This window comes from Diabrotica undecimpunctata, chromosome 2 (genome assembly GCF_040954645.1).
Source record: "Diabrotica undecimpunctata isolate CICGRU chromosome 2, icDiaUnde3, whole genome shotgun sequence".
NCBI classification, from domain to species: domain Eukaryota; kingdom Metazoa; phylum Arthropoda; class Insecta; order Coleoptera; family Chrysomelidae; genus Diabrotica; species Diabrotica undecimpunctata.
In genome coordinates, this window is record NC_092804.1 from 8,582,624 (window position 1) to 8,641,902 (window position 59,279).

The 59,279-nt window shown below is 33.3% G+C and overlaps 2 protein-coding genes across 3 annotated transcripts; both read left to right on the top strand.

Moving 5' to 3' along the window:
* The first annotated feature begins 18,934 nt into the window (after positions 1 to 18,934).
* Mi-2 (chromodomain-helicase-DNA-binding protein Mi-2 homolog) lies at positions 18,935 to 47,167 on the top strand. 2 transcript variants are annotated; one of them, XM_072522192.1, is made up of 24 exons: positions 18,935 to 19,118; positions 19,578 to 19,657; positions 23,029 to 23,154; positions 23,452 to 23,593; positions 24,872 to 25,017; positions 25,077 to 25,256; positions 27,720 to 27,875; positions 27,975 to 28,161; positions 28,234 to 28,443; positions 28,508 to 28,806; positions 30,494 to 30,642; positions 31,294 to 31,979; positions 32,065 to 32,651; positions 34,350 to 34,603; positions 35,364 to 35,559; positions 35,773 to 36,001; positions 36,339 to 36,637; positions 37,714 to 38,201; positions 38,260 to 38,578; positions 38,633 to 38,965; positions 41,525 to 41,836; positions 41,933 to 42,127; positions 42,188 to 42,353; positions 46,532 to 47,167. In XM_072522192.1, the coding sequence occupies exons 1-24, from the start codon at positions 19,082 to 19,084 to the stop codon at positions 46,666 to 46,668; spliced, it is 5,913 nt and encodes a 1,970-aa protein (XP_072378293.1). In that variant the 5' UTR covers positions 18,935 to 19,081; the 3' UTR covers positions 46,669 to 47,167. The 2 variants fall into 2 exon arrangements, with proteins under 2 accessions (XP_072378293.1, XP_072378294.1); XM_072522193.1 differs by having other exon boundaries at positions 41,528 to 41,836.
* A 4,252-nt stretch (positions 47,168 to 51,419) lies between these two features.
* Positions 51,420 to 55,721, top strand: LOC140434142 (nardilysin-like). The gene has a single exon (XM_072522194.1). The coding sequence runs from the start codon at positions 51,718 to 51,720 to the stop codon at positions 54,733 to 54,735; it is 3,018 nt and encodes a 1,005-aa protein (XP_072378295.1). The 5' UTR covers positions 51,420 to 51,717; the 3' UTR covers positions 54,736 to 55,721.
* The last annotated feature ends 3,558 nt before the right edge of the window (positions 55,722 to 59,279 follow it).

A 59,279-nucleotide genomic window follows, 5' to 3' on the forward strand; every position in this document is an offset into this window, starting at 1 on the left:
TGGATGAACTAATGCAGAGCGCAGATATTGTTAGATTTGTAAAGTCGCAAAGACTAAACTGGGTTGGAGAAAGAATGTCAGATAATCGAGCTGTAAAAGTAGTCCAGAGATGGAAGCCCCAAGGAAACAGAACAAGAGGAAGGCCCCGTAAAAGATGGATAGACGACATAGAGAAGGATCTTAAAACCATGAACATCGGGCAGTGGCGAAGGAAAGTATCCGACAGAGCAGAATGGAAGAACATTGTTAAGCAGGCCAAGACTCACAAAGAGTTGTAACGCCATTAGAAGAAGAAGAAGACTATATCATTGCGTTTGTATATTTTGATATATATTTTGATTGGCAAATAGATCGGTGCAGTCACCTAAATTTGCTTAACTGTTTACACCTGTTTATCCGGTAGCTATGAATGTAAACACGTAGGCAATAGCATATAGATCTATTTATATGTTTTAAACTTTTATCTTCAATAAAATTGGTAAACGTCTATGTATGAAATTTGATAAAAAAAAAATTTCATTCGGTAAACAGATGGGTAAAGGTCGATCTAAATTACGATCCCGTACTATAACTTTTAATATTTGACCTAGAAACTTTTTGAACTATATTTGACCTTTGATCTTTATCTTTGGATTTTGAAATTTAAACTTTGTTCCTTGACCTTTAACGATTAAACTTTGATTTTTGACATTTAACATACATCCTTTGTCCTTTACTATTTACAATTTGGCGTTGTATTTTTATTATTTATCAATTCTTCCTTCTCCTTTCTGCTTTGTACTTTATACCTTGTACTTTTGTTAATTTTCCTTTATCCTTGGTCCTTTGACTATTGACTTTTGACATTTACTGTTTGACCTTTGACTTTACGTCTTTGACCTTTACATTTGGGCTTTGATCTTTGGTATTTGACCCTTTAACTTTAATATTTGACCTTTTACCTTTGACCTTTGATATTTGATATTAAATGTTGGCCTTTGACCTAATAATTATAGAACTCTGTAGAAAAGCTATTTGGCTTTGACCTTGAAAGTAAGTTTTGTAGATTTTATGCAGTTTTTAAACATTATTGTTATTTGACTGAAATTTAAAAATCTCCGATATATTTCATCTAAGATCTTAGATTTGCTACATATTTAATATTTTATTATTCATAGATGAACGAAATTTTATTATATCATACTCTGGGTGAAAATTTTGTATTTGTAATAACAGACATGTCGAAACATCTTTATCAAATCATTGAGCTTACAAGTATTTTAAAAATTGCCATAAAATAGTCAATTATGTATCATAAAAATGTCTAGTGTCATAGATACGTCAAGTAACTAGAAGTGAAATTGTTAAAAGAGATTTCAGTATTATTGATATAGTTTGGTATGAATCATGAAGCAAGAGCAAATCAATTATAAAAAAATTACAAAGTACGTAAGAATATTATCAGATCATTAATTGTAAATTTCTTGTTCAGCATATATAAGCAACTATTTTTTATTCTAATCTCCAATACTATGTTTATAGGCCAGGGAAATAAGCAAAAAAAAGTACCTTGTTTGTGAGACTAAACCGGCCAAGCAAAAGACAGTTGTTTTGAATAGTATGGACCTCTGTAACAAGAATCTACCCTTTATGTTTCCTGCAGTCGATTTTTTGGACTTAATTATTAACAAATTAAGGTCAAAAAAGGCAAATTTTCACTTTTTTCATCTATCAGCAAAAATTGAAGCATTTGAAACAAATTTGAGAATAAGAAACTTATGTCATTTAAAAACCTTCAAAATGACGTTTTTAAATGTTTTTATCCTTATTTATTGCTTAGAAATTTCGGTTTTTTTTAATGTTTATAACTTTTTTAAAAATAAACTTACAATTGTCATATTGTAATAGATATTGATGTCATATTGTAAACAAATGTTGGCTCTTGTAGTGTTTAAATTATAACCACAAGTTGTCTTGAGCAACCTCCATCCAATTCTCCACGCCCGTAGTGCTTAGGTCTCCTGCTATATTATCTCGCCACCGGAGACGAGGGCGTCCGCGTGGTCTCCTTCCAGTTGGGACTTCCTCCCACACCAGTCTTACTGTTCGTTCGTCAGAATGTCGTCTGAGGTGAATCTCTTATGATGTTGGCGTCTGGGTAAAGTTCTTGGAGCTCTTTGTTCGTTCTTATCCTATATTGTCCTGATGCTTCATCCATCACAGGGCCAAAGATCTTCCTTAGGATTTTTCTTTCCCAAACACATAGTTTCTCTTCTTTTGCCTTTGTTATCGTCCACGTTTCGCTTCCATACATCACAACGGGTCGTATGATTGTTTTATTATAAGTCGGCAAAGTTTTTTTTCTCAGATTTTGTCTCCTCAGATAATCGTCTAATAAAAAGGCTTTAATCGTCATAGATTTTTTGTTTTTTGTTTTTTTTTTCTATAAATTTAGAACCTAAACATGTTTATAAATTAACTCTAGTTTCCGTTGTTTGGAAGTAGCAAATTGGGTTATAACGTCATCGTAAAATTTATTAGAGTTTTGGAGAGATTTTAAAATTTTTTTTTCTATTGACATTTGAGACAAGCTTGACATTCTCTCTTGTTTCATGGTGTTTTGACAATACGTTTTGATTATTTTGAGACAAGAGAAATCTCGTTCATTTGAGGGATAAGTTGGTGGTAATGAAAGAATTAATGACAATAATTTATTAATTTCAAGAACGGTTTGTTGTAATGAATTGGAGTATATAAAATTGGCGTAACTTTTAAATTTTGAATCGACAAAGAGGTCAAAAATTTGCAAATCTTCAAAATTCGAAAGAAGGGTATCTATTTGCATAATAATATTATTCAAACTTCCAAAATATACTCGTTTTTTGAAGATCTGTGTCTGTGTCAAGCCTTCAGCTGGATTTTCACAGATCCGATATCCGATGACACGAAATACGAAATTTTTTGTACGAAAATATTCGATTGTCGTATCCGAAATTTTTTGACATAATATATGTCATATATATGTATGATGTGTCAGATTATTGGATGGATTAATACATAGATAAATAAAATATAATTTCAATTAACTGTCAATAAATGTTAGCTGTTTTGTTTGATATAATATATATTTATATTATATTGAGCTACGTTCTCGTCGTTTTTGCCTCACATAGTGTAGAAGACCCAAGAGCAACACTTTATTTCATTGCATTTATATAATGATTAGGTCATTGTTCCATTTTAAATATATTTCAAATAGTAAACATAAACACTCCACAAAAATAAGATTAAGGGTTAAGGTTCAAGTTAGAATGTCAACAATGTCAAAATTCATCCGATTTTCGTGCAAAAGTTAAAATATTTTTAACTTCTTCCGATGACTTTTAATTTCGTACGAAAATCCCACCTGTCATTTTTCAACCAATGAAATTCGCTGAAATTTATATCGTATCATCGTACCGTCGGATATCGGACCTGTGAAAATCCACCTTAAGTCTTTTTTTGGGGGTTCGGAAATACCAAGCGAGTCCAAAACGTCACTGCGTATGTACTGGAAATTACGAAAATCTCTGAGATTTTGCACCAGTTTTGTTATTCTATTTTTGAAATAAATAATGTCAGTCGACTGATTTTGAACAACATTAAATATCAAATCGGTTTCGGTAAACACTTTCTTAAAAATATTTAAAAGTATGTTAAAAGAGTAATCATTTAATAAAGTTTTCAAACGGATTGCTTCACGGATCGAGATATCATCACTTTCAAAATTATCGCATTCAATAATAAAATCAAAAACTTTAAAAATATGCTACAGTTCACTGTACAATATGCTGTTCACGAAAATATACTACAGTGAAAACTAACCGAGATTTAAAATTTTCGCGTCTGACAAACTCTCGGCATTTTTTTTTTTTTTTTTTTTGAAACAAACTGTTTTAAAACATTAGTCCGTTTAGGCAAGCTTGAGAAAAATGAAGTAAATTTGCTTAAACTGGGAAAAAAAGACAACATTCTTTAATTTTTTTACACATATCCGTATGCCGTACCAATTTATTTTTGATATCAAAAAATTTTAATGTGTCTTTTAAAACACCAAAAATGTATTCTGCTTTTTGGCTTTTACTCACCTACGTCTGTAAAACCTAAAAACCTCTCATAAATATTACCACGTAACGCGTATCGAACAACAATTGATAATAATTGTGAATGACATGATATATTATATCGCTAGTTTCATCCACTTTTAGCGAAAAACAAATGGTTTCCTCAATCTTAGATTTAATAACGTTACTCAAAATGTAACTAATTAATTCTATTAATTCATTCTGGATTGTTTTAGATACGCCGCTAAATGTCTTCGAATCAGAAAGTGAATTAGAAAATTCCAAATCGTATTTTTTAAACATTTTTATTAGTTCTATATAATTACCTTGATTTAACGAATGCTCCGATTCATCGTGTCCCCTAAATGATAATTCCTGACAACTTAAAAAAATTACTATATCAATTAAAAGACGCAAAACTGCGTGATTATTTTTTACAATTTCGTTATGTTTAATATCATTTTCACGTTGAGCGTTATCTAAAGAAACATAGATATTTTGTTTTCCAAATAAATCTAATTTAATCTGGCATGTTTCTGTGAAGAACTAAATATTTGTCGAAAATAAAATGCAAGGCCAACAGAAAAGTTTGTTTTTTATTTCACTTTACCAATTATCCGAAAATGATCTATTACCTCACTTATCCCCCATACTAATATTTATAAGCCGGGACACATTAGGCAAAGGACGCCCCTTATTTTTAATAACAATTTGTTCTTCGTATGAATAGATGAAAACTTATTTTGCAAAATATAATTTACAATATCAGATTTATCAATACTTACAGTTTCTCCCATAACCTTTTTTGAGTTAATTTACATGAATTTGTTTACACTTTAATTTACAAAAAACTTCAAATATATCAAAAAAACCCTTTAACTGTTTAAGGCAGTACGGCAGCTGTAACAGTATTACTTTGGAAAATAAAAAGAAATCAATACAAAACTAACCGATCGATATAATCCACCAGAAAAGCAGGTCCGTGCACTCAGTATCACTTCACTCCTTAAGTACCTATCCATCCCGAAATAACATTTCATCCCGCGCTCGCAAGGTACGTGAAAATTAGCGACCAATCCAAATGAAACATCGGTAGATTTAAATTTGCCGTACTTAGAAATGTATGTTTGGTTGCTTATTGATTAATATTTCGTTGATTTTTACGTGTAAATCGTCAAGCTTGGGATCGGCTTGCCGAAACGTGTCTTTATAAGAATTCACACAGTCGGGTGGATGACTCGGATTTCGGATCAATTATTTGAAAATTGTGTTTCACAGGGATCACTTCGCTCAGATTGGTCGAATTCTTTTAAAAACCATGAATAAAATTTCGTCTGTAGGTATTATTTCACAGATATTTTTTTATTTCACAAAACAAATGACATCAACTTACTACTTGCGACAATTAATTATCGAAACACTGTTGTTTAAATTAAATATTAAAAAAAATCTATATCTATAAATGTGTGGGTCGGTACTGTCGACCCTGCCGACCCTGACTGGCCACCACTGTGTATTATGAACGTTAAAGTTTAGATTTTCGTCAAGTATATATGTCCCCAAACGCAACGGTATATAAAATTGTTTATGGATATTTTAAACTGACTGGCTGCAGGAAACATCTAGGTTCTTGTTAAAGAGGTCCATACTACTCAAAACAACTGTCGTTTGCCTGACCGGACGAGTGACACGAAAAAAGCTTATTTCCCTGGGCTATTATACAATACAAATCGGCCGGGTTTATCCACGGTTCGTAGACTTACTACGGTTGCCTCTTCCGACTGGGGTGGGGATGCTTGAGTTACGTCACCAGAGTACACAAGAATACAAAACCCATTTATTCGCGATTGAAACTGAATGTAGATGTAGAGGGCAGGTCGATTGCAGTGTTGAGTTTTCTCTGTCGAACTGGGAGAACGGGCTGGAATAGTGGTAGTATTATATGTCTATGGTTATTTCAGAGACGTATATATTAACATTATAATTATTGTTGTTAATATATACGTCTATGGGTTATTTGCCCTGTGACTTAACCTTGTCGATAATCTTGGCGATTATACACACCCTTTTTCAACTAAATTATTTAATAATCTTTTTTGAGAACAATTTCCGGAGTGAAAGTCCAATCTTTTAGGTAAAATGTAATTATCGTTACAATTAATTGTGGCTAATTCTCATACAAATATAGTATTTAACTTAGGTATGCCACAAGAAAACAATTTTAGAACATTTCTCTATAATTAATCTGTTGTTTAGTAAAAATGATAAATATCTCGTCACAGATTATATGTAAAATAATAGATTTATAGCAAGATAAATCGTAGATACTGATTCATAATAAATAACTACATAATAACGCTGAAATCCGTTTTTACATTTTCATAATCTGAGAGGAGGACTGACTAGAGCACACCATTTTGACGGTTATAAAATATTGTAATAGAATTTCATGTAAATTTAAAAATAAACCGACAAACGAAGCTTTTGGCTTGGTAATAATAAGTAAATTTACCATATATATTTACCAAAAATATTCCAGCTAAAATTGTATATATCCTGTATCTTCCTCTTTAAACACGATTAATCTCTCACGATTGTAGACTTAGATACGCTGCCGTCTGCGTCAGTCCACCTTCAAAAGTAATGTCCCGCGGGACGTTATGAAACTATAGTAGAATATTCTATAAACATGGAACCAAAAAAGCTTTAAAATATATAGAAAATAAACTATAGATTTTCCTAATGTGTAAAATAAATTCTTGGAAGTAGTGAGTGAATTTATATGTAACTATAAAATGGGTCCAAAATATTTACACTAAGAAAAAATGTTTGTTGCAGGTAGCTGGTATTATAATAAAATGTGATATTTGTATATCTAATTAACATATAATATTTATTTATTATTTTTCTACGAATTTAACATTATTTTAAATATCATTTTATATCATCATTAGTAGATTAGTATAGTGTGTGGATGTAGATCAAATAAGAGTAAGATGGAAAATGTGAAAGAACTGTTATTAGCTCAATAAATGACAGGGAACCCCTGGATATTATTTTTGAACGAGTTTAAGACAACCACTATCTATGACATACAAAAAAAGCTGGAGAATCTACCCAGGTATGTACCAGAATTGTACTTAGGCTAAGGAAGATCTTCTGTTCATGTTTACATACTTTTAGACCAAATTTACAACATAATACTCGAAATCTAAAAGAAAGAAATGACAGAGAAAAAGTGTACTAGAAGTATTGAAAATTTTTGAGGTTAGAAGAAATTCTCCATCACATTATACTGTGGTCTATAGTTAAAGTCGCTCTGACAGTGCAGTACGGTTAAGATAGGAATGCGCTTTTGCCGGATTTCCCAACATATACTTGGCAGTAAAAAGGTCTAAGTCGTGTCACGTACTAAACCGTCTTAAGATCTTTACGGCAGGGCTCTAGTACGAGTAAAACTACCTTTTTTATTTTAATTTATAATGCAAGTTAGACTAAAAGAGAAAGATTAGTACTTTTCAACGAGAAGTACCCAAAAATTCTCCAAAATTGTACTTACCGTACTGCTTTAAAAGCACGCATTGTTTCTAAAAGCTTGGCTCTTCGAAATAAATGTCTCTTTTCACTAGCCATTCCTTGATTACAGCTTTATTTCAGGAATTGTTAGTGAATCTCTCTTTACAGGAATGATACGATGCATTATCCATTGCAATGATATTCCTGCGTTTATTTTTCATAAGAATAACATTGCCCTACCCTAGTCCTACTGCACTCAAAGTGTGAATTTGACTGTAGGTGCATACATCGAAAGAAAGTCTTTGGTGAATACAAGAGTTGTTTTAAACCAGGTATGGTTTACCTCATATCAAGAAACGGATAGAGAGGAAGAACGAGAAGCAACAACGAACACGTAATAAAAACAGGAAAACAGCGGAAGAAGACGGAATATGTGCAGAACTAGTAAAATACGGTGGAGATGCACTATACAAAAAGATTTATGAACTAATACAGAATATATGGAGCAAAGAAATAATGCCCGAATAATGGAAGAAGGGAATTATAATGACAATCCCAAAATAAGGAGACCATAGAATATGCAAAAACTACCGAGCAATTAATTTACTAAATGTAACATTAAAAGTACCTAATCTTCTTCTTCTTCTTCGCGCGACTAGGATTACTCCTGTTTGTCTGCCTCTTATTCTGTTTGAGTCGTTGTTGACTGTACATTATCTTTCCATCTTTTTGGCGGCCTTCCAACTGGTCTTCTGCTATACGGCTTGTTGTTTTAACAGATGTTCGCTAATCTATCTGGTCCCATTCGGTTTACATGTTCGTTCCAGTTTTTTTTTTTCTTGTTTTTATCCACTTGTTAATATTTTGAATTTTGCATTGTTCGCGTATACTTCTGTTGGTTTGTCTGTCTCTTAATGATATGCCCGCTATTGATCTTAATACTTTCATTTCGATATTGTTGATTTGTTGTTTCGTTTTTCTTGTATCGGTCCTTGTCTCCGCTGCATATGTTAGGATTGGTCTTACTGTTGTCTTGTATACTTTCATTTTGCTTTCCGTGGTCACATATTTGTTTCTTCATATGGTTTCTCGGAGGCAACGACTTACTCTTGCCGCTTTTGATGCTTGCCTTGTGGTCTCTGTTCTTATATTACTATCACTTGTGATCTCTACTCCTAGGTAATTGAATTTCATTACTTGTTCTACAATTTGGCCGTCTATTTCTAGTTTGCATCTACGCAGCTCTTTACTGATCACTATACATTTAGTTTTTTCTACTGATATTCTCATATTAAGTTTATTTGCTGTGATATTGAAGGTGTGGAGCTGCCTTTGTAGGTTATCTTCGTTATCAGCAATTAGTACTGCATCATCGGCATAGCATAGTATCGTGATTTTATGCGCTCCCATGTGGTATCCGTGTCGTTTTCTTACTTCGTGAATTATTTGATTCATTACCATATTGAATAACAATGGGCTGAGCGAATCTCCTTGGCGAATTCCTCCTTTTAGTTCTATGCGTTATGTTTCCCCTGTTGGCATTATAACTCTGGTCTTGTTGTTCTTGTTAATTTCATTAATTGTCCTTATTATCTGATGGTCTATTTGTTCAGCTTGTAATAAATTTAAGATGTCATTTCGCTTCACCCTGTCAAAAGCACTTTTTAAATCTACAAAGCACATGAATGCTGGTTTTCCATATTCAATAGACTTCTCTATTATTTGTCTGATAATAAAAATTGCGTCTATTGTGCTGCGGTTCTTCCGGAAGCCTTGTTGTTCATCTGCCATGTTCGCTTTTTCATCGATTTTATCTTTTATGACTGCCGTTAACAATTTTAATGTACATACTATTCATCAGACTAATGCCTCTATAATTTTCAGGATTTCTCGAGTCTCCCTTTTTAAGTATCGGTAGCAGGAGACTTTCCTTCCATTCCGCTGGTACTACTCCGATTTTTATTATATCGACGAATAATTTTAGGAGCCATTTGCGTAGTGTTGTTCCTCCATATTTTAGCAGTTCATTGTTTATCTTAAAGTACCTAATGACTGGTATAATTAGAGACAAACTAACAATATATACAGAACAAAGCACAGGGGATTACACGTACGGTTTTAGAAAAGGAAGATCCACGATAGACGCTATACATACGCTAAAACCAGTGATAGAGATAGAGTAATATACCAAATAAAATTATAGGAATGATAGAAATGACAATGCATGATTCCCAAGCAATAATAGACACCGGAAGAGAAAGAACAGAAGTAATAAAAATAAAAAATGGGGTAAGACAAGGAGATGCGCTCTCAACGGTACTATTTATTCTTTCACTAGACAAGATAATAAAAAAGCTGTCAAACGCAGAAACTATAAACAAGAATGTTTGTGACGATATAACCATAGTAGCAACAGATAAAAGGGCATTAAAGAAAACTATCAAAGAAATAGAAAACGAAACCAAATTGAGAGGACTGGAAATAAATGAAAATTAAACAAAATACAAGTAAAAGAAGACACAAATGACAGAATTGCCAATAGATGCACACAGTTTCACAGTAGAGGAAAGTAGCCTAATTTCGGATAGTGTCTTAATTTCGGATAGCGGTGTATCTAAAAAAGTTTCTTTATTTGCGAACAGAAACCTATACGTATGTCACGCTGAATACCACAGAGAACATTATCTTAAATTGTTTAGGTAGTAGAGCTGCTCCCCGTTAGATGGCAGTGCCGAAACCATCAAACGTTATTGTGCAGTTTTTTTTCGGTCGTATTTCAAAGCCTATTTTTTCGTGTTTTTATTCCTGTTTGAAGTTTGATCTTTTGGTAGGGGTAAGCTAGAAACCTGTTTTATTTGATTTTGCTACTAATTTAAAGCAGATTTTAATCACATATAAATTAGAGAGCCCTAACCTTAAAAATAAAAAATTCCTAATTTCGGATAGTACAAGTCCCATAATTTCGGATATCCGAAATTAGGAACCTTAAATTGATGATCATGTTAGCATAAAAACTTTTGTTTCTTTTCAGAAGAAAATGCCAAAAACAAGTAAAAAACATAAACAATGGGATCCAGACCGAATGATACGTGCTATCCGTGCCGTCAGGGGAAAGGAAATGGGGCATCTTAAAGCCTCGAAGTTATTTGCTGTTCCGAAATCAACTCTGGAAGATTATGTTAAGCAAGAAAATAAAACTCCGGAGCAGTTGGTTGCTGTTAAAATTGGAAGAAGACCAGTACTTTCTGCAGAAATGGAAGCAGATTTAGTCTCGTATTGCCTAGAAATAGACCGGCGATTTTACGGAATTGGGACCGCTGATATCAAGAGACTTGCATATCAAATAGCTTTACGAAATGGTCTTCGTCATCCATTTGCCCATGCCGAATCTGCCGGTAAAAAATGGTTAAGGGGATTTATGAGGCGAAACGCAGTTTTGTCCCTTAGAAAACCACAAGGAATCTCGAAAGCCCGAATTAAGGGATTTACCCCAGAAAATGTCAGCAGATTCTATGATCTTTTAGAAACGTCAATGGAAAAAGTTAACTTTAACCCCGCAAGAGTTTATAACGTTGATGAAAGCGGCATAACAACGGTTCAGTCCAAGAATACTCGTGTTATAACATTAAAAGGAAAAAAACAGGTTGGATCTGTTACCGCGACTGAAAGAGGCGCATTAGTTACTGTTGTATTTTGTATGAATGCTGCTGGTGGGTTTGTCCCTCCATTATTCGTGTTTCCAAGAAAGAACATGAAAGTGGAATTATTAGATGGATCGCCGCCTGGCTCTATTGCAGCTTGCCAGCCATCAGGTTGGATTCAGCAGCACATTTTTTCCCAATGGCTACAGCATTTCGTAGCTCACGTGAAACCATCCCGTGAAGACCCAGTGCTGCTTATTCTTGATGGTCACTACAGCCACACAAGAAATATAGATGTGATAGAAGCAGGACGTGCAAATTTCGTTACAATTTTGTGTATCCTGCCGCACAGTTCACACAAACTACAACCTCTAGATTTGTCTTTTATGTCACCATTTAAAACATATTATTCGCAACAAATTGAGATGTGGTTAAGGCAAAATCCTGGACGCACCATAAACTCGTATCAAATTTGTAAGCTTATGTGCCCGGCATATTTGAAAAGTGCTACTGCAGAAATTTCCGCGGATGGTTTTCGCAAATCTGGAATATATCCTTTTAATAAAAATAACTTTTCTGATCACGATTTTATAATGGAGAGACAAAGAGAAAGAACACCACCACCCATAAATCAAAATCATGGGGAAGTATTACCAACAAGAGGTCAGTCAAGACCAGAACCACAAAGCATTATCGAAAGAACACCTCCAAAACATAACTTAACAAATAAATCATCCAATGGAAATGCAACTGAAACTACGGCAACTATGATAAGAGCTGAGGATATTAGTCCACTGCCTTCTTGCAGTTATACCTCACAAACAAACAAACAAAAAAATCCTCGAAAAGGTTCTAGTTGGATAATAACTAGTACACCTTATAAAGATGAACTTGAACGAAATGTAGCCGAACAAGAAAGAAAAAAGTCTTTGAAAGAAAAGAAACCAAAAATAAGCAACGAATTAAATCAAGTCAACAGAAAAAAAACTCCACGCCAAAAAAAGCAAAAGAAAAAAATTGAATCGAGTAGTAGTGACACTTCACATCCTGGTGATGACCTTATTTTGGATGATGATTCTGATATGGATGTAGACGATGAAGATGGAGACACAGAATGTATGTTTTGTGACAGTTTATATTCCGAAGATACACACGGTGAGAAGTGGATAAGGTGTATAAAGTGCTTCAAGTGGTGTCATGAGATGTGCGCCAATGCTGATAAGAAGAAAACCTATATTTGCGACTTTTGTCAAGATGTGTAACTATTCTTATGATGAACAAAATGGTGTCTTAATTTCGGATAGGGTATCCGAAATTAGGAGCCCTAAAATTTTTGACATACAAAAGCACTAATTTTATTGAACAATATTTTTTGTAAAAAAGATTTTCAATAAATTGTCTATGATAATAAAATTAGTTTCTATATTACTCTGCAAGTACTCTTGAGTAGATAAAAGTTTAAAATGTGTTATTAGGTGAAAAATATGACACTAATTGTAAATGGTATCCGAAATTAGGCTACTTTCCCTTACTAGTCAACACAAAAAGCATCTTCAAGTGAAAACAGCTTCAGCTTCTTCGGGAGGGTATAGCTTGTATATATGGTGTAACCTCATGAATTTTAAACTTAAAAGAGTGTATTACATAGCCATAGAAACTACAATGTAAGATGTGTAATAATCAGAATATCACACACAAAAAATATCATCAACTAAATGTTAATGGTATTTTTGAATAAAAAAAATGACTTAAAAACAACTACTTAAAAAGTGGGAACAGATATGAATCCAAATATGAAAAAATTAACCAAAATTTGTTTGATTTTCAATTCGATTTTCATAAAAATAATCCTTTTAATGATATATAGCAAAGACTTTGAATTTCTAGTTCTATTTAGAATTATGACTTAAAAAAAAGTCATTAAAACAAATCAGTTAAACTGGAACAAACATTTTTAGAGACCAGTAATTAGAGTCCAATTAAAATTATCCAAGGAAAACTCTTGGGCATATATCCTTGTCAATACCTATATAAGATTGCCTTGAAAACTATACATATTATCCTTTAATCTTTTACTAATACCGATTGTAGGACACCAAATATCGAATGGTTATTTCTTTAATCATATGTTGAACTTTACAAGTATTTATTCCACTATATTTTACTTTATTGTATTATAACTTCTTCCTCTAGATAGAATTTTTTTTTCAGTTTCGTTTATTTCCGTGTTTATATAAATCTTCAACTTTTAACTAAACCTCACATAACCTCATTTGGTTTAAGAGTTACTTGATTAACTGGTTTTTTCTGCCTAACGTCACTATAAAGCAGTCATCTAAAAATATACAGAATGGTCTCTCCTGGGCTGTAACAGGGTTAAAGATTCAAAGATGCAATCACACAACCTACTTTCTTTTTTTTTCCCTTATGCAATTGTCTTATTATTACGGTATAAAGAGCAGACAAGAGCCAAGAGCCTAAGTTTAAGCGCAAGCTTAAGTGTATAGAGTATACGTGTTTTTAGTATCTCTGTCACCAATTTCTAAAATTGTTGGTTTAAACATATAAAACATATATGATTAAAGAAGTAACCAATCCTAGACTATTTTTCCTAGTGTATCAGTACATATATACCTAATATATATTGTTTTTAACTGTGATGATAAAGCCTTTCTATTAACCAATTTGTTTTAAAATTAGTTTTTAGAAAAGTATATGTACGTCTATCAAAAATTGTATAATTATGTAGATAATTCTTGAGTTTGTCACTAAAATTTCTTTGTGTAATGCAATAAAATAATCTCCCCTAAACTGTTTTTTACTTCACATTATATTAGTCTATTGATGTATTGAACAATACAATGTTTTTAAAATGTATTTTACTGATACAATCCCCAGTACGTGGCGAAAAAAAGCCAGAGCCCCGGCTTCTGTAGAAGCTCAACCAGGAATTTTATGGTACTGGCGTCGCCTTACTAGAATCACTCAGCAAATCTCAGAGTTGAAAGTGAACACACTGACTATGTGAAAATCATGCGTGGAGTGAGGCAAGGCTGTATTTTGTCTCCTCTAATCTTCAATCTGTACTCTGAAAGAATATTTATTAAAGCTTTGCACGAAAATGAAAAAGGTATTCTACTAAATGGTTACCGGCTAAACAACATCAGATATGCACATGACACTATAGTATTTGCGGACAACTTAGAAGACCTACAAGTTCTTATGAATAAAATCACGTATTACAGTCAACAATATGGACTCAATATAAACGTTAAGAAGACAAAGCCTATGATAATAAGCAAGAAAACGATAACAGAAGTCAACCAATCCCCTGTAGAAAGAATGACGCACTACAACTACCTCGGCACCACAATAAATGAAGAATCGACCAACAACCAGGAGATTAGAGCACGTATCGGAAAAACTAGATCCACCTTCAATCAGATGGGGGCCTTCTTCAAGAGTCACAACCTCTCTCTTGATACAAAAGTAAGAATGCTGCGATGCTACGTCTTCTCTATCCTTTTTTATGGTGTTGAATCGTGGACCTTGAACGAAGATATATGCAGAAAACTGGAAGCATTTGAGATGTGGCTATATTGGAGAATACTTAAGATCCTGTGGACTGACCGAGACACAAATGAGGAGGTCCTCAGAAGAATGAATAAGAACCGAGAGGTACTGACCACCATCAAATCTCGAATGTTACAATTCTTCGGACACGTTATGCGAAATGAATCCAAGCCATTCTGCAAGGAGAAATATTTGGAAAACGAGGTCTAGGAAGAAGAAGATCATCTTGGTTAAAGAACCTCAGAATCTGGTTCAATACAACATCTGTGCAGCTTTTCCGCGCTGCTGCAGATAAGATAAAGATTGCCATGATGATCGCCAGCATTCGTAGCGGATAGGCATATCAAGAAGAAGAAGGCGTCGCCTTAAGTGGCGAAATGCTAGACCCAGCCTCGCCAAACCCCACTGACGTTAATAAAATCCTTAAGGCGGCAATTTAATTTCCATTATCACTTCTCGTTGATTGTTAATGTAAACAAACACTTAAAGTATTTTTCGAGTTTAAAATTCTAAAACTTAATGCTTAAAGCACTAAATAGGGACCTATGAGATATGCAGAGAAACGATTGCCCGAGACAATTTGAGCTGAATAAAATAAACATTTTATTGATGACGTTGTTTTTTTTTGAGTAGCAGTCTTTTGTAAACTGAGGGTGAAGAAAACAGCTGATTTATTGATAATGGTGCTACGTTATACATTATATCACGAACAAGAATGGTTTTTTTTATACATTTCAATACTTTCAAGACTCACACAATGTTACAACAGTAATGTGGTGATATCATAAGAGCAGCAGGAATATGGATAATTTTGGTGCAAATAAAAATCCAAGGGATAAACAACATTTTAACATTAGCAGATGTTTCTCAAACCAAGAAGAACTTGTTTTCTGTTTTGCATGCACAAGATAAGCAGCTTAATAGTAAGTACAGAATACTGCAAGTTCATAGTTGCAGAAAAATAATAGTTACTGAAAGAAATAAGTAGATCTAGAGTTCTTTACACGTTTACAATATAGATAATAAAGCCAAAGGTAAAAGCTTAAATAATTGTTAATTCAAATAGATAAACAAACGGTCAATAATCAAGGAATGGCTATCGAAGACATTTAAGGTAATATAAAAATGCAGTAATGTAGACGAGATATCGACGAGTTATGGAGAAAGCGTAGATAAGAATAAAAAAAAAAGGTAGTTTGAAATAATGGGAAGTGAAAGACCGCCAAAAATTCATCATCCGCTGAATACCTTCAGAGAAAGAGAAAACAGATAAATAAAAGCTGAAATAATACTAATAAAACAGGCTTAAAAGTTATAAAGTGTAAAATAAAGTTAAATAATCTATAATTCGTAAGACGTATTTAATTTAAAATTGTGTAGCTTGTATTATATAATTTAAATCTTTCAACTTTTAATCCATATGCCTCCAAAGTCTGTTGTGGTAAACAAATAATAAAACTATAATCCCTTAAATACCCCGCTAATGGTTTAAGAAAATTCATATAATTATGAGGAATCATAACAATTAAAAAACTGTTGTTGAAAAAATGATTTGTATTTGGTACATGCTGAATAATAACAAACTAGGTATACAGTGACATCTAGTGTCGTAATCCTAATTCTTCTGCGATAGATAGAGTTGTTTAGTGAGTTTTCTACATTGCTCACTTGGTGTTCGAAGTAAAAATATTGTTTTATCCGCCATCTAAGGACGCTAAATCCAGTCTGACCCTCAGGAAAAATTTGATTTAGATTATGAGTAGGTACAAATAATTTTTTGCCAGTAACCATAGATAATACTCCTATTCGTGTTAACCCTCTACCAGGGCAATTTTATTTTCAATAGAAAAATTCACAGTTTGATAGGTTTTGTGGTTTTGACATAAAAGAGCCAATTATGATATTTATTTTGACTGAAAGTTTTTTTTTAGCCATCTGAGGAAAAAAAATATAACCCGAGGTTCTGCACAAAACAATAAATTTGACCGACCGCTACACAATTTCAAAGTCAACTGAAAAATGACAGAAATAAAAACACATCGAGCGGTATTTTCGCTTACCAAATGCGTACAAGTATACTCATTGTATATTAAAAAGTATAATAATAATGTATTGTTATGTGATTTTTTTACTATGTTACTTTCTTTAAAAATATAATTTAAAACATAATTTATGATGTTGGTGCTTCGTGATCCTTCATTATTAAATTCTTTCCACGACTTATTGTAGACAGGCACACAATTTTTGTTCCTGATGGCGTTCATCAACGAGAAAGCAGATTTACAGATATAAGAAGTTAAAAACGGTATTATTGCATTCGTAGCTTTCTTTGTAAAAAATGGATATTCATTGAAGAGGGAAACCAAAATGATGCAACATCTACATTAACTTTGATTTTCCTCAGTTTTGACTGAGCGTTTGCTTTTTCAACTAGTTTACTGTTACTGTGTTACTTAAGTTTAAATCCACGGTCGTTTTTTATATTTATCAGTTCACCCTCTTCATCTGTAGTGAACGAGGCCGTGTCATAAGTCAACTTGATGTTGATGTATGCATTTCGCACTCAGTCCATTGATGACAAATTGAGGGAGGGAAAATACTTTTTGATGTTGTCATTCAGCTTACTAAGACTTTTCAAAAAAAGGTCTGACAGATTTGGTTCTACATTGTAATTGTTTGTTAACTGAAACATGTCCCACGTGGCTTGATTTTCAACTTCCTTTATCCACAGTAAAAGCTTTTGCTGAAAGGAACTGATTTTATCAAGAGAGGTAAGGATTTTTTCTTGATTTCCCTGCATGCCCTTATTTAAAACATACAATTTCCCAAAAATATCTGCCAAAAACGCAAGTTTGGTGCACCAGGTATCATCACTAAGGAAATTGGCAAATTCAGACTGTTCACAAGTAAAAATTACTAACAGCTCCTCTTTAAGTTCATAGAAACTTTGAAGGACACGTCCGCGAGATACCCATTTTACTTCTGTATGCAACAATAGTTGCGTATTCTCAGAATCCATAGCAGAACACAAACTGTTAAATAATCTCGCTTTTAAGGGCCTGCTTTTGATTTAGTTCACCATTTTCACAACAGTTTGCAAAACGTCATTCAGTTCCGGCATCAATGACTTAGCAACAAGTGCTTCTTTGTGTAAAAAACAACGTGTGAAAATAATATCTGGATTTTCCTTTTGGACTAAAGAAACAGCAGACAAGCGCAGAACAGAAGTTTTATATAATGAAAAATTGTCGGTAAAAGTCGGTAATACTAGTAAAAAAGACGGTAAAATTTCGCGGCACGCCTAGAGGGACTTCAGGGCACACCAGTGTGCCGCGGCACTCTGGTTGGGAACCTCTGCTTTAGAGTACAACACACGTTGTTTCATCTGTAATTACGTTGCTCTGAATATAACAGGAAAAACTCAAGTTTTCTATTTATTTGTTAATAATAAGTCTCCCGTTGTATACCGCTGTCGCGGCTTTGGGAGTATAGCAGGGTAGTCTGCTATATCTAGGGCCTACGGTATACAAGGAAGGTAACATGGCCAGTGCTAAGCTTCAACCGCTTATTTATTTGTTACTAATTTAAATTTAAAACAACACTATAGGTACTATAAGATACAAACATTACAATTACAGCTACAGCGGCTTAATAATATTGAAATTTCCGTCCGCAGTTATGAGGATGTCATCTGTGTATCATTGGTCTGTGAAATAGGTGTCTGAGATGGAGAAGATTTCAGATTAGTAATGACAATTATTTATTATTATTATTAATTTTAATGTTTCACCAAATAAATTAGTAAACTTTTTGTAAATGACGCTTATTAAAAATTTAACCCAGTTTATTAAATCGAGACACAGTTTTTCTAGCTATCGCTCTCGAAATATATTTTACGAAAATACCAGTAAAATTACTGTAATTTGTCTAAAAGTAATTAGAGACCATCTTAAAAAAAATTATCGGTTGGATGCGTTGTTCTGTCAGTTCAACTGGTTCCACAGACAAGCCTGTCTGAAAAATATATAAATAGAAAGCGATGTAAAAACGACTGGAAAAAATACCCAAGAGAGACAGATATATTGGCGCATGTCAAACACATTTTACTCTAGTGTTCGTCTAGCCAAATCAAAGAGGGGATAAAAGAGTCTAAGAACACGAACGAGTGTATCGTCGTGTTTCTTTTTCTTTGGTTATTGTGTAAATTTATTATAAACGTGTTAAAATTTACTTAAAGTTAGTGATTTGTGTATTAATAGTTTGTAAGTGATGGCATCAGATGAAGAAGTGGAGGATTCTTTCGCCGGTAAGTTTGTTTTGTATGATATGCATAGGTGCAAACGTAAGCCGACTTTAAACCTTCGTTTATCTTTTAACAAGTCGATTTATCATCAAATTTTAGTATAAACACCTTGGTAAACATAAATATTCAGTAAATACACGACTTGTTCCAAACAGAAAGCTTGAAAAGCATGGGAAAACCTATAATTACTTCCTATAATCAGTAACATTAGTTTAGCGGGGGCAGGGGGAGGTAGATTTTCATTATTTTTGTGACAGCGCGCGGGCATATCCTGACCCTTAACAAAATGGAGGATATCAAACAAAGAGATTGGCAGTTTGCAAATTATATAATTTCGGCAATTATTCATAATATTGGTTTGGGGTTAGAAATTTCATATTTTCCCTCCAAAATATTGTCATTGTATCACTGACCATTGTCCACATGGTTAGCACGCGAGTTTTAAAGGGTTTTATTTTTTAGGGGAGGAAGATGCCCCCGACGATACAGCTGAACAAATAGATAACGAACCTGATTCTGATGATGGTGTTCCTAAAGGAGGGGTAAATATTTTTTAGTTACTATCACAATTAAAACAAATTTTGACATATTGTTTACCTGATTTTTAATTTTATAAAATGTTTCCTATAGTTAAAGTGATAAGCTAAGGAGTCCAAATAAATAGTGTAAAGAGGTAAAACCTAGTGTTTAAAAATGAAAATAACTAACAAAAGGTCCATAACTAGTAGAAAGGTTAATAAAAAAGATGATCTTAAGATGGAAGTAATATAAAATAATGTCTGTAAGCTTCAGAATATGGAAAAATTGAAGCAAAATGTGGCCCAGGATGAATTAGTTCCTGGATAAAAATTCACTTATCCAAGGCACTTTACAGGCATGGATACACATTCATAAGAATATACCTGGAAGATTGTATGGCTGTCATACACTGACAAGTGTTTGATAGTTTATCTGTAATTCTCAATAGACTTTGTGAATTAGATTAGGTATGAATATTTCAGAAAAGTGAATTAGCCATCTGTTCCTAAACGATCTCAGCCGTAGTTACTGGAAGTCAAAAAAAAATGTATTACAAGATTTTACTCTAATCCATAACACACTAGAATTATATTTACTGGTGCATCAAAAGTAGCAAGAAGGTTGTGCTATAATTTATCCACATAATAACCTTAAAAAATTGCTTAAATTAAGTGAAAAAATTACTAGGTATATATACTGCAGAATTAATTGCCATAGTATAAGTTGTCTTATATAAGTAATATCATAGTAAAAATCATATGAACAAGCTGAATTTTGTTGAGAATATTAATTTTGGGACTCCTAAAACTCCCCTGTAGGAGAATAAAAACCCAAAAAAATCTATTTACTAAGAATCTGTAAAAAAATGTTTCAAATAAAAAATGTAGTAGAAGAACCTACCTTAAAACCTATATGATGAAATTTTAGTTTTGAGTTTTGGCAACAAATGTGACACAGTTGAAATATGCTTAAAAAGCGCTGGATTTAAACTTTCACATAACAAACAACCTAAAACGCTCAAAACTTTTTTTTCCAATAAAACTAGTATGTTTTTTAAAAGAACTATAAACTACATCCAAAACCGTCTCCTTGGAGGCATTTCCCATGACGTGAGATCGTTTTAAATGTAAAATATTAAATTCTGTGTTTTTTATTCATATTTCAAATGCCTTATATGCCACAACTAAAAATTGAAATTTCATGTCATAGGTTTTAAAGATTAATCTCTAAAAATCGCGACATGTCTATTTATTTAACACCTTTATAAAAACTGAGTTTATTCCCGGCAAAATGCAAAAAGCAATGCAAGCGGTATAGCAATGCTGCACTGTTTACCTTTAAAATGCATCTTGATTTTTGTCGATAGGACACTTGAATCAAAAGATATCGAATTTTTATGGTCAAGCTGATACAAATTTTATTGGAAATTGATTTCGTGCATGAAACTAAAATTCAAAATCGACGGCCACTTCAAGCGTTGTTTCTGAGAGAATGGTTCGTTCTACACAAAAAATGCCAATAAACCTTTTTGTTTAAAATTATCTCAGCTACATTTTTTTCTTCGATGACAGATTCTTGGTAAATTGATTTGTTTGTAATTTACCCTTCCCCCGTTTAGGTGGAAGCCTGGGGGTAAAAGTGGTACACTTACATCTTTTTTGGGGTCCCAAAATTAATATTCTCTGCAAAATTCAGCTTGTTTGTATGATTTTTAGAGGTCAACTCTCTGACAACTGGACTATTTACCAAGGAGCTCAAAAATAAAGTAGAGTAGGATAGTATGTAAGGTATAAATGCCAACTCAATGAAATTGTGTGAAACATAAAGGCTATAATAGTAACAGAAGGGAAAGAACTATATAGAATAATCAAAAAGGATAATTTTCTTAAAAATAGTTTGATTGGAAAGTTGGAACAGGAAAACCTTGTCAAACTTGGATTTTCTACTTTATTTATGGATTTTCCCCTGCTGATTAAGGTTCAATCGGGGTTGAACTTAGTGTAAATTTAAAAACCATTCTCCAAATTGTATGATGTAGAGAAATAGGTACTACGGAACACATGATATTAGGCTGTTCTAATATCATCATCAGTTGTTGCTACAGCCCTTCGTGAGCACTGGCCAGTATCTGTATCATCTCCACCTTCAGCTCTACTTTCTCCATTAAGTAACGTACTAAAATATTCCTGTCACCTTTTCAGTACTTCCACTTTGTTGTTCAGAATTCCATGATGAACCTAATATGAGTTTTAATATAACTAATGAAGTAAAATTATCAAATGAAGAAATAATCAACATCTCCAAGACCACCAAAGTATCCAATATCTATAAGATAACCAAAATATTTCATTATTAAGTTCGTAAGATTATATCATCTATCAAGTGTTTGTTTAAGATTATAATCTTTGTTTGTTTGTCTATGTTTAAAGTCCTATGTCTATCTGAGTTCCACCTGTCCCATCTAAATGCTCTGAATGGCCCCTGAGGGTCTAACTTATATCTCAGTCTAATATCCAAAATTAACTATTAAACTAATTGTTTATCTTTGTAAAATTAGAACAGCAACCTAGTTAACAAACGAGAAGATGTAAGCACTTCTTTAGAGCTCAAAAAAACACAAAAATAATCACAACAGTAATACAGCAAATTAACATTGACTTCAAACCTCCAAACGCCCACACACATACATACCCAACCATAGAATTAGCTTATTTGCTTTGATTTACTGTTTACAGTAGCAGAACTTACAAAACAGGCACAGAAACATTGTTCAGAGGTTTTGGATCATTTTATAGATAGTGTTTATATAGTGTTTACAAGGAATGAGACAATAATCAGTCAAATAAACTAGAGTGGAAAAAAGTGTATGCAATTGTGTCAAGCAATTAAAACATTGATTCTAGATATCTTTTTTCTATTTATGTCCAAATATTTATCCAAAATAAATACTCTATTTCCTTCTAAATCTCTTCGTCCTGCAGTAGGTGATTTTCCTACCAATTATTAGTATTATTAATTTCAATAGTAATTCTAAGAAGTTTCTAATTATACAGTGGTCAAAATCAGTATTATCTTATATTATCTTATTATCAAATACTGTTATATTAAAAAGGTAAGACAGAAAAATTAATATGTTTTAGGCAGACGATGGTTGAATATCAACAATGCATCTATGTTGTTATATTATCACTTGAAATGAGTATTATTTTTTATAAATAAAGATAAAAGTGATGGTTTTTAATACCTTCTTGACCTCCCTTTATTGAAGCCTCCATCTTTTTATTTATTTATTTTATTACTACTTTAAGTTAAATTTCGTATTGTTTAAAATCATTTTTATCATATTTATACTGTAATATTGAACATTTATTGATTTATTTTGATTCTTCTACAGGAAGAAGATGATGATTATGAACCAGAAGATTCCAGAAAGAAAAAGAAAGGAAAGAAAAGAAAAGCCAGGGGAGAAGAAAAGAAAGGCAAGAAAAAGAAGAAAAAGCGAAAGAATGATAGTGGGGATGTAAGTTATGTTATTATTTTGAATTTTATTTATTAACATACTAGATCTGAAGTTATCATACATACCTAACACTATGTTTTAAAGATTGTTAAATGTTTTAATGTGCAAATCAAGTTTTTCATTTGAAAATGATTTCCAACAAAAAAGATATTTTTTATATTGAGAATATGCTTATAGTATAGACATACGAGTATAATATCTCCATATAAAAACTAATTATAGTTACGCAGTAATAATATTTGGTACATTAAGAGAAGTAAAGGATTTAATTTTTAATAAAATATTTATTTTTTGCAGGAAAGTGACTTTGGTGAAGATGACAATGGTGGTGGGGACTCAGATTATGCAAGCAGTAGTAAAAAAGGAAGGAAAAAGGGTTCTACCAAACACTCTTCTGCATCATCAACACCTACACCAGCTAGTGACTCTGGTGCAGGAGGTAAGGCTTATTCTTGGTTATATAGGCTATAAGGGTTCTTATAATTATGCAATTAAGCGTTTAGAGAGAAATCCGTAAAATGGAAGTTTTGAAAAAAACATTTAAATGAATTATTAACTGTAAAATCCTATGCCTTTTCTATAAATTTCTGTCTAAACTGAAATCACATTTAAAAAATTTTAATAGTTTTATTGTTGGCCACAGATTCAATAGGGCTTTTTGTTGTAGCCAGTTTTAGTACTTTTCCTTGCAGAAAAAGTAAAGACACAATAGGAGAAGAACTTTTGACTACAGTTTCACAAGGGTTCTAAGACCAGAAGCAGCTTATGTAGCGTTTTAATACTCCGGGATTTTTCTTTAAAAGAAAAGGTGTAATAAGATGAAAAGAAGAATAAAACCTGTTGATGTCAAATTCAATAGGGCTCTTTCTTCCAAGACTAGAATTTTTCTTAAAATAATGAATCAAAGAATGTGACAAAAAGAAGGACTATTAACTGAAGTAGAGGAGATATATTTTTTATTTAGTCGATGAAAGTACAAATGTAACTTATATTGTACTAGGACTTCTTCTTAACAAAAAGAAATGGCATAAGAAAAGAAGAAGATCCTAAATTCAATAGGATTCTGCCTTACACCAAGAGAAACATATATTTTTTAGGTTTTAGGACATTTTTTCATAAAAATTAAAGAGCAGTATGATAAAAAGATTTATTCAATAGAGTTCTTCTTTACATTGAGAGGAACAGATGTACCAAATTTCAAGTCTCATGGTTTTAGTAAGAATAAATCTGCAGTTACTAATCTGGATACCTATCAGTCAGATATTATCAGTTACATGGAGAATGGCAAACAAATAGATGCCATATACATAGATTTTTTTGAAGGCATTCCAATATAGTACATCATCAAATACTGCTTAAAAAATAGTGGCATCTGGTTTTCATTTTTAAATGGTTTGTTGGTTTAAAAGTTCTCTTTCTAGTTGCCCTCAAAGAGTTTAAGTTGGCTTTCATTTTTCGGATTCTGTTGTAGTAACATCTGGAGTTCCACAGGGTGCTCATCTCTGATTAAATATATTTAAAGCTGACAACATAACCTGCTTGGGAGCATCAGGTTCTCTGTTATTTTTAACTGTCTTTTGCATAATTTCAAACAGCTTCAGAACCTTCTCATAATCACTACAGTTGGTCCATGTATTTTTAATTTCCATAATTCAATAATTTATTTTGGGATCGTTAGAACTTTAGTTTATTAATAACTTTTTCCTTAAAACTGTAGGTATGCCTACCATCGAACAAGTTTGTTCAACATTTGGTTTAACTGACGTCGAACTCGACTATTCAGATGCTGATATGCAAAACTTGACTACCTATAAGTTATTCCAACAGCACGTTAGACCGCTCCTTGCTAAGGAAAATCCAAAGGTAAGCTTTTAAAAAAAATTTTAGCGACATGTTTTGGACATTTGTAACATTGCTTATAGGTTCCTATGTCAAAGTTGATGATGTTGGTTGCTGCAAAGTGGCGCGAATTTTCTAATTCAAACCCCAATCTACAAAGCGAAAATGAACCGTCTGCTCCAGCTTCAACCACGTCTGAAGAAAGTTATCCAAAAACTAATCGTTCTAGAGCATCCAAGGAAGCAGCCCAAAAGATAGTAGAGGTAAATGGCTGTATTTCTCTTTAACACTAGAAAGTCGGGCTTAGCATACCTACCTAGAAAGCCCGAAGGGATCATTTTGGCCCCAAGTTCCTAAATCAATAAAAACGCAAGTTTAGAATTAACTATTTATTTGGGAATAAACAAAAAATAAAAATAAACAAAAAATAAAAATAAACAGTTTTAAGAAATTATATAAACTCTTGACGATAGAATTTGATTTAATTTTTTAGTTTCATTTTAAACATTTGGAACACCATACAGTTTGCAGTTTTTGGCATTTGCTACACCTTGCCTTGTTACAGCCGTGGCACTCATTGGAAGTATGATTTCCTTTACAAAACATTTTTAACTGACATTTTTTTCTTTTTTGGCTAGTAACAGTGCTGGTGGTTGGTAAATCCGGTGGTGCTGGGTATAGTACCAGATTTCGGGAGGCAAGGTATGGAGCCCGTAATTCTTCACACAGCTGAAGAATAAACTTACGACGACTTCCAGTAACTTCTTTATAAATAATCCATGCATTTATTGCTCCTAAGTCAAGAATGTTATAAAACACGTGCATCGGCCATCGTCTTGAAGCAACTTTTGTAGTATAAAGACGCACCATTTGGTCCACTACATCAACCCCGTATTTTGTTTTATTATAAAAACTTACTGTTTGAGGAAGTTTTTTTCCATCGACAGCAACATCCACTGATTATGTAATGAGCTCAACAAAAGCACATTTTTGTGACTCTTTCCTTGGTATGCAGTAAGTGTTATCTTTTCGTCGCTCTGGAATATATGGGTAACATATAATTCTCCATTTTTACTCTTTACGCTTAGAGGAACTTCCTTTCTGTTGCGATTCAAAGTACCCACAAGACTTGTTGATTTTTTTTGCAATGCCTTGGTCAATTTTAACGATGTAAAGTAGTTATCTGTCGTAACATTTTTGCCCTTTCCCAGTTGATTTTCCATTAACCTCAAAACAACATGTTCACCAACACTTGTATCTTTCTTGCGTAGATGATCAGTGCCAGTATAAGGGTAACCATTTACAATATATTTTGATTCCACGCATGTCAAAAGCCAAAATTTTATGCCAAACTTATCCGGCTTATTTGATATGTACTGTGTGAACGGGCACCTGGCTTTAGAAGGCAGTAGTTGTTCGTCCACAGTAAGGTTTATTCCCGGTTTGTAACATGCACCACTATTTTCTATAAATCCATTCCAAACCGCAGAGGCTAGAGCAAATTTGTCGGTTTTCAATCGTTCAGATCTCGTACCACAAGCTGTTGGTTGGGAAATTTTTGGCACCGTAGACTCCTCTTGCATACAAAATAGCAAGGGCAGCCTCCAGTTCTTCCAAAGTTATAGTCCATGTGTCATTTTTCAAACATCGATGTGCTTCTGCAATAGTGCATTCTTTTATATGCCGTAACATGCTGTCGTTGATTATTAGATGCCAAGCACTTACCACACAATTGTTCCTCACGTTCCTTTTTGCATACGACGTAGGACCTGATTAGATACTAAAAATCATAATCTTACCAGGTACTGATCCAGAATCAATAACTTTCCACGTTGTTTCGTCCTTCGATTGTTCGGTGTCTCCGATTGAAATAGTTTTTCCTTGTTGACCTCTTTTTCTCTTGTGACTTGGCTTAGATGTACTTGGATTCACGATAAAATTAGCTGACTCGTGCTGTTGAGTTGTAGAAGCAGTGTTTACATAAATTGGCGAGTCTTGTACAATAAAACTTTCTAACTGCTCTGAAGCATCAGAGTCACTTGAATCATTATTTTGTGGTGGTACGTATTGTTCATCGTCTGACTCATTATTTTCTGCAAATTCAGATTCACCTCCCGAAACATCTTTTTGTATTTTTCGTATTTCTTCAAGAAGTTCAAGCTCTGATAGTCCACTACGAGACATCTTTACAGTCGTCTTGAATTTTCACAAATGAACGAATGTTTCAATATTTTAGAATCGAGAGTCAGCAGAACCTAATAAACCGCTCAATAAACAAAATACTTTCAAGGAACAAACAGTATGTAACAAAATACCTTCTAGGAATTAACGTACATAAACATAATTTTATCTATCGGACAGAAAGTTAAAAGAAATCGTCAAATTTCCGAGAAAATGATAATTAATACAGGGCCAGTTTGGCCCCTTCAGACTTCTATGGTAGGTTTGTTAGAAAATCCATTTAATAAATTTAGTAAACAATATTTTTTTGCGTTAAATAAGACTTTGTATCAAAATATTAAAAGTCATAAAATATGAAATTATTATTGTGTCAAATAAAAGAACTACAATAACTTCAAATCGCAACAGGGGCCAAATTGGCCCCTCCGACTTTCTAGTGTTAAAAAACAAACTGCTTAGTTTTATGTAAATAGTAAATGAATGCATAAGAAAATATATGTATGTACACAAAATGTACACTCAGTAAAATTAAATGTTATTCCTAGGCCGACTCTGAGCCATATGATGACGAATTTGACGATGAAGACGAGGAGGAAAAAGCAAAGAAAAAACGTAGTTCTAGAGGTAGGCCTAGTAAAAAGAAGGCTACCAAAGTACCAACTTTAAAGATTAAATTAGGAAAAAGGAAGCGAGGAAGTTCGGTAAGTAATTTTCGTATAGTTCTACATAAACAGTTTTCAAAGCTTGTTTGCTTTAAAATAAATTAAATATTATTTTCATATCGCTGTTTCTTTTATTAGGATGAAGAAGGCGATCTTAGTGGAGGTGGTTCTGATCGCGATTCTGACGCAGAGTTTGAGCAGATGCTACAAGAAGCCGAAGAACCAAAATCAAACAAATCTACCACTGGTGAAGAATCAGCACAGCCATCAGAATCACCTGCAGAGGAAAATCCAGCACCAAAACGCAAAGCGAAAACCAAAATTGGTTAGTATCAACAATATTTGACAACACAGTAGCAGTTTTAATGAAATAATATCAATATGATTTATTTCTTAGGTTGCAAAACAAAGAGAAAGAAGAAAACGAAGAGTGGCAAACCTGAAGATGAAAATTATGAACATCAAGATTACTGCGAGGTATGTCAACAAGGTGGAGAAATTATCCTCTGTGATACTTGCCCTAGAGCTTACCATTTGGTTTGCCTCGAACCTGAATTAGAAGAAGCCCCTGAAGGAAAGTGGAGTTGCCCGCATTGTGAGAATGAAGGTAGGTACATTAAAAAGAGTTTTACAGCCATTCTATAAAGTGTAAACCGAATATTTTATCTTAGGTCCCGCTGAACAAGATGATGACGAACATCAAGAGTTCTGCAGAGTTTGTAAAGACGGCGGCGAACTTTTATGTTGCGATTCCTGTACGTCGGCGTACCACACGCACTGTCTTAACCCACCACTTCCCGAGATACCCGACGGCGATTGGAAATGTCCTAGGTGCGGTTGTCCGCCCCTTGTGGGCAAAGCTGCTAAAATTCTTACGTGGAAATGGATCGATGATCCTCCCAAAAAGAAGGAGAATGGCGAAGATGAGCCTCCTACGCGACACAGAGAATTTTTCGTTAAGTGGCATGAGGTAAAGTATTTTACTATGTATATATAGCAGTTGCTAGTTGGTGGAAACATTGTCATAAATATACATAGTACAGGGTTACGCAATTGAACTGTTACCTGTTCAAACGACCATAATTTTTTTGTGTGAAATTATTTTTTATTGATTCAAATGACAAAAATGTGTGAAAATAATCAAAATTTCAGAATCCACGCACTTTGTCTTGAATGCCTTGACTATGGCCTTCAAACAATCAAAAAACGAGTTGTATGCTGCACGAATGTGATCTTCCGGTATTTTGGCCCATTCACATATAATTGCTTTCTTCAGCGCATCCATAATGGCATATTTTTTAGTCCTCATCTTGCTCTCCAAAATGGACCAGATGGAATAGTCCATCGGATTTGCGTCTGGCGAATTCGAAAGCCATTGTGTGGATGAAATGAAGTGTGGAACATGGTTTTTTAACCATTCTTGGTTCACACTAGCTTTATGAGACGGAGTCTTGTTGGAAAGTCCATGGTCTACAACCGAAATGTTTGCGTGCCCACAGCTCTAAAGCAGCTTCTAAAACATTTGCCCGATAATAAGTTGCATTTTAGTTGACAGTTTATGACAGTATATTAAATGAAGAATTTGTCAGAAAACCAGTTAACAGAGACAGTAACAGCAATGGTCACCAAAATAACAAACAAGCTAGTTTCTCCAGCACTTAAAACAATAGAGGAAGGAAGCAGTTGGACCAGATGATAGTCCTGGGGAAGTTTGGACAACTTTAGAGGAGACAGGAACAAATTTGCTGTACTCGATTTGCTAATTTCAGTCCCAACTGTCTAGTAAATTTAGTAATTATTTTTTGCTATATAGGGTAAAATTTTGACTGACAGGCAGTGACTGGAAATTACTATACAACCAAGTATACATGCTCATAGCCAATATTTAAACAAAATACGCTCAGATGCAAAAAAGTTATTGTTATCATTGTTCATTAAAACCAAGATCATGTCGTTGTTTTTAATCATTCAAACCATTCGAAATCAAATCAATCAATCAAAAGTCTCAAACTGAATTATTTCACAGGATGTTTATTACAGGATTTTATATTTACATGCAGTTTATTGACAAAATAAAACTGCATCAATTAAAGCAAAAGTTTATTTTGAAATTTTGTCAAATTTTGTTTTTTAAAGGAGTGATCATAACTGACTGATCATTATGTCAGCCACTGCTGCAACCAGACTGCCTAGTGCCTAAATAACGCACTCAAAAGTAGCCCTTAGTCAAAATTACAATAATTTTGATGCAAATTTATCAGCTCCTATTCGCATTTACCAGATTTAGCTCCGTGTGACAATTTTCTATTCCCAAAAACGCACTCAAAAGTAGCCCTTAGTCAAAATTACAATAATTTTGATGCAAATTTATCAGCTACTATTCGCATTTACCAGATTTAGCTCCGTGTGACAATTTTCTATTCCCAAAAGTGGTTGTTGCACATCTTTTTGCTGCAAGCTATGAGGTACATTGTTATCCGCATTTATAGACATTGAAACATCAAGATTAAAAATCATCTTAAGTATATGAAGTGAAAAGGAAACTATGTTGAAAAGTAAATGAGAAAAATAACAATAGCATGCCTTCTGCTAAATTAATGTCAAAACACAGTAGTTATCACTATCGTATCATTCTAAAAACATTGTTCTGTTTGTAGCTATCATATTGGCATTGTAGCTGGATAACTGAGCTTCAATTAGATGTATATCATCCTCTCATGTTCCGAAGTTATTCAAGAAAGTGGGACATGGAAGAGCCTCCGAAACTTGAAGAACCTATGGATGAAGCTGACAGCAGATGTAGTAGGTAATAAAAATTATATTTAACAATGTTTTTGTATCTTAATATCAACTTTTTGTACTTCACTCTCGATTTTATTTACATATCCTTCATTTTGAATATAAAAATATTTGTAACATCACTATATATTTTTTCCAGTATATTCCATATTGTGAACATTTTTAAATAGATCGACAGTACATTCTTATACTAATCTGAATCGTTTTCTGCTGCAATTTTTGGGACTATCTGTCCCTTTCCAGTTTGAAAGATAGTTTATATAACATCACTTTTGCGCGCCTCATCTTTGTTTTTATGATATAAATTGCGATGGCTTTTGTTTGCTTAAATATAAATTTTGCTGCATTAGTTAATCTTTATTTGTACTTTCTACTCATTTTGAAGATGAAATTAACATATTGTGTCAATTTTCATTTTATTTGTGTGTTTGAGTGTTTACTTACTGTTTTTTTTTTTTGTTTGGGACCAGGAATAATTATCACATCAGTTTTTGTTGGCTGATTGCAGCAGTCCTCTTGCCAGTGTCTTTTATCATCCTTAGGGATTATTTATTTGTCTTATTTTTTATTCAATTAATCAATTTTGGAACTTAAAAAAAGATTTGTCATAGATAACAAACAGCAAAAGTATTTTGTGATTAAAAGTTCGTATTTGTAGGTTCCTAAAAATGGGCGGAAACAACAACGACGATGAACTCGAAGAAAAGTACTACCGGTACGGAATAAAACCGGAATGGCTAATAGTCCATCGTGTCATCAACCACCGCACGATGCGAGACGGAAGAACTTTGTACTTAGTAAAATGGCGAGAGCTAACTTACGATCAAGCTACCTGGGAAGAAGAATCTGACGATATCCCAGCTCTAAAGTCTGCCATCGAATATTACACAGATTTAAGAGCTGCTCATTTATCCGGCGCGGCTGGAAGTAAAATTGGAAAGAAGGGTAAAGGTGGAAGGAAGCCGAAAGCTAAAGAACTTATGGATGACGACGATAGAAACGGTCCTCGCAGATACACTCCACCGCCAGATAAGCCGGTCAGTGATCTGAAGAAAAAACTAGACAAACAACCGTCTTATTTGGACGAGAGTGGATTGCTTCACGAATACCAACTGGAGGGTCTTAACTGGCTTCGTTATTCCTGGGCGAACGGTATCGACACCATCTTAGCCGACGAGATGGGTCTCGGCAAAACCATTCAAACCATCGTCTTCTTGTATTCTCTCTACAAGGAAGGTCACTGCAAAGGTCCGTTCTTAATAAGTGTCCCGCTTTCGACGATCATTAATTGGGAGAGAGAATTCGAAAATTGGGCGCCTGATTTTTATTGTATAACATATGTTGGTAAGTTAATCAATAAATTTGAGATAATTCAATTCTGATAGATGTTTGTTATGGTTTTTGATTCAATGAATTTTGCAATTTTTAGGTGACAAGGACTGCAGAGCTGTAATTCGTGAGAACGAACTCAGTTTCGAAGATGGCGCAGTCAGAGGAAGTCGAGCTTCTAGAATTAGGGCCGGTTCTATCAAGTTTAACGTTTTGTTGACCAGCTACGAATTAATTTCGATCGATTCGGCATGTCTCGGTTCTATCGAATGGGCCGTATTGGTAGTCGATGAAGCTCATAGATTAAAAAGTAATCAGTCAAAATTCTTCAAAATCTTGAACAGCTATAATATAGCTTATAAACTCCTCTTGACCGGAACACCGCTTCAAAACAATCTCGAAGAATTGTTCCATTTGTTGAACTTCCTTAACGGTCAGAAATTCAACGATCTCCAAAATTTCCAAGCCGAATTCGCCGACATTTCGAAAGAAGACCAAGTGAAGAAATTGCACGAGATGTTGGGACCTCATATGCTGCGGCGGCTCAAGGCCGATGTGCTGAAGAGCATGCCTTCGAAATCTGAATTTATTGTCAGAGTAGAATTGTCTCCCATGCAGAAGAAATATTATAAATATATTTTGACGAGGAACTATGAAGCTTTGAATCCTAAAGGAGGTGGACAATCGGTAAGTTATTAACACTCATAAACATTTTATACTTTATACTCCATGAAACAGTACATCATTAACTACTGCTTGTTTTTTATACGATAATAGAGAATATTTATCATAAATCCAAAATACTTTTTTTAATCCAAAATAAAACGAGTTGAACCACGATCTTGGGACACCAAAGAGTAGGCGTTCACTAGTTAGCTTCACTCTTTCAATGGTGTTGCCAGCTAATTAGTCTACTTGAGATATTCCTAGTAGCAACACTATAATTACTCTACGAAAAGACATTATTTTAATACAAACGTTTGTAAAAAAATTATTTGAGTTGCCTATTGCTCATATTATAGGATTTACTTGTTGTTTGTTCAAGTATTGTTCAGTAACTGTTTGGAATAACAAAGAAAACAAGTTTTTTTGCGAAAAACCTTTTATTTTGGAAAAAAATTGTTAGCTGTGTTTACGTTAGACAAGGGAACTGTTAAGATGTAAATAATAGGGTTCTTTTAAATCCATATTCTGTAATGTATCTTTTTTTATGCATTTCTTTCATTTTGTTATGTTAACGCAAGTACTGTAAAAAAAATGTGATGGGAGTGTCTTGTTTATAACATTTTGCTAATCCTTCTTTCGTGTCCCCTTATTTTTTATTTCTCTTTCTAGTTTTATCTTAGTAGGTGCATATAGTGCTTTACTTTTTTGTTTTACTGAATTTTGTGTCCCATTATTCCACGAATAAATAGTGAGCAATCAACAGCTTGAAGAAGTGGGGGAATTGTGCTATCTGTGGAGCGTGGTGGACATTATAGGAGGCACATAAAGGGTATGACACGAAGAAGAGGCCTGACAGGGAAAATATTCACTAGTCAAAACAATATATGGATGTTGAAAGAGATCATCACTGGCACAAAGCTAAAAAAAATTAAATGTCAAAATAGTCCTATGTGAAGCAGTCACTTGGAAGGCAGGCAAAATATTCATTAAGTATGGACATTTATTAATAAATGCCTAAGAGTTATATGCTAAATTTTCTGGCCAAGGAAGATTAGTAACATATACCTAAAGATACAGAGGAAGAACCTACCGAAATGACCATCATAAGAAAAAAACCGAAATGACCATCATAAGAAAAAAGGGTGGCCAGAAAATCAAAAAAGAGCAAACATATGACAAGTCTTGGATTCTGGTATGACACAGAAAAGAAGAGTGGGAGCAAAACATGGAGAGGTTCAGGGGTTGGCAAAGAACAGGAAAATATGGAAAGACCTAGTTGGGAAATTATCACTAAATGCTTACTGCATAGGAGTAACAAACCTATCAGTACTATAGTAAGATGGACTCTCACGACTTCTTACACCTTCAACTAGATAATGACAAGCGAGCTCAATAGAATTTCCGTCTGGTGAGCATCTTGGCTAAATTAATTTATCTATTTCAACTTTTAACAATAATTAGATATGCTGTACCTGGAGAATGTGGTTTCACATGATAATAAAGCTGTCGCCTAGAAAGTATGAACATTATCAGCTTAAATATCATTAATATATCTTCCAGCTGTCAGTGCCCCATCTTTAACAAAAATGAGCTCAGTATAACCACGTTTGGTTCGTTCTCAACAGTCCTAGGGAACCACAACTGAACAAACGATATTTACTTGATTTAAGTGTTTATTTTATCAGCGATTAATAATAATGAATCGGTTATTTATTACAGGTATCTTTACTTAACATTATGATGGATCTCAAGAAATGTTGCAACCATCCCTACCTCTTCCCAGCCGCTTCGGAAGAAGCTCCTCTGGGTCCTCACGGTAATTGGGATGTGGGTCATTTGATCAAGGCCTCAGGAAAGTTGGTGCTATTATCGAAGATGTTGAAAAAGCTTAGAGAACAGGGTCACAGAGTGTTGATCTTCTCGCAGATGACGAAGATGTTGGATATATTGGAAGATTATCTTGAAGGAGAAGGGTGAGCAATACAATGATCCATAATAAATTGAATGTTTGTAAAGTAGATTCATTTAGCAAATTCCCATCGGTAAACATGAGCATGTGTTGATATTCGCCCTCTCATTCGTCAAGTGGCTATTAAATATAATTTATTGCCTTAAGCCAGACAGATTCTCATGTTACAGATCCAAACTTGCCAGTCTGTTTAAATTCAAATTATAGCGTGTTGCTTATTTATTCATAATATTTAGTTTGTTATGTAACTCTCAGTTAATGAATATTTTATTTTAGCACATTTTCCTTCAATGGAACATTAAATTTTGCTCACAGTGATTAAATTTCAAGAAATTCTTACACTAATATTTTCAAAAGTAAATATTTTTAAAAATCATATAATATAGCTCAGTACGACCCTGTTTGGCTTTCACGTGCGTTTGTTGACAGATGGGAATTTGTAAAACGAATGTAGTTTAGTACATCTGAAAAGTATATTCATTTTTCATAAGATATTACGATGCTAAAATGAATTGATAAACAAAGATATCGTTTTTATTGAACTGACATAATTACAGCAAGTTTCATATAAAATTAATTAGTTTACAACTTGTAAATCAGGTAGTTATCGGTGGTGAAATGTGAGATTCAATAGACCAGTCAAATGGTAACTACAAGGCAACCAGTGCTATTATAAAATTTTGTATTTAATATTTAAATTCTTATTACAAAAATTGTCGATATTTTAGTGTTTAGGAAATATATTTGGTTTTTCCCTTTTCTAGATATAAATACGAACGTATTGATGGGGCTATTACTGGTAATCTCCGTCAAGAAGCTATCGATAGGTTTAATGCTCCAGGTGCTCCCCAGTTTGTTTTCCTTTTGTCCACTAAAGCCGGTGGTTTGGGCATCAATCTTGCTACTGCAGATACAGTAATCATTTACGATTCTGATTGGAATCCTCACAACGATATTCAGGTATAAAAATTTTATTATAGTCCAGTCAAAATGTATTCAAATCTGTAATGGAATAAAACAAGTTCCAATCTCATACAATGATGTGTTTGTTGGTTCAACAATATGAGTGTACAGCTGATTTATATTCCATTCCGAGATTAAAACCTTTTTTTCTTATCACATTGTTCTAATTTTGTTTGAAACATTTTTATTATCTCTTTTGAAAACTTTCAGGCATTCTCCAGAGCTCATCGTATCGGTCAAGCTAACAAGGTGATGATCTACCGCTTTGTAACACGTAACAGTGTGGAAGAGCGTGTTACACAAGTAGCCAAGCGTAAAATGATGTTAACTCACTTGGTAGTGAGACCTGGAATGGGCGGTAAAGGCGCCAACTTTACTAAACAAGAGTTGGATGATATTCTCAGATTCGGTACCGAAGAGTTGTTCAAAGAAAGTGAAGGTAAGCAAAAATTAATATATTTTTTCAATTGCGTTGTAGGTCTTACAATTTAACCTCATGGGTAATTGTTTTATGGCTCTAAATATTGTCTCTAACATTTAGATTCCTTGTAACTGTTGGTAGGCAAGTATGTACTGCTGACTCTGAAACGGGCCACATTCTACCTTGCTTGCTCTGTAGGTGGATTCAGAGCTGCTCAAAAATTTGTCGGCATATATTTTACCACAGACCTTGCAGATGCTAAGTTGTGTCGGTTCATTGGAAAATATTCTCTACTGTATATGAAAGAGTATTTAATATTTAAGTTCTGTTTTCTGACAATATTTCTTCTTTGTAGGCAAAGAAGACGAAGCCATTCACTATGACGACAAAGCTGTGGGAGAATTGCTGGATCGTTCCAAAGAAGGTATTGAACAGAAAGAGAGTTGGGCGAACGAATATCTCAGTTCATTTAAAGTGGCTAGTTATGTTACAAAAGAAGGGGAAACTGAGGAAGAAGTTGACACTGAGATTATTAAACAAGAAGCGGAAAATACCGACCCGGCCTACTGGATCAAGCTGCTTAGACATCATTATGAGCAACAACAGGAAGATATAGCTAGGACGTTAGGAAAAGGCAAAAGAGTTAGGAAACAGGTAAATTAAAGTTCCTTTAAGCTTCTCTTAGCTAACAAGTTGCTTTGAATTGTTCAAAATATCATCACTATATATGATGCGCTTTTAAATTTAAAATTGGCCAAGTTTTAGACAGTTTAGCATCATCTAGCAAGTTCCCTTTTACAAATATGCCCTATTGAGGCATCAATTGATGGAATAAAGTTAACTTCGACAGTTGTTACTTGATATGACATTTGATATATGTTTTTAAAGTGAAAATTTTTGGTAGACAGGCTTGAACAAAATATATTTTTTTAATTGGTGAAAAATCAACTTGGCTTCAGCATAAGCTGGGTTAATAATGTAATGTAAGCTGCCTACATTCAACACAAAACCCATAACTCAGGATTCCTACAGCTCCTCTGCACTTAGACATTAAACTTTAGTCCCCATGAATGATATACAACACACATATGCAGAGGAGTTATACTATTCTCTTGAAAGAAGGGTCCTAAGAATCTTACAACTTGGTGCACAACTTCTCCATTGTCTCAAAAAAGAACCTTGTTGAATTTGAAGCTATATGTCGTGTTGTCTTCTTATACTTTTATTTTTGGCTTGAAATAAAAGTCCTAGAAGCTTGAAACTGGGTGCAAGGGTTCATCTTGTAATAAGAATTGTTGAATTGGGTGCAATAGGTATTTTTCTCCTAGTATTCTTATGCCTTTTAAAAGTCATAGAGTTTTGAAACTTGGTGTATAGGTTTCTCTTGGTGTACGAAATAACTGAATTTGGTATTAATAGATCTTCTACTTTTTATATTTTTATGCATTTTAGTTTTTCTTGGAGGGAAAATCCTGAAGTCTTGAAATTTGGCACATACTTTTTTCTTGGTCCAAAGAAGAATCTTGTTGAATTTGGAGCAATAGTTCTTCATTTGTTAATAAGTATAACTATTCGAAATATAGTTTATATTCACTGGAATTAAATATTTTTCTCAATATAAGATGTGTTTTCCAAGCAGGGCTGTAATATTTAACATTTGTTGGCACTAATTCGAAAGCAATATGAATTTTTTAAGTTAGATTCTAACTGTATTTTGTTTTATTTGTTAGGTTAATTATAATGATGGCGGAATGACAACTGACACACGAGAAGACACGACATGGCAAGAAAATCTCTCCGATTACCATTCTGACTTTTCTGCGGGATCAGATGAGGATAAGGAAGACGATGATTTCGATGAGAAGAACGACGCCGATTTGAGCAGAAGGAGTCGAAGAAAGATGGAAAGAAAAGACGAGAAGGACCGTCCACTACCACCGTTACTAGCCAGAGTTGGGGGAAATATTGAAGTGCTCGGTTTTAATGCCAGGCAGCGTAAAGCGTTCCTTAATGCTATTATGCGCTACGGAATGCCACCACAGGATGCTTTCAATTCGCAGTGGCTGGTGAGAGATCTTCGAGGAAAGTCTGAGAAGATATTCAAGGCTTACGTGTCTCTGTTTATGAGGCATCTTTGCGAACCTGGTGCAGACAATGCTGATACGTTTGCGGACGGTGTGCCGAGGGAAGGACTGAGTAGACAACACGTTCTGACAAGGTACATATTTGTAATACACTTCTGCTTGTATTTTTATTGACAACATAATTTTTTTTAGAATTGGTGTAATGTCGCTAATAAGAAAGAAGGTTCAGGAGTTCGAACACATCAATGGCGAGTATAGCATGCCTGAAGTAATCAAAAAGAGCATAATGGATCAAAACAAAGCCAATGCCGCCGGCGCGGCCACCACAAGCGAAGCGGAAACGCCTAAAAGTGCTACTACCAGTACCAGCGCTACACCAGCTACAAGTGCCGCTCCGAGTCCCGCTCCCACACAAGGAGAAGATAAAGAAAAGGATAAAGATTCTGTTCAGAGTGACGAAAATAAAGATAAAGAAGTTAAAACGGAAGCCGAAGATGAAGAGAAGAAAACGGTAAATTATTTCATATTTATTTTGGTCGCAATTTAATAAATGTATTGCTTTCAGGGAGAATCTTCGACAGAAAAGATGAAAACCGAACCGGAAGAAGTTAAAGAAGCGTCTCCGAAAACCGAAACACCCGAAGTTAGTTCCGAAGCTGATAAATCCGAGATCAAATCTGAAGTCGATAGCTCGTCGGTAACCAGCGAGGAAAAGAAAGAAGAAAAGGAGGAAGAGGTCAAAAAGGAAGAACCTGAAGAGGTCAAAATCGAAACGCATGAGGAGGAACTTGTTAAAGAGGAGAAAAAGGAGGAAGAGGACGATAAGAAAAAAGAGGAAGTTAAGGTGGAAAAGAAGGAAGAGGATGACGTTATGGTTATTGATGATGATAAAGATAAGGTGATTTACTTGTTTCTTATACTTAATTTTTTTATCAGAGGTTTTTACCTACACCATTCGTTGTTTTAAATAATTATGTTTCAATATGTTTTTTGCTCAGCTCCTACATTAGCCATTTTTTCTTGTTTTTATGTACACATTGTCTGTTCTTTAATGTGCCTCCAGTAAGTTGTCGTTCCATCATTTTCGTGGTCTTCCTATTGATCGTCTTCCTATTGGGGAACCGTTTCTTGCCGTCTTTACTACTCTATTTGTTGTCAGTCGGCTTATGTATCGATGTATACCTCTGTTGGTTATAAAATAATATATCATAGATCTTTGTCCACCAGCGTTATTGAATGTATATTTGTGTTGGTCTTTATGGTCAAAAAATGTGTTGACCACATAACTACAGTAGCCATTTCTTATGACTTGTATGTGTGTCTATGTTCTTTACACAAAAATGTTCCACAAACTTAATAGTTTTTGAAATAAATGATGAAATGTTGGGAAAAAAGTAGTTTCCGCCCTTCTTTTCCCCTGTAATGAGGGATGCACAAAAAAAACTTTATTGGAAAGATTACCAATTCATTACTGCCCTAATTATAGATGATATACAACACTAAAACTTTAGGTATGCATAATTTTTTTTATTTTCTACCTTTTTTGGTCTATTGTATATCTGTCAGGAAGTATAATTCGATAAGTTCTCTTTTTGTAAGTGGAATTTTCATATGCAACAATTTTTATATTTTCCTTCTGTAGAATAACTACTTATTTTATTATATTTTTATTATTAAGTACACGGGTTCACCCCATTACAGCATTATAATATGAAAAGGTTCAAAAGATCTTAGTCTTATAAAGTGTTGTTAGATTTAGTATATCTAAAATTACGTTTTGTCTATATTTGCAACTGAAATTCCCATTTTGTAACCTTAATACCTATGAAACTTATTCTGAACTTTTTCAATGGAATTGATATACTGGTCATACATAGGAAACCAGACTAGCGTGCCATATTCTAGTTGAGGGGTGTACAAGAGAACAATACACAACTTTCGTTACATCAATTTTGAACTCACTACAGTTTCTTAATGTAAATCCAAGAAGTTTAAGACCTTACAATGTAATCTGTAAATTATAGTTATTGAAATTAATGCTTTCATTAAAAGTTAAGCCCAGGTGTCTAACTTGATTTTTATATCTTAAGTTAACATTATTCGTAAGATAGTTTGAGTCGTATTGTTTATTCCCCTTAAAAAAAAACTGATATAAAAGCATTTATCGATATTTAAAGTAAGATTATTCTGTATACTCCAGTCCCATAACCTGTCAATGTCCTTTTGCAATGTATGTATGTCAGCTATAGATTTTATACATCTATATAACTTCAAGTTATCTGCAAAAAGTAAAGCTAATGATTCGAGATTATTAGAAATATCATTTATAAAGAGATTGAATAGTAATGGTGAACAGTGGCCTCCTTGGGGGGCACCTGATAAAACCTCAAATCATTCAGACAGGAAATTAAATAGTTTCACCCTTCGTTTTTGATCCTTTAAAAAACTCGATATCCATTCAGCCTCCTTGGTAAATCCTAAATTGTGGAGTTTTGCAAGCAAAATGTCGAAATTGGCTCTGTCGCAGACTTTGGAGAAGTCAGTGTAGATCGAGTCTACTTGTTCCGTCCTCTACAATGCCTCACAACAGATCCAATTCATATACTGCCAAGTTAGTGGATTTTCCAGCTACAAACCCATGTTGAACTACAGATAATAATTCTTTACATTGCCAATATAGTTGATTGTATACTATTTTATCGAATAACTTTGGTATTGCTGATTGCTTAGAGATTACAATAATTATTTACGTTATTTTTGTCACCAGCTTTAAAAATAGGTGATACATAGCTTTCTTTCCATCTAGTCGGTAAGGAACATGTAAGCAAAGATAAATTAAACAGTAGGTATATTTGTTTGGAAATTGTAAATGAACAATGTTTCAAAAAATAATTTGGAATATTATCTGCTCCCCTTTAAAAAAGAGTTTCTGAGTTGACATATACCATGATAAATATCAGAGATTTTAATAGTGTATAAAGAAATATTTGCTTTTGAACATGAGTCTCTTTTGGGCAATCGGCATGTGGATGAATGATGAATCATATACACTAGTAAAATGTTCGGCAAACAAGTTAGCTATGTTTTGGGCATCATCTGCCATTTGGTTATCAAGATACATGTGATTTGGAACATTGTTTGATTTTTTTTATCATTAATGTATCTCCAGAAATGTGTTGGATTATCTTTCAGATTGTTACCAACAGTTTTTACATAATTAGAGTGACATTTTTGAGTTTCTATTTTACATTTAGATCTTAAGTTAGAAAATATCAAGTATTCTGCTTCAGACTTTGTTTGTAAATATTTTTTGTGACTTGTTTTCTTTGCAATAATTAAATTTTTTAAATATGGGGAGAACCATTTTGGAAAGTTGGAGCTTTTAATGAGTTCTTGGATTAAACTGATTAAAGACAGCATCTAGAGTTTCATAAAACTTATGACTTAAATTTTATAGAAGGACAAAAAGGAAATCGATCTCGAAGCCAAGAAACGTTTTATGTTCAATATTGCCGACGGAGGTTTCACCGAACTCCACACGTTGTGGCTCAACGAAGAGAAGGCCGCGTCTCCTGGTAGAGAATACGAAATTTGGCACCGACGCCACGACTATTGGCTGTTGGCCGGCATAGTAACGCATGGATACGGTAGGTGGCAGGACATTCAAGCCGACGCGCGGTTCGCAATCATCAACGAACCCTTCAAAATGGATGTTGGAAAAGGAAACTTCTTGGAAATCAAGAATAAGTTCTTGGCGAGGCGATTCAAGGTAAATTTTTCTTTTACAATCTTTTATAAAACTTCTTACTTAAATTTGTATGATTTAAACGATATAAAATACTTTTTTTTTATTATTATTTTTTAGCTTCTGGAACAAGCTTTAGTAATCGAAGAACAACTTAGGCGAGCCGCCTATCTGAACCTCACTCAAGATCCCAATCATCCAGCGATGTCTTTGAACGCTCGCTTCGCGGAGGTTGAATGTCTCGCAGAATCCCATCAACATCTCAGCAAAGAATCGTTGGCTGGCAATAAACCTGCCAATGCAGTATTGCACAAGGTTCGTTTTTTTTAACAATCGCAACAGAACAATCGTTATTATAATCTGTTTTATTTGTAGGTTCTTAACCAACTCGAAGAGTTGCTGTCTGACATGAAATCGGATGTGTCAAGGTTGCCGGCTACACTGGCTAGGATACCGCCTGTGGCACAGAGGTTGCAGATGTCGGAGAGGAGTATATTGTCGCGATTGGCTGCCACGTCATCATCAAATACACAGTCCACAAGTAAGTGTTACTACTACTAATCCTATGTTTTATTAAGACTCGCATTTTCCTTCAAAAACTAGAAAATAATTTATAGAATTGTTACACAGGTCGGTGATGAAAAAAATAGTTTTTTAATAATTATATCTTAACTATTATGTTTTTGATGTGCCGAATCCGAAACTAGAAAAAAGAACTGCCAATTGTTAACAGTTAAATATTAAAATATGTCAACCCAAAAATTTAATGTAATTATCCATCTGAACCTAGCATCCGATATTTGACTGGTAGAACAGATATGTGGAACCTCCTGTTAGTATATTTTATAAAAGCGAAGTGATGGGCAATAACAAAAACTGAGATAAGTCTTCTGAGTCCATTTTTAATTTCTTTCCGTTTGTGGCGTTTTCAGAAATATTATAAATAAGAATTAAGAAATTATGTTAACCTATGTATTACGGAGTTGAATCCTGGACACTAACTGAAGCAATGGAGAAAAAACTTGAAGCCTTCGAGATGTGGCTATACAGGCGAATTCTAAGGATATCATGGACAGACAAGATAACCAACGAGACCGTATTACGAAGAGTGGGCAAAGAAAGAGAGGTGATGTATACCATTAAAAGGAGAAAGTTGGAATATCTCGGACATATAATGAGAAACAGCACTAAATACAGATTACTGAAGGTAATCCTACAGGGTAAAGTATTCGGAAAGCGAGGAATTGGGAGAAGGAGAATATCATGGTTGAAGAACCTGAGGAAATGGTTCTCCACAACAACAACGAATCTATTTAAAGCATCAGTCAATAAAATAATTATAGCCAGAATGATTGCCAATATTCGGAACGAATAGGCACTGAAAGAAGAAGAATGTTAACCTATAAATAAGTGATGGATCCGACCGTTGCTTGATGGTAATTCATTTTATGTAACAATAAAACATTAAAAACTTTGTTTTCAAAACTTCCACAAAATTCATGAGAGGTAAGACATTTTAATAAATTTTGTGGAAGTTTTGAAAACGAAGTTTTCAGTGTTTTATTGTTATATAACCTATAGAACTTTATCATTGGCGCTTTTTGACAGGCAATTTGACACTTGACTCACTTGACTCGATATTTAAGGCGAAAAGCCTTGTCTTTTGAGTTAAAATTTTGAACTATTGTGCTGAAGCTATTTTCTTGTGGCATTTTAAACTTGATACTATTTTAATGGGAATACGCAACAATTGAAGGTTAAAATAAGTTTATTGACGTTTCAATTTCTACTTCGGATTAATAGTTAATTAAAAATTAATAGTTTAATAATGTTAATTTAATAACATTTTGAGAACGATTTCCGAAGTGAAAATTGAAACGTCAATAAACTTATTTTAACTTTCAATTGTGAAAATTTTGAAGGTGATATTATACCCACGGATTGATATCAAATTCTGATTTTTGTGTGCTTTGTAGTTAATTGTAGACGATGTATCTCTGACTTTCTATTATTATTCAATATTCTTATTGCTGACTTCTTTTTTCAGTATCAGTAACCAGAGTCTGCGACATTCTGTTGATGTATTTGCTACACATTTTTCTTCATTAAGAAAGATGAGGGGTGCTTCTTTAATTTTTCTCTGTTTACTCTCTTTTCCTTGTATGATTAATTGATGCATCTTTTCATTGTACTCTATGCTCATTGGTCCTGGGAGTATGTTTGCATATCTGGGATCTGTCATGGTTTCTGTTTTTGATGTATGATTCATGTTCATTTATCCTAACTTAGTGGTCTCGAGTTTTGTCACACATAAACATTGATGCATTCAGGGAGTATTTTATAGATGCAGTTCTTTGATATTTCTTGTGTGTTGTGTTTGGTTTTGAACAGGATAGATCTTAGTGTGTTGGTTGTTTTGCAAGTTAATGTGATGTTGGATGTATTTCCTATCATTTTTAAATTTTCTGATAAGTCCTTTACATATGGTGTTATTGTCATCTTCAGATCTCTTCTAGTGAAAGTTTCAGGATCGTTTTTAGTATTTTTTTGTTTTCTTTCTTTGATCTTGTGGAATTCCTTGTTTATAATAGACAAATCTAAGGTGATAAGTAGGAGGTCAGTTTTTGTTGGTTCTGAAGATTGTTCACCATATGATCTGTCATTGGTTTCTCCACATGTTCTTAAGAGTCAGTGTCAGTTAGTTAAATAGTCAAATAAAAGTCCAATCATTGTTTATGTGATAAGTATAAAGAGTATATTGTTTTGTGGTTTGGGTGATAATTTAAATATCGTTTATTGTGGGTTGGTTTTCTGTAAACTTGGTTGCATATCTTTTTGTAATCAACACACCGGAAAACAAAGTGAATTGTTGTTTTCTTTTTCTTAGTTCAATTTGATTGATTCATCTTGTCATAAGACCAAATGGAGAACAGATAATCTACATATCTCCATAATGCTCTGGGCTTCTGGTCATGTTTCTACACAACGTTTTGCTCAAATTTGACACCAACAGACCTACTAATAATGGAGATAATGAAGAGCATATGGCTAACCCAAAATCTTGTTTATAAAAATCATTGTCTAGTTGAAAATAGATGTTGTCTGTACATGTGTTAATAGCTCGGTTATGGCTCAGTTATTCAGTTTAATTTTTGTTTTTAATGAATCATTGCTCTATAAGTTGGTATTTGCTTATTATTGTGGAAAGTTTTTTCCAAGGGCATATTGGTGAAAAAGCTGGTAATATCGAAACTGAACAGCATATTGTTAAGATTGTAATATGAGGAGTATACTCTCAAAAGTGTACAAACTATGTACATGTTTCCTAAATTTTCATTAATTGAAAAAAAAAATAATAACTTATTTCGTATGAACAATTAAACTAATTTTTCTTTTCTATTACAATTATATGACAACTACGAGTTAACATGACGAGTTACATAAAAGAATATCTTCTCACTTGGAATACTACATCTTTCAACAACAGCTTTCTATCGCCACCTTGATTTTCCTTTGCAGGAAGGGAAGTTCTATACAACATTTTTGTTATTGTATCAATTCGCTTCCTTGTTATACCCAAAACATCCATGTTTTGCCATCCATCTTTCTTGCACACAGCATTTTCTTTTCATTTGTCAGAATATAAATGTATGTTGTGAATATTTTTTGGGCGTTTACGCTGCGTGGGAACTATTTTGCAATATTTCAGCAGACAATTATCTTGAAATGTTTTCTTCTTCGTCTTAAAATATTTAGATTGGACACATTTTATTTCGTTCATTTGTAGTAAGGTATATTGGAACGCACCACTTTTGTGTCTACGTTCCAGATAAATTAGGAGCGAATGTGGACTATACCTAAAGTAAAATCCATGTCTGTACAAACAAACAGAAAAATCTTTGATGTAACTTACCACAATTTTTTTTTGCTGACTTCTTTTCCACAATGTGGTAATACGTTTCCTCTTTCGTGCTTTATTACTAGCTACCGTAGTAACTTTTATCTCCATTACACGATTTATTACTTTAAAAATTACAGACAACTAACAGATAATGTAAAAACAGAACGTTTTTAGCGCGAAATTTGTATTGAGAATTCTGTACAGGATATTGCACGCTTTGAAATATTCGCCACTAAAAACAAGAAAAACCCATTGGAGATTTGTACACTTTGATTTTAAATATTGGATCGGAGATTATACGGTTTGAAAATTTAATGTCATTGGAGATTTTACGTTTGTGAATTGAAGTCTAATTTTCGGCCTTAAAAATTCATTGGATAATGACTATTTTGAAAAGAGATTTTCTATTGTTTCGATTCAGGGCTAGAAACTCGATGTAATGCGACATCTATCTCATTTTTTGTGAAGTATGGAGATTGTACACTTTGAAACTATAACCCTCATATAATTCTGCTAGTTTATGTAGAAAATGTCTTGTAACCTTGCCTGCTACACATTGGAAAAACACATAGACACCCTAAAATGGCTCCAACTAAGCTGATTCATCTATTGGAAACCTAAAAAAACTAAATTTTTCGCGCGTTCACTTGGCAAAATATATAAATGAATATGTAAAATATATGACTAGGTTCGTTCAGCGTAAGTTTTGTATAAATACTTTTTTATCGACCAATGTGATCTTTAAAATACAAATGTAAAATGTATAAAACTAGTTTTTTAGTTTATTATTTATGGTAATTGTTATTTGTATTTTTTAGCACAAGTAATGAGCCAGTTCCCGCCAGGCTTTAGCGCCGGCAGCCTTCCCGGATTCACCGGCTCGACCGGAAACTTCTCCAACTTCAGGCCACAATACTCAGTGCCGGGCCAGCCACCAGCGGGATTCCCCTCATAATATTCGTTATCTAAGTGATATCACGAAAATAGCTCAAATCCCTTAATCTAATTTATTACTTGTTTCACACAAATATTTATTTTCGAGTTCATCGGTCTGTGTCTAAAAGTTTCGTTCATCTTCGTTGCTGAGACTTTGATGTAGAACATGTAGTATAAAGCGACTCGATCTGCGATAGCGGCAATAAAGTTTGTGTGTAGGTAAAGGGCTTTCTTAAAAACACAAAAGTTATTGATGATTCTTTTACTTTTTTGAGCACATGTTCTGTGTGTTTGTTTACGATTTACGCAACAGGACCAAAGTGTTTTTTTAAAAAGATACGACTGTAACGATGACTTTTCTTAACGATTCAAATAACAGTTTAAAAACACCAAATTAGAGTAACTATATGGAATACATCAAAATCTTATATTTTCCTTAGTTTGCTCATACACTTTTAAAGTCTTTTTTATTATATGTATACGTTTTCAGTCCATTCAATAAAACCGGATTTCTTAAAGTGTTTGTATTTTTTACCCAATAAAAACGGAGCGACGAAAAAATAAAGATTAAACGAGAGATTAAAAGAATTAAAAATAAAAATTAAAGATTTTTTAGTATTCAACATGGCGGACGGAATGAATGTGCCGTCACTTCTCTCTCAAATAGATGAGGGAACGTTGGAAGATAAAACATTTAAATGTTGTAAGCCAAATAAAACGATAGTATGTGTGGTGTGCGGAAAAAGTTATCATATTTCCTGTGCCATTAAAAGCAAGCTAAAAATTTTATTTTATAAATAAAGCATTTAATGTGTGACACGCGTATGGTGGCACAATCTGATATTACTGAACCCATGAATCTAATCCAGTTAGAAAATAAAATGCTAAGGCACTTATTGGAGGAAAAATGAGATAAGTATAAATTACTGTTAAATAATAATGAACTTTTAAAATCTAATAACTATTTGATGCAAGAAAAGGTCGATTTATTGAAGACGGAGTTAAAAAACTATCACCCCAAAGATAAAAATAAAATACCAATTAAACTTAATTGACCCACAAAATGAAAACATTGAAAATAGATATAAACAACCAATTCAATCAGATGTTGACAATTTTGTATACAAAGAAATAAATTGTCAACAAACACACCTAACTTAAAGGTGGAAAGCGAATATCAAAATAATAAAATGGATGAAATATTGCCTATAGGACAGGACTCTAAATTTCCAGATGCCCAACAATATGTGCACGATTTTAGTGATTTTACAACAGTGCATTATAAGAAAAGACAAAGAAATAGAGTTACGAAGAAGAATATTGGATTTTGATACAAGATTTTGGTGCCGAGCGTAAAGTTTGGTTATACCTTTATAGAATTAACCTTTTCACTGCGGCTAGTTATAAAAGTAGTATGGTTTCTGGTACGTCTGTTTCATGCCCGTGCTGATCAACACGGTTGCCGCAGTCAGTCGGTGAAGTACTATGGCGTATAAATACGGTTCACGCAGTGTATCAATACAGTCTATTCAGGACTGTATTTACAATTTAGTAGAAGTAACAAGTAACTATAAATTTGTTGTTGTTAGATTTTTGAAAAATAAAAAAAAAATTAAATATTCTGAAAAATTATCATTATTTTATTTATTATTAGTAATTGTAGCAACAAGGTAAAAAACTACAAATGGTACACAAAACATTCAAATGCAAAATATAAATAAAAGTTTTGACTACATTAAAAGGAAAATTTAAAATTTGTTATACAATGGTATTTTTCAAAACATGGCGTAATGCATAGAGGCACATTACAGAATATGTCTTTTAGGTCTTTATCAAAGATTTTAATGTCAGTATTAGACCCAGTATAAATGATAAAGTCCAAATTGTAGCCTCCCTCACAGTCACATAACACGTGAAATTTAATTCCAAATCTGTGCCTTTTAGAGGATATATACTGTTTAAATGCTAGCCTTTTCACTTTTGTACTCCGTTGTTTAAATTTAATAAGTGGTTTTCGGAGGGTTAACCGAAATCTGTTTTTTCAGGATGTTTATGCCAGTGATTATTAATCGCTTCCTCCAGTTATTAAGAAAATTGAATTTTTTTAGTTTGAAGGACTGAATAATTTTTCAAAGCTCTTTTCAATTTTGTAAATAGTGAGATTTTTTCAGAAATCGATAATAATCACTGGTATAAACACCCTGAAAAAACAAATTTCAGTGATTCTTCCAGAAACCACTTTTTTTACCTTTTTCAAAAACTCCCCTTTTGTATTGCGTCTGTTTAAGTTTATAAAAGTGGTTTCCAGAGGCTTCACTGAAATGTGTTATTTTAGGGTGTTTATACCAGTGATTTATCGATTTCTAAAAAAAATCACTTCCTCTAGTTACTAAGAAAATTATTTTTTTTAATTTGAATGCCTGAATAATTTTTTAAAGCAGTTAAAACAATTCCCATTTTCGGATTAGTAGAATCCGAACTCATGAAATAAAACAATGGATGGATGGATTAATACTTTATTGATCCTTTGAAGACATTATTCAAAACATTAATCGAGCCAGGTAAAAAAAATGTGTAGAACAGTTTAGTTATGTTGTCCTGTTGATCCACCAGGAACGGATGGTTTAAGAAAATTTAAATTTGGTAGACACCAAGATAATGATTTTGTGTTCCGTTGTAGTACCAATGAAATAAAACCCTGGAGTAGTAATTTTATTCTACCATCTGTGGCGCACCCAGAGGGGGTTTTGGGGGTTAACCCCGCCCCCAAGGGCATATGAAGTCAACAATATATAAAGAATAGTAGGAAAATGTAACTTGTCTTTCACACACAATACAAAAAATCCAAAACGATTGAATAATTAAATTACCACTTTAAATATGTAGAACAATAATTATTGTATAAAACGAGTCTGTTGTGAGTAGGATGCGCCTACAGGACTGTATCTGCGGCGGCCTTGTGGAATATCACGGGTTGTGTTCCTCTGCATGTGTTAGCAGTAGAAAAGAGACAAGGAAAGGAAAGATGGCAAGAAGAGTGAAACAAGGAAGATGTTGTTCAGTGGACAAAGATGCTGATCCCGATCCTAAGGGACTGGGTAGATTGTCTGTTTTAGGGCGTATCTTCATAGGTTCAGAAAGACAGATACAGATAAATGCCTATACTGTGAATATTCCTACATTGTTAGTCATACAATGCTGAAGTGTAATAGATGAACAGTGAAGAGAAACAGAATGTATAAAGAAATAGGTATGAACCCTGTGATTGTATTTTTATATAATCGTCTATATCGCTATAAGCGTCTATATTCTTTGCTGATAGTAACCATTTATTAGTTGGCATTCAAATGTGTCCAGTTTTCCAAGTATGGTAAAATGAAACCTGCTAATCCAGGTTTTTATTTTATTCTTACTACTTCGTAACACAAAATCGTTTTCCTGGTGTCTACCGAATTTAAATACTTTAAAACCATCAGTTCCTGGTGGATGAACAGGACGACGTAACCGAACTGCTCGGCGCATTTTCTTTTTACGCGGCTTTAATCGACCATCGCCCAAATAAGTGATTAAGCCAAAATATCGCTGCCTCTCCATCGTACAAATTCAATTATGGTGAATTATTGTATTGTTCCTTTGTGTACAAATCATGGAAAAATTACAAAAAGGATGATGATAGCAAAGAATATGCGTCTATAACGTCAAAACTAGTGAAACCATGGCAACAGCACTTACGTCTTACGTCAACGTCATATCCCTCTTGCTGTCATGTCATACCACGGTTCGTAGACTTACTTTACTACCAAAGAATATAGACAGCGTCTATATTCTTTGTTACTACGGTTGCCTCTTCCGACTGGGGTGGGGATGCTTGAGTTACGTCACCAGAGTACAGAAAAATATAAAACCCATTTATTGTCACAGTTTGTTCCTGGTAATTATCTTTCAGTTTTTATTTGCTTTATTACTTATCATTTCTTAAATATCTCAGTTTACTTTATATTTTTGTATTTGAAATTTTGGTGTTGTTTTCTATAAAAACTTATTTTGAATTATCGAAGAAACGTTATTTATTGTAGTTGTACATCGTACCTATTGTCTTCGTATCTTTTTATAAGGTGGGTTAAAACTTTAAAATGTCATTGTGTATTAACGTAATAATAATGTTGATGAAATTTTAGAATGCCAGGTACAAGTTATAGTGTGACCAGTTGTAAAAATAATCATTAATGATCAATCAAGGAAAGATATTTAAAAAATGGAAAAAATAGTTATGTAATGTAATTCATTCAATAGTTAATCCAGTATTGATGAAAATTCAGTAAACACGACACATTATCAGTGTAAAATGGAGATTGAAGTCCTAGATTTACGTAAATCCTGCATTAACATTGGATAAACGTTAACAACCGGTTCTGATTGATTATATTTATTTCATAACTATCTTTACTATTTTCCACGCATAAAAGATATAAAAACGACGATTAACAATGTTAAGATACAAATTACTGTACTCTCGTGACGTAATTTCGGACATAATGTTTATTGGTCGTCGGAAGAGGCAACCGTAGTAAGTCTACGAACCGTGATGTCATACTTCCACCTAACGCAGGGAGCAAAAAGACATGTCTTTTTGCTCGATGACCTAACGTGACTAGTAGCGCCGTCGACATTACGAACGACTGGGCCATGCAATTCACTCTGCGCACCTTTCTTATTCCACTTACAGTACTATTGGTGGTGTACACTGTGTGCACGCACAGTATAAAAAATTCTGTACGTGTACTCTCAAATAGTTGCAAAAATATTCAAAACTCAAAAAATGCACACAAAACAATTGACGTCAGTAGTTGGCGCTACAATCATCCAAACAATGCTTCGATATCCTTTTATTTGTCTATAACGAGTTTTGAAGGTGGTCTATTTATATTCGTACGTCAGTTCGAAATTTAAATGTATTGTTCACCCATTCAAAACAAGGTTTCTCCTTTTTTCTAGGGAATTTATTAAAAACAGGGAGTGCGTTTCTTCATGATTATTGAGTGGTTTAAACAAGGTCAAGGTGTTGAAAATGGAAGACCATATAGTTGAGGTTTTAAAAACTCCTATAAAAAGTGAAAGTGATAAAAAAGAATACAAAATTATAAAACTGAAAAATGGTTTAGTTGCAATACTTATATCTGATGCACAAAATATAACGGAAACAAACGATTCAAATGAAATTAATCAAGCAGAAACTGAGAATGAAGAAAAAATGGCAGCTGCCACATTGCAAATAGGGGCTGGATGTTTGTGTGATCCTGTAGAAATCTTAGGACTTTCGCATTTTCTGGAACATATGGTTTTTATGGGCAGTGAAAAATTTCCGTCAGAAAATGATTTTGATTCCTTTATTAGAAAAGGGGGTGGTAGTACTAACGCCTGGACAGAATATGAAGAGACATCATTTTACTTTGAGTGCCTTGAAAAACATCTACCTGAAGCTTTGGATAAGTGGTCACAGTTTTTTATAGCTCCTTTATTAAAAGAAGATGCATTAACTAGGGAAAGAGAAGCTGTGGACTCCGAATTTCAAATGGCCTTACCAAATGATGAATGGAGGAAGGGGCAACTGTTAATGAGAACAGCTAAAACAGGCACACCTGTACATGTAAGCTTTCCATGGGGCAACTCAAAAACTCTAAAAGACAATATATGTGATGCTGAGCTGTATAAATGTCTTCATGGACATAGAAAGAGGTACTATTCTTCACATAACATGACTTTAGCTATACAAGCAAGACTTCCATTAGATACATTAGAAGCTTATGTCAAGGAGTTTTTCTCAGGTATACCAAATAATAATTTACCTAAACCAAATTTTAATGACATTGTTGATGTTTTTGATACACCGGAATTTAATAAAATCTACTACATTAAACCATTGACAGAAATAATTCAACTGGATCTTGTGTGGGCTTTACCTTCACAAAAGTATGAATATAAAAGCAAAGCAGTCAAGTATTTATCACATTTGTTGGGGGATAAAGGTAAAGGTAGTATTTTGTCCTATTTAAAGAAGCATATGTGGGCTTTGTCATTGGATGCTTTTTCTGAATTTGACAATAATTCTATTTTTAGCTTTTTGACTTTAAACATAGTATTAACAGAAGAAGGGTTAAAACATGTCTTTGATGTTATTGAAGTAGTTTTTGCTTATATTAACCTTATAAAAAGAGTAGGTCCACAAAAACAAAAGTTTGAAGAAATGAAAATAGTTGCTGATACAGATTTTAGGTTTGAAACTCAATATCCAGCTAGTTATAATACATCTACACTTGCAACTAATTTACATATATATCCTCCTGGAGATGTGATTTCTGCTAGTCAGCTATACAAAGAATATAATCCAGATAAAATAACTGATGTACTTAAGAAATTGATACCCAAAAATTTACTTATTGCTGTGACTACAAAAGTATTGCCGGATGGTTTACAATTTGACAAAAAAGAAAAATGGCTACAAGCTGAATACACAGACGTACACATTTCTGAAGAACTATTAAGTAAATGGGAGTCTGTAGTGCCATACAAGGAACTCAGTCTCCCCCCTCCTAACCCTTATTTAACCAGCAATTTTGATATACTACCTTGCACCTCCAATCACCCTGATTATCCACAAAAATTAATAGATACCACCAAATGTGAGTTATGGTACAGACAAGATCAAAAGTTTAAGCTACCAACAGCTCATTTCAATATCTACCTTTTAAATCCTCTTACCATACAATCACCAAAAACTTTTGTCTTGACTGATTTGTTTGTTGAGCTATTATCATTTGCTAAATGTGAAGAAGCTTATCCAGCAACTGTTGCCAGTTTGTCTGCATATTTTATAGCTGAGGACAGGGGAGTTGCATTTCAAATAGAGGGGTATAATGAAAAGTTGCCATTGTTATTAGAATTAATGACAAAGTATATATTAAATTTGTCTGATCATATAAATCAAGATATATTTAATGGGCTTAAAGAGAAGGCTTTAAAAAAATATTACAACAAGCTTTTCGGAACTTCTTCTTTAGGGCGTGAACTTGAAAACAAACTCTTGATTAGAAATTATTTTTCACCTATAGATACTTACAGAGAACTTTATAACCTTACTTTTAATGATATCTTAGAATTTATAAAACTTTTTCCCAAAAATCTTTATGTTAAATCTCTTGTTCAGGGAAATGTTTCGGCAGATGTAGCATGTGACGCCATTAACAAGCTTGTTAAAAGTTTGGATTTTGAAGAAATACCAAAAGAAAAATATCCCAAATTGTCTGTACCACAGATACCTCTGGGGGAAAAGTGTCTGTTTGTGGAATCATTTAATAAAAAAGATGCCAACTGTATTACTTCAAATGTATACCAAGTAGGGTTATTTTCTCTAAAAGATATGGTTCTTATGGATATAGTTATGAGAATAATTGATGAACCATGTTTCAACACTCTCCGTACAACTGAACAGCTAGGATATGATGTATCTGCTTATGGACGCAGATTGCATGGTGTATTAGTTTACTCTTTACGTGTTAACTCTCAGGCTAATAAGTATACTACACAATATTTGGATTCCAGAATTGAGGCATTTTTGAAACAGTCTCAAAAACTAGTGGATGATACAACTGTTGAAAGTTTAGAGAAGATTAAAGAGGATTTGATTAAAACAAAACAAGTCTGCGACCATAATTTAGCAGAAGAAGTAAATAGGAATTGGCAGGAGATTACTGATGATGACTATATGTTTGACAGGGCAAAACAAGAGGTAAAATGCATTAAGACTATAACATTGGAGGATATCAAGCTATGGTGGAGTAAACACAATCACTTTGGTAACCAAGAAAACTTCCGGAAGATTAGTTTTCAAATAGCTGGGCATGTTCAAGGTAACCAAGCTACCTCTACTGAAGAGGCAGTTACAGATGGGAGTGGCCTTAAAGATACAGCACTGAAAATATTGGGTGATAATAAAAATTTACCAGAAGGGAAACCTGCTGGATACTTTATTGAAGATATTGAGGAGTTTAAAAATAGTTTATGTCCTTTTTCAAAAGCAGAGAAATAATTACAATTGTTATTTATTGTTACAATCGCCTTATCTTGTGGTAATGCTGTAAAATACTAAGTTTTAAGAACCTGTATGGATCAACGCAATGTTTTCAATAAACTAAAATAAGTTGTCATAGAAATAAACCTTGTTTTAAATACATGTCATATTATGTAAGTATATGTAATACTGTGTTCAGTTTATAAAGTTTTGAGGTATTTTACATTTGTTTTTTGTTGTAACTTTTTAATTTTTGAACATTTTTAATATTGGCTCTACTTAAATAAATGTTATGGGAAGTTATTAATATATTTATTGTGTGTGTTTGTGTTTATATTTGTGATTGTCTATCAAGTGGTTAACACTGAGGAACAGAAAATTTGTTGCTCTTATGTACAAACTTGTCTTAACTAATTTGAGGCTGCTGATTTCAAATCAGCAACCTCAAATTACATGGTTGCATTTATTTTTTTATGTTATATAATATTGTTTTGCATAAAAAGTAAAAAAATTTTAATTTTTTTTATTAGTCATAATTTTGCAATATTTTGAAAATTTAACATAAAGATTAATCATCATCATCAAATCTTTGTGTTAAATTCTTTTAACATTTTTTTTTCTATAGACTTCCTTTGATACAGCTTTCAGATGCAGGTTTTTATTGTAATCTTGCTTGACAAACTGAATTCTGATCCATTGGTTGAATCAGTGCAGTGTAGTTGAAGAAACATCGCAGTGATACATTTATCCTTTGTTGTTAGTTCTCTAATCTTATGATGTCATAAGTCGTAGATCCACCTATGCGCTATTCACTTGCTAACCTGCTGAAGAATTCACTACTATTCAAGCGGGTCACAATATCCCTTTTACTATAATTTTTAGGGTTTTGTGATTTTCGCTGTAGTTAATAACACAGTCTTTATAGTTTATACAATTTAAGTGTTTTGTTACATATTTTTATAATTGCTTTTGAATATACATTAATAAAAACAATTTTTAAAGCATTTACTTGTTTTATTTTTCTTATTATTTATTTATCAAGGGGCAATCACCCAATTAAAATACAATATAAACATTATTGATAAACTACAGAAGATTCTTAACGCAACCTACATAAATTCAATTTAAAAATTTTAATCATACAAAAAATAAAAGTAGGAACAGTAAATAACAAACATTAACAAAGGATTAGGTATGTTCACCATCGAACTAGTTCAAATAAACGAGTCTTTCAACTGAACTAATTGAACTAGTTCATTAATTTTCATAGAACTAGTTCACTGCGAACGATTTGCATTATAAATTCAACTTCTGAAGAAGAAAATAATGAATGAATGAGATCATAATATTTATTATTTTGTGAATGGGTTGGACTGACTAGTTTAAAAAAAGAAATGCAATTAGCCTCAGATAACAGATAATAATTCTTATGAATGTGACAATAGCATAAACAGTCTTATTTTAATGTCATAATGGTTCGGATCTTATGCCCATGTATTGGCTTGGACGTTGCCATGCTGTTTTCTTTCTTGTATTGTAATTTTGAAATAAAGATTTTTAGTTGTGATTAAAATGATTGATACATTTACATAAAATATAATTTTATGTAAAAGTGAGAATGAAAATGTGTTATTTAATGTTCCTAGAAATTTCACTGATTTTCTTTTGTAAAGGTTCTTTTAGAAATATCCTAATTAGATATCTATGAGTGTAAATAATACGTTAATATAATAAAAATAAATCATACGGTTAATAAAAAACAAATCTTAATAATTTTTTGGAAATAAAAAAAAATTTATTTGCAAAACATTTGGAAAATAAATTTAAAACATTTAAACCTAAACATACGATCGAAAGAAATGGTTCCGAACCCGAACTACTTGTACGGTAGCGAAAGACTGACTTAAAACCGAAGAAAACGGGCGGCCAGCGCCGAGCTTGTATGATGATTGAGACGAGACATCTGGCAACCAGTTATGTTAGGGTTGGATTTCGATTTCGGTCCTACAAATAGTTCTTTCGCGAACTAGTTCATTTTTGTGAAATAGTTCTCTTGAACTAGTTCGTCTAAAAGAACTAATAAGCACACCTCTACAAAGGATGTACAAAACACAAGGACATCAAGCTATCACACCTGGTTCTTAAGCTGATCTTTAAATTCTTTTGGAATACTATAACAATCCAACCTTTGGGAATATTGATTAGCAAACCTTGGTGTTCTAGACCAGTGGCGCACCCAGAATTTGTCTTAGGGGGGGGTTTGAAATTTTTTTATGCTACCTCCATTTTGAGTCCCTAAAATTTGGGTTTTAGTTTAATTTACAAGTACTAAAGATAGCAGTGCCAAAGATTCAGGTATCTATTATCCTGTCTACCAACTAAAACCACCCTCTCTTACTTGTGCGCCGTTGACTGTCGCACTTACCATACCCCGAAAGTGGGTCAGCCACTGTAAGGCTGACGACAGTTTTGGAACACTCCCTTCTCTTATCTAGATCTTATCTATTGTTCTGAAGCTATTTTCTTGTGGCATTTTAAAATAATTACTATTTTAATGGGAATAAGCCACAATTGAAGGTTAAAATAAGGTTATTGACGTTTGACATTAATTCAACTTGTAAATACAATACATTTTAAAGTCGGCTATCGCCGTATTCCAGTTCTCCTCCGCCAATCCTCACGGTCCAAGGCATGCTCCTCCTCCAAACCTCTCGATTCCATCGCTCTTCTAATTCCTATTCCTTCTTTCCATGAGCGTCGAGGTCTACCTCTTTTTTTTTTCTTCCATGAGGCTTCCGTTTGTGAGGTTTTTGGGGCCAACGTTCGTCGGGCATTCTCAATAGATGTCCAAACCATTTTGAACCTCTTTCTATTCTGTCAATGACCGTTTCTGTAGCATTCATATTATTTCTTATAGATTTGTTGATCTTCCTTTCCTGCCTTGATGTTCTAGCACTTCTTCTCAAATAATCCATTTTAACTGCCAACAATCTTCTCTTCAGGTCTGCATTAATTGTCCATACTTCAGAGCCATAACAAAGAATTGATTCAACCATGGTTTGCCCTATTCTTTTTTTATTCCTTTGGAAATGTTGTGTTCCCACCATAAGGAGTTCAGACATCCTACAATTTTACGTCCCTATTAATTCGGTATTTAATTTCGGTTTCTCCCAAGCCGTTCTTAGCAATGAGTGTACTTAAATATTTAAATTTTTCCACGTCCTTGTCTATCAACACTTCAAACCTTGCATCTGAATTGATAGGTGATGTTCACTTGTCACTATCAAGAATATTTAAACTATCTTCACTACGGAAGTAATCTTTATCCATCATATGTATGTATTTATTTCTAGTATTGTATACTTGAATTATGTAGGTACATTCCAAGTATAATATGGTAATCCAGGAATAGAAAAATTAACCCGGTTTAATTTATTTACGGCCACCATAGACATAATATGCAATATTTTATGTCGTAGTTTTAGTTAAAGAATAGATTAAATTATTTCACATTTGACATAAATTTCTCAATCCGAGCCTGTGTTTTCCGTTTTAAATATGGCGATCGCGTGCTGGCACAGTTCAAAGGCGGCATCTCTGATTGTTCTTCATTATGTGACTGAACGATTGCGATTGAATCCACCCATTACATTTTGAAATGCTCTTTTATTAGATTGCCGATGATCTGGATATCGCTCGTCATAGGTTCTTACTGCAAGGAAACAGTTTTTATTACCTTCACCTTATTCACACCATGCCTGCCAGTTCTTCTTTTTTAAAATTCTTTGTTAACCCTAACCGTTGTGAAATAATTAAAATTCAAGATATTCAAAACAATTTGATTTAAAACTGAATTGTCAAATTGTGAAATATACCTTCATAGCAATCTTGATTTTAATCGTATAGGAACCCTTCGCCATCTATAAATTCTTTATTTTATTTTTTGTGTGCTGCTTGAAGATATTATAGTAAAGTAAATAAAAATATTAAATTTAATTCATGAAATACCACTTTTTCCACTACAATTTAAAATATCTCCAAAATAATAATGAAGTATAGGCATATAATATACTTAGGACAAATTAAAATATAACTTAACATTGATGATATTGATATAAAATAAAGGGTGATGCGTTTAAAAATACTAAGCTAATAGTGAATTGTAGTTTTGATTTACTCTGTATTAGACTTAAAGAATATTAGCAAAATCAATGGCTTTTATAAATTTTGACAATGATTTAGAATTATGGCTACAAGAGGTAGCTGCTTTTGTAATCATTTTCAATTATACAAGGCGTTGAACTTATAACGATTTTCATTAAAATTTGGTTATATTTTTTTAAATATTTGTAGGTATTCATTTAGCGAGGAAGTGAAGCGGATTTTAAATTAAAAATAAAATATTGGTAGCACCGCAATCATCTATTTTTGCAAATTATTTTTTTGCTATCTATTTAACAGATTTAACTGACTTTTTAATAAAAAATATAAATTTTTTAATAATATCTGTCTCAGAAAATATAACCATAATATTCGAAATACATTTTTAATTGTCTTTTACT

Coding starts and splice junctions, on each gene's coding strand:
- LOC140434142 (XM_072522194.1), top strand. CDS start 51,718: ATGGAAGACCATATAGTTGAGGTTTTAAAAACTCCTATAAAAAGTGAA.
- Mi-2 (XM_072522192.1), top strand. CDS start 19,082: ATGGCATCAGATGAAGAAGTGGAGGATTCTTTCGCCG. Junction 28,807..30,493: donor TTTTCGTTAAGTGGCATGAG/GTAAAGTATTTT, acceptor TTCTGTTTGTAG/CTATCATATTGGCATTGTAG. Junction 38,966..41,524: donor TTGATGATGATAAAGATAAG/GTGATTTACTTG, acceptor TAAATTTTATAG/AAGGACAAAAAGGAAATCGA.